Genomic DNA, 72089 nt, shown 5'->3' on the forward strand with positions numbered 1-72089 from the left:
GACATTTCGACTCTCTTCGGCAAAAGATGGAAACTTTTGACTCAAATGCTTCCAAGCAGGCGAGTCTGCAGGATGACGCATTAGTCCATCATCCACTGAAGATGCGTGCCAACGCATATCTGCAGCTGTAGCTTTGGATGCATACAATCTCTGCAATCGAGGAGTTAAAGGAAAATAGAACATTTTCTTTACTGCTACTAGAGTCCTTGAACTACTCGCAGAAGATGTATCACTTTGTTGGTAACGTGGCTCATTGCAATGCTTACACTCAATATCCTCGCTATCCTCTCCCCAGAAAAGCATGCAATTATTACGGCAACAGTCAATCTTCTCAACTGGCAACCCCATTCCACTTAATAACTTCTTTGTGCTGTAGAAGTTATTGGGAGCTAAATTGTGTTCGGGAAGGATTTCTTTTATCAATTCAAGCCATTGGTCAAAACATCTCTCGGACATGTTCCCCTCTGCCTTCAAACACATTAGACGAGCCACAAAAGATAATTGTGAATGAGTGTTGCAACCAGGCCATAACTCCCTATCTGCAGCACTCAACATATCATATAATTGTTGTGCTTCAGGATTAGGCGGCTGTTCAATATTGAATTGTGAAGCAGCAACGTCTATCACCATATTGTGGTATGTGCTTTGATCATCTTCATTGTCATCATCATCAGCAGCATCAAATTGATTATATTCGGTTGCCATCATTTCTAATTCACCATGAAACCTCCAAATGTGATAATTCAACACAAACCCATTCTTTGAAATATGGTATTGGACATTCCGCGATGTATGAAATTTTATATTATCACATCTTCTGCACGGACATCTAATTTTATGTCCATCCATTAAATCTTCTCTACTGTTAGCAAAATCAATGAATTCTTGAAGACCTCTAACGAATGCTGGGTTGAAAGCTCCGTCGGGTAAAAACCGTCTATACATCCACTCACGATTTTCACTCATTTCAACAAATACCTAAAGAATATAAAGTCATAATTTATATAATCTACTAGGGGTCGATAAAAAAAACATTCCCTATTTTTTATTTTCTACCAAGTTATCGAACAAATGCCTAAAGGACACATATTCAAACAAATAACATATACGCGGCACCAAGCCATCACCACAGCAACAAAATGAGATGGAACACAGCCATCTCCCAACCTAATCTCCATTTACTACCTAGATACATGCTTATCTAATCATGCTCTTCGCCTCTCCCCCACCGGCGATAATACAAACACATAATCATGCTTATACAAATTCAATCAACATATATAATCCTAAATAAAATTGCGAAAGACTAACCTTTCAGCAAAATCAAGTGAATATGGCAACAAATTCTGACGGCTGCACAACTATAAGTTGATCTGTAATGAAAATACAAGTATCATTTATTTGAACATGTTCTAAATGAGAAAATATATATATGCACCAATGTCCTCGTGAATGTGAAGTTTAAATAGAAGTGGAGAAGTTAGTTGATTATACAATCCAATTAATTATATATATTGTTAGGCACATCTAGTATTTCCTAAACCCAATTATATATTTTGAAGCCCAGCTTTTATTAAATTTCAAAAGCCCAATTGCTTTGTTAATTTCTGCAACACAATCGCACCATTTCATCAGTTACCTTCTTCAACAGTTCAACAGATATTTTCTTCTCATGATTAAAAAAATGATATGAAGCATGGACAGAAATTTATCCACGTTTGTCATGCTCTCCTATTTAAAGACTCTCGTCCAATTCAATTATTACCCTATAATCAAACATCAGAACATGAACCTGTCCATCCATACAATCTTTGAGTTCTCAAGAAAACAGCAAAGCCGATTTCATCAATAGAAGCAATCGAAACCAGTATCATTCATTCACAAAGGTTCTACCTTTTCTTTATACATCTTTCATTTATTCTTTACACAATCTCAAACCATATCAGACTACATACATTTTTCATGAATTCTTTGCAGATACACAGCAAATAGAAACAGACTCCATTCCACTCACCTATGAGGTTATTTCTATGACTCGACGCTCTAAAGATCATAACCCCACACAGCATATACAGACACAGCCACACAAGAACATACATAAGCTTTAAGGACCTCAAACCTTTACACTTTAGATTGGAGACATATGACATAATTGAAACAATACATAGATGTTTTACTAAATTTACATAGCTAGAAAATGAATGGTGAAAAAATATGAGGAAGAAACTTAAGTTTATTGTTTGCAATAAAGTAAGATCTTCAATCAAAAACTACACAGAGGATAAGAAAATTAATAATTTAAATACAGAAACAGGAAATATAAGCTTACCGGTTTCCAGTCCATAAATCAAAAGAATACACACACACACACACACAGCAGCAGCTTTATAGGGAATAAGGAGAATTGCTGCTGCGGCGGAGGGAATTGCTGCTGCGGCGGAGGGAATTGCTACTGTGGCGTACGGATGGAGAAGCTGGAGGAGGTTCGGCCGGCGGAGGGGTTGCAGGCGGCGGCGGCGAAGCTGCAGGAGGAACGGCCGGCCAACGGGTTTCAGGCGGCGGCGTGCTCACCGGCAGAGGAGCGGTGACGGGCGGCGGTATTCAAATCGGAGGCGGCGCGATTTGGGGAATTTGGAGAAATTTGCGAATTAGGGCAGATGAGAACTAAACCAAAGGACGGGGTCGACTGGGGGTTATTTAAAACAAATACCGACGGATAGTATCCGTCGGTATTCCGTCGCCCAAATTAAAATTAAATAATAATCTAAAAAAATAAAAAATACCGATGGAAAATATCCGTCGGTATTATTATCCGTCGTAATTCCGTCGGTATATCCGTCGGAAACGGATACCGAAAAATACATCGACACTCCGTCGGTGGTCCGTCGGTGACTACCGATGGAATACGCGTCCGTCGGCTTATCCGTCGGTGTTCGGCAGTTTTTTTTGTAGTGCATGGTTTCTGTGTTGAGGTTGTTGTTGTGCACATGATTAGGAGATGATTTTAGGCCATCTTTTGTTAGCCATATTTTTTTTCCAAACACTGTCCTTAATGAAAAAAAAAATTATCCTTTGTTATCCACTTTGAGCCTATTTAACTTTTTATTCTTTAGCCGGATGATAGGGGGTGATGAGGTTTATGGGGATCCTTGTGTGGTGATTCATAGTGGGTTGTGAAAAAGAAGGGATGATATTGTGCTAATATTTACTCTTATAAGATCAAAAAAAAGTTTTTCAAAAAAAAAAAGAAGAAAAAAAGAAAAGAAAAAGAAAGAAAAAAAAGTGTGAAGTCGAGTGTTTATTGAGAAATTTGTTAGAAAATCGACTTTGTGTGTTGGAAATAAATGGAGAGCATAAAAGAGTGTTTAGTTCTATTTTGTGATGATTAAATCCCTTGAGTTGTGTTGATTATTGTGATATAGTTAGGTGGAAGATGGAATTTATTCCATGTTTGATTAGTGAAGTCATAAGGTTGGTGTTCTTGATCTATTTGAGCCACTTAGCCTATATTTCCTACCTTAACCAATGTCCCTACATTATAACCCAAAAATAAAGACCTATTTGATCTTAGTCTTGGCACACTTTTAGCGATGGAGATTGTAGACGATTGGCAAGCCTATGGTAAGAGATCTGCATTGCATTGAATTCGATGAGAGCATACACGTCCTATATATTCCATCAAATTGAGAGTTGAGTGATACACATACCTTGTGAGATTCAATTGTTTGGAATGTCAAGGTTGATTTTGCTATAGGTTTGTGCTTAATTATTGAGGATTTGAGAATTCTATCATTCTTTATCTTTCAGAGGCATCGATGAGCTAGATTTCTTACCCATTCGTGTTATTGATTGCGTTCTTCTCATTATTCGAGGACGAACAATGGCTTAAGTTTGGGGGAGTTGATAACACTCATGTTTCCATAGTTTTTAATGTTCATATGATGATAATTTTATATGAAATTGAGTGTTAGATGATTGTTTTGTGCTTAATTTGCTTTATCTTGTGAAACATGATTCTTACTCGAACTTTGAAGGAAATTACAGGATTATTGAGTTCGAATTTCGAAATCTTGTCTGAAATCGAATTTGTAGATCATCTCGATTCGAGTTCGTGAGAACAAACGGATTGCAAAACGGAGTTTGGACGAGAACGTTATGGCCGAAACAAAAACATCGCGCGCAGCAGTCAAAACTCGGCGGTCAACGACTTTGACCGCCGAAAATGGGTTTTTTGAAGAAGAAATTTGGCGACCAAAACGGCGGGATCTCTGTTTCAGTTTAGCACTGCGAGTTTTAAATTCGGCGGGCGCCGAATTTGATGATTTTTCAGCACAAAAATGGCGGTCAACTCGGCGACCTCCGAGTTTGACAGTCGAATTGGGCGGGTTTGCGAGTTTTTCCGATTTTTAGAGTTCTTCTGGGTTCCAAACACCGTATTTTACCCTGACACTTTAAATAGGTCCTCTTTTGACCTATCTAAGGTTCCACACATTACATTCTAGCATTATAGCTTTAGCTTTACATTTATTTTCCAGTTTTCAAGGCTTGGATGAAGATTGAAGATTCAAGCCGCTACAATTGTTCTTATTCGGTTTTTATAAAGTTCTTTCAATTGTGTTCTTTTTAATTATGTTTATGTTTTTTTTTGCGATGTCTGGCTAGTTCTTTTATCTAAACCTAGGGTTTGTACAAAGTTGATCTAATATGTGTGTTTAATTTGTTGATATTGATTTGCCCTCCAATTTGTGATTCATGATTCATGGTGCCTGTTTTCTTGTGAATTACCTGATCAATAATTTACATGTCTAGCTGTTCAGTTTGAGTCTTGAATGCGATAATTGTCAGCCGATTCAGGAATGCATGATATAGTGTTAGCCTTGAGTCTTGAATGCGACAGGTGAAGCTATAGGAAGCTATTCTTTGTGTGCTATTTGGAGTTAATTTATTCATTGGAGTCTTGAATGTGAAAAGGGGGTAAATTAATCTACGTTAATAGGTGTTCGTTAGAGAAGCTTGTGAATAATATAGTGATATTTCATCAGGGTTGGATTAAATTGGTAATTGAATCAATAGGTTGAATACATGTGTTTGATTAACGATAGTGCATTCCCTAGGGACAGAGTCTTTTATTATTTGAGTTTTTATAATTATTTTATTTGTTGCTATTTGAGTTTAGTGTTAATCAAACCTTCCTACTTTCTGTTGCCTGTCTACTGTTATAGTCTGTTTAGGAGATAGCTAGAGTTGTTTCGTTGTGTCAGTCCATGAGGATACGATACTCGATTACTTGTTGCTTGCTACAATTACCTGTGTTAGTTGCAGTTTTTTTTGTTAAGAAATTAACGATCATTAGTTCGTTTCTTTTTGTTAGCATGTTTGTTTTCGTGCCCCACAATTCCTTTTCAAACTTATTCTCCTTGATGGTGAACAAGTTTGGGGGGATGTGTCTTTGTGGGTGCCTGTTTGTTTGGTCTGTAGTTGAGTTTCCTTAGTCTTGCTTTGATGGTTCTCTCTGTGATGTTGGCTTGATGATGATGCGAGTAGCGTAGAGATTGGTTGGATAACTGGCTCATGATGATTTCTGTTTAAAACTTGTGAAATTGCATGCGTTTGTGTTGATATTGTTGAGATTGAGCATGAGTGATGAATGATAAGCATGGTCTCTATGTGTTTGCACTCAATGAAATAAGCTGTGAGGATTTGAGCCTTGACTGTCATTATTTTACAGTCTTATTTCTTATTCATGAGTGTTTTGTTTGAGCATGCTTGTGTCTCACTAGAACTTGTCTTGGTTTCTCCCTCGAGGTCACACAGTGTGCTTAATAACTTTGAGATGGTAGAAGGCCATCTTTGCTAGCCTATTTATCTCATATTTGTCCTATGTCTTTATATGATCCTAGTTCACCCCCTTTGAGCCTTATTTTCCATATTCTTTGTCGTAGCCATGGGGGGGAGCTTGGAGATTGTTGATATGAGATAATTGGGTTATGAAGATGTGCGAGTTTGAAAATTATAAATTTTGATCTTGATTGAAAAAAAAAAATCCTAGTACTCTACAAGTTGTAAAAAAAAATTTAAAAAGAGAGAAAATAAAAGAAAAGGAAAGGAAAAAAGAGGAAAAAAGAATTGAAAAAAATTGGTACATACGATGCTTTAGAGAGTTATAATGACATGAGAAAAAAATTGATGAGTTGTGATGGACTTTGTATTGAAAAATCTGATTTTATGGGAGGTGGAGGATTGTATTGAGTAAGAATGCTATAAGGTTGGTGATTGTGTTACTTTGATCCGTATCTTTTAGTCACTTAGCCAAATATATCCTACCTTACCAAAGAGCCTACATTACAACCCTCAATAAAGACCTTTTTGATCTTGGTTATAGGAGCACACATTAAGTGGTGGAGAGGTGAGACAAGTGACAAGCTTGTAGTTGAGTACTTGTTTCGCTTGAACTGAGCGTTTACACGTCCATGATTTTGATTGATACACTTGAGAGTTGAGAGTTCTTATATTCTTCATCTTTTTGGTGAGGATTGCAAGTCATGGAGACCATAATTTGAAGTTTGTCATGATTGTGATATCTTGATAATAGGAGATACAAATGCATGTTGGTGTTTTTGTTGACAAATCTGAAGCCACAATGTTATCACTTTTCCTTGCGCTTTTGTTGATTCATTCTTGGTTCATCTTTGTTTTGTCCGAGGACGGACAATAGTTCAAGTTTGGGGGGTTGATAAACATGCATTTTTACCTCTTGGTGTGTCATATTTGATGTTTAGTTATGAGGATTTTGTGTGTTCGATGGTTTATTTGAGCTTATATTGGTTTATGGCCAAGAACTTGTCACTTCTTTGTTGTTTGAACGAATTTTCAGAAATAATAAAGCAGAATTTGGAAAAATTGGATGATATGCAAGTTTTAGTTCATCTCGATAGGAGTTTGTGAGCGCAAACGGATTATAAATCGGAGTTCGGACAAGGGAGAACGAGCCAAAATAAAATCGATGTGCAAAGCTGTCAGGAGTTCTGTTTTGTCATGCGGGCCAGCCATGCGGCCGCGCGAGTCGCCGTATTTCCGCCCAAAAATTATATTTTTTAGCGATTTTGGGTATTTTTGAGAGCCACAAGACCTAGGGCATAAAAATACTCCCCAAGAACTTATTCTCTGGACCTTTTATCATATTTTACTATTCCTGAGAGCTGAGAGAGACGGAGGAAGAATTGAAGATTCTCGATTTTACTACGATTTTTCTTGTTGAATGTTTATTTATTTTATTGAGATATTAATTCTAGTTCATATGCCTATGTGTGGCTAGAATCCCTTTTCCCAGGGTTTAGGGAGTAGACATGATTTGATTTCCTAACTGTTTGATTCAATCAATTGAGATTTCTATTCCTTTTTATGTTCTTGTATATCTTGTTTGCTTTATTGATTGGCCACCAATTTAGCATAATCATAGGTTTTAATTTGATATCGAGAGATGATGATTAATACCCGAACTAAGAACATAGAACACATTTATTTTAATTCTAAAGGGAATTGATATTTGTGAGGGCATGAATCCTAGGAACTTTTAGGAGTTGCATGTTAGAAGTGTGATCCAGAGACGGTAGTCTTGCATGTAATCAACAGTTTGTATGCCATGAGAGTGGGTATAAACTAGTTTTGAGATTGCCTTAGGAATTATCTTGATGATAGAATTGAACATGTTAGTTATTTAAATATGTTGAAACCTTTACCTTGGGAATTTCCGCTCATATTTGTTTTTTCATATTTCTCAGTTTGATTTATTTCTGTCATGTGTTTGTTTATTTGGTTCTTTAAAACAAAAACTCTCAATTTCAATTTTCAAGATAGAAGATTATAGTCTAGGATAGAAATTGGTTTTAATCAGTCTCTGTAGATTCGACCTTGTTTGCCAGTATACATAATTGCACCCATGCACTTGCGGCGTGTAAAGAAAATAGCGAACAAGTTTTTGGTTACTGATACCTTTCCAGATAAGAAGTTATATTCTGTATCCACCCATACAGAAGAAAATAAGTTGTATACCCTGGCCAACCAGGAACCCTGGTATGTAGATATAGCTAATTACTTGATCACAAAAGAGTTGCCCTCACGATTATCAAAGTTCGAGCACAGAAAGCTAATGGTACAAGCCCATTTTTACTATTGGGAAGATCCATGCCTATAGAGGATCGGTTCAGACCAGGTCATACGGAGATGTGTACCCGAGGATGAGCATACCCAAATTTTGGATATGTGTCATGGAACAGCTTGCAGCGGACATTTTGGAGGGAAGCGCACAGCCCATAGGATTTTAGAGAGTGAATTTTACTGGCCAACAATATTTGCAGATGCAAGGAAGTGGGTACAGAGTTGCCCGAAGTGCCAGATGACTGGAGGTATTACCACAAGAGATGAAATGCCACAAATCCCAATCATGCCAGTTGAAGTTTTTGATGTGTGGGGAATTGACTTTATGGGACCCTTCCCAAAGTAAAAAAACTACGAATACATTTTGGTGGCAGTGGATTACGTGTCAAAATGGGTTGAAGCCAAGGCAACTGTAAGTAATGATGCTCATACTGTGACAGAATTTTTGAAGGAACAAGTGTTCGAGAGATTTGGTGTTTCTAAGATGATGATCAATGATCAAGGATCTCACTTCTGTAATGCCACCATCAGAACGCTGACCAAAAGAATGGGGGTGAAACACAAGGTTACCATAGCCTATCACCCACAAGCAAATGGTCAAGCTGAGATTTCTAATAGAGATAAAGAGCATTTTGGAAAAGGTGGGGCACCCAAACCGCAAGGACTGGAGCAACCATTTGGGAGATGTGTTATGGGCATACCGGATTGCTTTTAAAACCCTTATTAGTATGTCCCATTTCAGGTTGCTTTATGGAAAAAGATGCCATCTTTCGGTGGAGATTGAACACAAGGCGTACTGGGCAATCAAGCAGATAAACGTCAGTATGAGCCTAGCTAGAGAAACAAGAAAGCTGCAGATGAGTGAGTTAGAAGAGCTTCGGTTAGAGGCTTACGACAATGCTGCGCTCTATAAGGAGTGAACCAGAAGAATCCACGATGTTAAGATCAGGAAGAAGGAATTTTGGGTAGGACAAAAAGTCTTACTTTTCAACTCTCATTTCAAGATGATGGCCGGAAAGCTTCGTTCAAAGTGATCTGGACCATTCGTGATTAAAGAAATCTTTTCAAATGGAAGCATAGAGGTGTATGATCACAATGGAGTTGATACCTTTGTGGTGAACGGGCATCGTTTGTAGCCTTACCATGAATTTTTTGAAGTAGAAAAAGAGAAGGAGGAGTGCCACCTTCTCGACCCTGTCTATGAATGAAGGATGAAGTAAGTGTTGAGCTCGAGACGTGAAACAAGAGCGCTTGCTGGGAGGCAACCCAGAGTTGTTATTCGGTATGGTCTTTACCGAAGTTTCTTTACTTTAAGTTTATTTTGTTTTGTTTTGGATGCACTAACTTGTAGGTGAGATGGGCCGAAAAGAGTAAAAATGAGGTGGCCCAGTGGAGAATACAAACCCACTTTGCGTTGCAAAGTATGTAGGTGGAGGCTCGGGATTTTGAAAATAGGAGAGGTCCAACCGGAGAGGAGTGACGTCAGAAAGGCGGCAGTGGCAGTCTGCCATGATGTGACGGGAATGTTTGGGTTTCCGAAGGAGAAATTTGAAATTCGAATTTTGGTAATGATTTCTTTCCTTAATTCAATTTTCTCCCATAACCGTCACCTCCACTTCCCATAAACACTTCTCCCACATTTCCAAAAAACCCTAAATCTCCATAAACCGCTACACACGATCTCCACCGCTTTCCCCCCTCCTAAATTTGGTAACCGCTGACACTTCCATTAAAACCACTGTGTTCCTTTATTCCCTACACCAATCCCTGATTTTCCAAACACTTTCCCACCTCTGCAAATTCACCATGGCAAAAATCAAATGAGGAGCTACTTCCGGGAGTACTCAACCCCAGCAAAGAAGAAGACTACCACACCCCCACCTCTGACGAAACGAACCACTAGGCGAACTGCTTCTGAGGAGACCTCCGGAACCTATGCCATCCTTGGAGGAAGGAAAGACGGCGCCGGAGTCCGAGGAAGAAGAACAAGAGGAAGGAGAGAGAGCCACCCAGATCGAAGAAATAGAGGTAGAGGCTCCAACACCCCAAAGCAAAATGATGAAGCCGGGAGTCAAGAGAAAGCTGGATGTTACCAAGCCTCCTCTGCCCGCAAGAGTCAAACCGGCGACGGCTGGAAGTAAGACTACGGGGAAGGAAGTTCAGAGCAAGGCGAGGAAGGCAACGCCTGCGGAGAAAGGAAAAGCCAAGCAAGTTGAGGAAGAGCCGAAGAAAGGAGACACTAAGACTGTGGACAGCTCGAATTCGGAGAATGTTTTGGCGCCAAGGAAACCAATCTCCAGTACAGCCACTACTGCAAAGCTAAAAATTACCAAGCGCAAAGGCTTAGTGCGCCCTACTGCTTCAGAGGCAGTCATACCGAGATATAGTCAGAGGTATGTCGTGCTCCAGAATAGGGAGATTACTCCTCGGTACTTTTTGGTTACTGAAGTTTTGGAGGAGTTTGGGATAAAGGAAAAGGTGGAAGGGTATTTTGATGGGATATGTTGGAAGAAGGTGTTGGAATGGAACTAGATGGCGTTCTAGAAGCTTACGGAGGAGTTCATGGGCACAGTGGAATTTAAGCCCAAGAGAAACTACGCTATTGAAACCCAATTGCGGGGTAAAATATTCCCTCTCTCGATCAACGAGCAGAACATTCACCTGAGGGGTGATTGAAGCCAGTGATGTTTACGATGAGGAGTATAAACAAGCAAAGACCATAGCCCTACCAGAGTGGAGAAGTCGGATTAACCACTACTGGTCGTTGATATCTACCAGAACCAAGTACGTCAAGAACAACAGCAAGTCAAATGAGATCCGCGACCCTGCCCTGCAAATTTGTCATCGGTGGCTGGCCTACAACATTTATGGCTGGCGGGAAGGTTCTAATGTGGTCACTCAATAGGATGTCTTCCTGTTGTGGTGCATGACAAAGAAGAGAAGGGTGAACTTTGGGTTCATCGTAGCACTACAATTTCAGTATGGGGTCACACATACCAACAAGTTCCTCTCTCTATGCCCACTAGTGACCATCCTAGCGAAGAAGCTCATAAAATTCAACGAGGAGAACCCTGATGACACTGCCATAGCTGAAACCCGCTTCCTTGACCTCGGCAGATTTGTGCACTGGAGGGTGATCGAAGCTGATTAGAACGGGGGTTACCATCTGGTCTACCCATAAGGTGCAGTGGTCAGGCCCGAATCGAGGAGGGCACAGGAATAGGAGGCACCTCGCCTTGTCAGTAGCGATGGTGCCGTGTTCATGGCCGAGCTGAAGGAGGTCAATGATGAGTTGCTGATGTTGAGTGCGAAGATAACAACACTGAGGAAGGCGATGGATGTTTGATTCAAGGCTATCATGGACCGGTTGAATGCGACGAACGAGCCCTCCGATCAAAACAATTAAGTTTTCTTCCCCTAAACTTTTTTAGATTATGTTTTATTTTTGCTTTTGTTTTTTATGTTTTAGTGTCTTATGAGTCTGTGTTTAGAGTCGAGTCTTGCTTGCATATGTTGATGGTGATGAGAATACACATGTTGAATTTGGTTTGTGGAATGATTTGGTGGAGAGTATGATATGCATGATAATAGTAGTGAGCTTATAGAGAGAAACCCATCAATGAGATCAGTGCCATAATTGCATATTTTCTGGTGAGGCTATGCTGTGCTAGGGATTTTTGATTTTGTTTGTGAACTTCTACTACTAGTATTGACTTGTATGATTAGGGTAGAATTCTTTGATTAGGGCCCCAAAATTATTCTTTGATGCTTAAGGTGATAAAAACCCTTGCTATGCCAATTTGAGCCGAACATTTCTTTCTTGAGCCTTTTTGATTGATGAAGTTATATTGAAAGGAAAGAATTATTGTCGTGCATAAAATGATAAGCAAGGAATTTTGAAGGAAAAAGAAAATCTGGGCACAAAAAAATGATGATAAAAATGTTTCCAAAAATCAAAGAAAAGATTGGTCCTTACTGAAAATAGGGGAGTTAAATGCTAGTTGTGGTCTTACTGAGTAAAAATGCTGAGTATTGGTGATACTGAATTTAACCTACTTAAGTATACACATCTCACCTCTACTTCGTATAACCCATTACAACCAAATTAAAGTCCCTTTGATGAGTCATGCTAGTCTGATTTACGTGTAGTTTTCAATCAAACTCATAGAATAACTGGTACAACATAGCACGAGTATATACACTTAGTTATATACTTAAGTGAAAAAGCTACTATCGTACTTTGTGCATATTCATTACTATTTGGTTTGTGGTTTGACTAGGCTGATTGATGCATGTTAGTATGATCTGAACCAAATATCTGTGCGAGTCTCGTGTCTTGAGTTTTTATTTCTTTCCTTTCATCTCTTTTCGTCCGTGTCTTCTGTGAATCCACCTACATACTTGAGGGCAAGTATGGTTTAAGTGTGTAGGTGTGATGCGTCTTCAACTTTTGGGCCATTTGGCCCTGTTTTTTTTCCTTTATTTGTGTCAGTTCAGGTCTGTTCGAGGGAAAACACTATTGTGGAGGAATGAAGGTCCAGTAAGAGGCAAAGAGAATAAATGTGGCCGGAATGGGCATTACCAGCCCAGATTTCAAGTCATGTTTACCAGCATGGAGCCTAGGCGCAGTACCTCTCAAGTTTAACTTGGGGCGTGAGAACCAGAAGCAAACCACCTGGTATGAGTCAAACCCGAGGAAGCAATCTGTTCGACCACAACTAGATTAAGAAGACAGCCAGAGCCCAAAAAAGAAAGTAAATCACAAAGATTTGATAGAAGAATGTAGAAGAATGGAGAAGGAGCTGGAAGAATCTAGAAAAAGTGAAGGTTGACTCAAGCTTGCAGCTGGAAAATAACTTCAATCGGATCAATTGAAGATTGTGCTAAAGAAGGAAAGAAGATCTCGACGAAGATATGGAACTGGTGCAGCTAGGGTTAGCTCCCTACCATTCTGCAGTATAAAAGGGGAAGCAACCCCAACTATCAAGGACTCTTGCCCGTTGAACTTTTGACTCTTAGGCCGTTTTGTACTTTTGATTTCAGCCGACTTGTGGCATCCAAACAATTTATATTTTCAGTATTTTATTGCTTTTATTTCAATTCGTGCAAGGAATAAGATTAAGGCTCGTGGTCTTATGTATTTTCTATTCAATTCAAGTATTTTCCTTTTGCTACATGTTGTGTTTATTTCATATTGCGTTTATGTTTACTGCTATGTGTGAGTAGTTCTTTTGGTAAGGTTAAGGGTTGGAAATAATTGTTGTCAATATGTAAACATTCGTGAGGCATTTGTTCTTTCAGTTGAGTCTCGTGGTTTCGGACGGATCTGTGCCAAATCATGGATAGTAGGGGCCTAACGGCTGATCTCCGTTCGGTAAAAGGCTTTCTGTGTTGAGCAAAGGCCAGGGTATACTAGGGTGTGACAACCGGTATACCCACAACCGAGTAGCTGAGCAGCGTCAACAAAAGGCGTTGTAGATCCGGAAGGTGGGGAAATGAATGATGGGATACACTGTCCTTCCTCAGTCTTGGGCTTCTCTAGTGACTACCCATCAACTGTGACGAGGCATAAAGCCATGGTTATCAAACGAGGAAAGCAACTACTGCGCCGTAGCATGTCTATGACCGATCGGCTGACTAGCCAGAAATGGTTGTGTCTGGGAGGCATGTGTCGCTCAAAGTACGGAGTTGGGGACCTCGGGAGAGAAGGTTGGTGAGGGTCATACTTAGTGAGCAACGGGTATGACTACTACCTAAGGAGAAGTGAAGCATTGCCTTGTGACTGGGGAATGTGTGACCTTCGGACCAAGTGACTATAATAGACTCAACCATCCTAAGTGTGAAGTATAACCTTTTGAAACGCCCTAATGTCTTTGGGTCACGCCTTGAGATTATGCGGAGCATGGACGGATCTTCAGTGTGCCTATGACCGAACCAATATTGACAACAGTTATGACCTAACCATAAACCTTACCCCCTTGTTATTATTGATATTTGTTTAGTTTCTTGTGCAGAGTATACATATTGAGACTTGTGACACCTCAGTTTGTCATTGAAGAATAAAGTGGTTCCTCACTCCCTGTGGGATTCGACCCTATACTTGCTGCTAATACTGTTCTTTGGTTGCGAGCAATAGAAGCGTGTACTGTCTATTTAGGGCATATACAGGTATTTTGATCATACCGCACGACGGGTGCATGTCAGGCACTGGGTTTTGAAGCTCGCCTGCGGGGTGGAGAAAAGTGCTTGACCGCTGGGAGAGAGCACGCGGGCGCGTGCACTCGCCCATTTTCTCTCATTTCTTGCTTTCAATTTCCTTAAATATAAAATTTCCTCCATTTCAACACTCTCCTGCAAAAACTAATGCACTCCTCATCAAAATCACCAAAACCAACAAAATATGAGTTCAAATTATCATCAATAATCCCCCAAAATATGAATAATTAGGCATAAATCAACCCCCCACACTTAACCTTTTGTTTGTCCTCAAGCAAAATCAGTACGAATCCAACAAAGAGATGGTTAAACAACGCTCATTTCCAACCAAACATTCAACAAGCCAATTCACAATTTTTCAATAAACACGTGTCTCTCAGATGATGCAAGTAACTTAAAGTTTAAGAAGCAACACAACTGTAATACAAATGATTCGGTCAGATCCAATTCTTCGCTAGAAGTGAATTCCCTAATGTGATCGCCTTTATAATCATTATCTTATGTTTTCATTGTTTCCTTTTCACAATCGTGTGTTCTCTTTAGAAGTTATTCTTTTGTTTTCAACAGTTAAGCCACAATTCATGAGATAAAACCTTTTGGAGGTAATTCAAAGTTTTCCCACGTGGTTTCCCATGTTCATAGAGAATCTAGAGGAGCAGAGACTCAGAGATGTTAAATATTTCAGAATTCACACAACTTAACACATAAAGATAAGATCGTAGGCAATCACACTGACAACACTCCCTCTAGCATCTACCGGACAAATCACGTTTCAATTGCTTACAAATGTGTTGCAACAAAACTCATAATTCATTACACCAACAAGAAACATGCATAAAAAGAAAAACCAGAATAACCACCAATCAGCACTAACCCGAAAATCACATCGAAACCATCACTTTCATAAATTCATACAGATTAGCATGCATCCAAGTAGGGTTGTAATCGAATCGAATCGAAGCGAATATCAACATATTCGATTCGTATTCGTGAAATGATACTAATATTCAATTTCGAATATTAAATTCGATTCGGTATTCGATTCGTTGATATTTTCGAATTATTCGATTCGATTCGAGTATTCGATTTGTCTTTTAAAAGTACCTTAATTTTTTTTTCGAATACTCAATTCGAATATTCGATTCGAGTATTCGACTTATATTCTATATTATTCGATTCGAAAATATTCGAAAATATTCGATTCGAAATTCTGAAGGAAAAAATATGAAAAGGCGGCGATGCAGGCGGCGCGACGACGAGCAGCAGATGCAGGCGGCGCGGCGACGCTGCGACGTGCGATGCAGATGTAGCAGATGTAACTCTGGGGATGCAGGCGACGCGGTGCAGATTCAGGACAACAGCAGATGCAGGCGGCGCGGCGACACGGCGTTCGTCGAGAAGAGAAGAGGAAGTGCGAATTGCGTAGGGAATAAGAGGCCGCTGATGAGGTGCTCTGGGAGGGCGTCTGAAACTCTAAATTCAGAGGTGGAAGGCGTTGGCCGTCGGGGAGAGAAGCGCAGATCTGCGGCCAGCAGGGTGGGGCGGCGCGGACCGCGCGGTGGTGGAGAGAAGGCACGGTGTTGGAGATTTGGAGGCTTGGAGCTGTGCGGCGCTGCTGCTGACTTGAGGAATGAGGAATTGAGGAGGCGCTGATTTAGTTTAGGGAATTAGGGTTTAGGTTTTACTTTTTAGCATATTTAATAATTCAAAATATTATATATATATATATATATATATATATATATATATATATATATATATAGGAAGAGGTTCTAATAAAAACCTCTGTTAAAATGAGAACTAGGAACCTAATCTTGACCTTTTAAATATTAGATCTAATGGTTAGGATTTAGTCAACAAAAGAAATTGTGCATCTATTATATTTTACTGTGAAATTAAAAAATATGCAATTTATGCAATTGAAACCAACAATGCAAAATACTCAAGCAAATCGAAATTGTGCATCTATGCAATTGAAACTGTGCATCTATGCAATCGAAATTGTGCATCTATAGTATAATCTCAGCCCTCTATTTTATTTAAATCAATGATTTTAAATTGGTTCCTAGTTTTCATCTTAAGAGGGGTTTTTATATTAACCCTATATATATATATATATATATATATATATATATATATATAGGGAGAGGTTCAAATAAGAACCACTAAATAAAATTAGAACAGAGAACCATTTTAAACCATTCGATCATCAAGATCTACGGTGGATGCATCATCTTGGTGGATGAATGCAGATCCTGGGTTCGAATCCTGAAGGGAGCAAAAAATTTATTATTTTCGGATGCATTAAATTTAATAGCGAATGCATTAATTTATATAGTAGATGCATTGATTTTAATGGTTCTTATGTTCTCACGATAAGTGTGGTTCTCACTATAACCGCACCCTATATATATATATATATATATATATATATATATATATATATATATATATATATATATTACTAAACACACCACACAAGATATACGCACTAACTCTACCAAAAATGAAAAAATTCGGTCAACACCATAATAGATTAAGACGGTTACAAATAAAAACAAAATTACATAACTAACCTTTAATTAACTATGAAATTAAATAACTTAAAAAACAAATCAAATATAAACGGATGGACATGGACCGTGAGATTCTACTAATCTAAGGGCTTGGATTAATTCTCCATTCTCAAAATACTTACCATTCTCTATGGATCTTCGCCCTATATATATATATATATCGAATCGAATATCTACGAATATCGAATCGAATATCAAAATTTCATATAAGTATTTGAATAATAATCGAATCGAATCGAATATTTGTTATCGAATACGAATCGAATAATTTCGAATACGAATCAGGCATTTCGAATCGAATCTCGAATCGAGCAAAAATATTCGATTCATTTACAACCCTACATCCAAGAGTCAAGCCAAGTGCAAGGGAACCATTTACCCCTACCAATTAAGCACGAAAAGAAACTCTCCCTCGTTTTCCATATTCAATAAAAATCAAGGCTCTCAACTCCCCCACAATTAGAACAAAACACAACTTGAAACAAGAGTGTAAGAGAACACTTCCCCGAAACATCAATGAAGGGGGTGAGCCCCTGGAATTCCACATTGCCATGCATACTTCTCATCCACACAAAATATCACTCCTAAAAGCACAGAACCTGCATCAAACACCAAGAACACAACCAAAACAAACATCAAACAAAGCAGAAAGAAAAATAGAAACAAACGAAAACTAAGAAGAACATGGGTTGCCTCCCATGCAGCCAGTGGCGGATCCAATTAAGAACATGGGGGTGCAGCTGCATCCCAAAAAAAAAGAATTTTTTTAATAGTATTAATATTTATATGTAAATTATTTTAGATTTAGTTTCTGCACCCCCAATTAATAGTATAACCTCAAAGAAAAATATAAACCCAACTTAAAAATAAACCATAAACTTCAAAATTAAACAATATTGGGCATGTTTATTTTTTTATTAAATATTTTTTATATTTATAATAATGTAATTATTTTTCGCACTCCCAATTTAAAAATCCTGAATCCGCCACTGCATGCAGCGCTAGTTTTAAAGTCGTCAGCCCAACTTAGAGAAACCCTTAACCAAAGTCAGATTGAAGCTTCAGCTACCTTAATGCCTGTGACAACACACCCTCTTTAGTTACAGCTGCGGGCCCTCCTAATGAGCATACAACGCTCATCGCATCCAAAGACTTCTTTACAACTCTTCTTCGGGAGCCAGATTTACAACTCCCCTCTTTCTTCTTCTCCAAGGGTAGTACACAATTCAACCCTTGTTCTACATCATCCTTGTGTTGCAGTACGTCCAGAATTTCTTCTTCAATGACTGCCTCATCTTTCAAGTGAGCTGGGAATTCTTGCACTATATCAACTTTGTGTGGCAGCTTGTTCAACGATTCTTCTTCAATGGTCACCTCATCTTGCAGGTTATCAAGAAACTCCTGCATAAAGTCGTCCTCCTCCTGCATAATGTCATTTTCCTACTGGAGGTTGCAAAGAAATTCCTGCACAATACAATCCTCTTCCACAGGGTCAAATATCTCAACATAAGAACAATTATGTAATGAAAGAGTAAAAGTAGTAGGTTTGTTATAAAAAACTGAGAATGTTACCGATCTACCTGACCCGGCCATACTCAAAGTTCCCGATCCCACATCAATGCGAGTCTTGGTAGTGGCCATAAAAGGTCGGCCAAGCAGAACGAGATGGCCGTTCTCTCCTCTAATTCCTTTACCTGCATCAAGCACCACAAAATATACCAGCACTCTATTTCCTCTCACTGTGACTTCGACATCTTCCACAAGTCCTCGTGGACTGCTAATAGAATCATCAGCTAGCTATATTCTCATATCAGTGCACTTCAGCTCATCTTCCTTCCTGCCCAGCTTCTCAAAAATGTCAAGCGGCATCAAATTGACTGCCACACCCAAATCTAGCATGCCCGAGACCTCCCCAACTCTACCCAAACCAATAACAAAAATGAAGCTATCAGGATCTCCTTGCTTCGGTAGTGGTTGGGTTGACATTAACAGTGACTGGTGGCAGAGGCAGGCTGGGACGTCGGATAACCTTTATAGCTTCCACGGTTTTGCTCCTCCATTTTCCCGTGGTCCTTTGGGCATCTTCCTTGACAAGCTCAAGAGCATGAGCTTGATGCAGCTGTGGGCCCTGAGTGTTAGACATTCCAGTTTGCTGCGGCTGCTGCAGCTGATTCAAAGCCCCTCAAAGTTGCCCAACTGTAGTCTCGAGGCGTTTGATAGTAGCACTCTGAGCCTCCATCGCTTTCTTGCTAGCTTGCATAAACGACTGCAACGTGTCCTCCAATGATGGTCCCGAGTGTTGGTACTGCTACTGCTGGGGCTCAAAATTGTTCTGCTTCATTGAGCCCTGATTGTACTGCTGAGGAAAATTCTGCTGCTGCGGCGCAGAAAAATTTTGCTGAGGTGAGAAATACTGCTGCTGATTCTGATATCTCATCTGCTGTGGTCTGCAGAACTGATTTCCTTGATTTGATCCTGATCCTCCAGGAGCTTGATTTCTCCATCCAAAATTCTGCTGACCTTGATTAAATTGGGATCTATTTGAATATCCTTGAGCAGAATAAACTCTAGCTTGTCCTTCTCCCGTGTAATCTCCCATTCTATGACACACATTAATTCCATGGCTAAAATCTCCACAGCTTCCACAGCCTTCTGTATTCTGCTCTCTCACAGGAGGGGTCTTCATCTTGCTCATCTTGAGCTGCTGCAATTCTCTCATAATATTAGCCATCTGTTTTTGTAGCTCGCCAGTCGGTGCTACTGCACTTGGCTCAACCCATTTTCCACGGATCAACTTCTGTTGGGAACTTTCAACTAGAGTCTGGAAAATCTGATTGAGCTCTTCAGCTATCTTCCTGGCTATGTTTCCTCCTGCAATACTGTCCACCATAAATTGAGCAGTCTGAACCAATCCATCATAGGCTCAACATCACAGGAGGCAGCTGATGCAGTGGGCATTGCCGGAGCAGCTCCTGAAATCTCTCACACGCCTCATGAAAAGGCTCATATGCTCATTGGATGAAATTCATAATCTGGGTACGAATTTCTTGCGTTGTGTGATTGGGATAAAATTTCATCATGAATTTTTCGCATGCCTCTCCCCAAGTTTTTATGGAATTTGGTGGCAGGGATAACAGCCAGGTCCTTGCCCTATCCTTCAAAGCATACTGGAAGCATTTAAGCTTCAGCTGATCTTCTGTGATTTCCAGCAACGGGAAGGTGTGCACTTGGGTGCAGAAATCTCGAACAAACTTCAGGGCATTTTCATTAGGTAGCCCATAAAAGAGTGGAAGCGAGTTTGAATCAGTGTGCTTCAGACTATAATTTCTGACGGCAGTAGGAAGAACTATAGCTAAACTTGTGGCCTCAATGACAGGCCGGGCAAATTCTCCAATGTACTGCAGATTTCCTGCAGTCATCTCTTCTTCTTCTTCTTCTTCTTCTTCTTCTTCTTCTTCTTCTTCTTCTTCTTCTTCTTCTTCTTCTTCTGTTACATACTCTTCAGAACGGTCAGAGTCAGATTCTGCAGTATCTTCTAGATTGGTATCTCAATAAAAATCTTTTGCACGTTCGTTATCTTTTCCACAGAACTGTTTGAACTGGATTCAGACTCCTCCCTGCGGTTTGGAAATAAATCCTTGCATGCACAACACTAACAAACAGATCAAACGTACCGGAGGGAAGAAATAACTGAATCAAAAGAAAGAAATAAAATAAACACAAAAAATAAAGCAACACAATTAAACGCCTAAAGCCTTCCCCGAAAACGGCGCCAAAATTTGACTCAACTCGAAACACCTATGAATTGACTCGCAATTGTACGAGGTCAATTGCAGTGGAATAAGCTAACCAAAGTCTTCTATCAAGGAAGGCTAAACAGGGTGTTCTCTCGTGTTGCACACAGATAACATAAAATAAACCTAAACACTCTAATCAAGATTTTGGGTCTGACTCTCTCTCTTATCTAGCGCGTAATTGAAATAAAGCATGTAAAATTATCTAGGCAAAAATTTAAAATAAATAAGCAGGAAAGAAATAGCATGTAAATCTACGCTAGGGTTCTTAAGAAAAAATAGTAGTTCATTAAAATAATTGCGCAACAAAAATAACAATTATCTAGACAGCAAACGAAATTATTAATCAGAATAAATCTAAAGAGCATCCGGAAAGAAATAACAACTACTGTATTGAAATCATAAATCCAGAGTTTATCTAAGCAATAAATAGAAACTTACAGTAAATGATGATAACTGGAAATAAATCTCGAACTACTGAATTATCTAGGCGTAAGGATGGAAAATGAAAGCGAATAAACCCTAACTAAGAAACTGGCGTCTGGAACGATAGCTAGAACTGAGTCTGGGAAACTGTACCCTAGCAAATGAGAAGTCTGCTCTTTTATACTTCGGAATGAGAAATACGCCTTTATCTTTTAATTTCTGAATTTGGACACATGGCATATTCTAATTGGAGCAAAAGAGGGGTGTGATGAGAGATCGGGCGCTGGCTTGAGGCATCGGGCGCGGAATGCGTGAGGCACTCTCCCGCCTGGGCAGACAGCTCGGACGCTGGCGCTGGAATGTGCGAGGCACTCGCTCGCTTGGGCAAACAACTTGGGCACGAGATGTGGTGCTCGACCGCTGAACTTGCCCCTCGCCCGCTTGGGCAAACAGCTCGGGCGCGGGATGTGGCGTCGACCATTGAACTTGCCCTCGCCCGCTAAGAAAGGGGCTCGGGTGCTGGGGATTTGATGCTCGGGCGCGGGATGAAGCCAGCCCTCGACCGCTGGCAAATTAGCCTCGGGCGCTGGGTTTTGAAGCTCGCCCGCGGGGTGGAGAAAAGAGCTTTTCTCTCATTTCTTGCTTTCAATTTCCTTAAATATAAAATTTCCTCCATTTCAACACTCTCCTGCAAAAACTAATGCACTCCTCATCAAAATCACCAAAACCAACAAAATATGAGTTCAAATTATCATCAATAATCCCCCAAAATATGAACAATTAGGCATAAATCACCGTCCCATATGTGATACACTCTTACGGGACGAAAGTATAGTATTATTTTACTTTTTGAACCATCAAATCATACATTCTTTCTTATACTCCCTTAGTCCCAATAGTAGTGTCCCATAACTTTTCGGCATAGAGAATAAGAAATGTGTAAAAAGTAGATAAAGTGGGTTGATGTAAATTATTTAAATATTAAGTATAGAGAGAGAATATATTGCCAAAAAGGGAATGAGACATTACTATTTGAACGTCCTAAAAAGGAAAGTGAGACATTACTATTGGGACGAAGGGAGTCCGTCCCAATAAAAGTGGCCGTCTTTTCATTTTGGTTTGTCCCATTAAAAATGACCACTTTCCAAAATAGTAAAGATTTAAGCTTAATTAAGTCCATTAAATTAAATTTAATTAAGCTCTAACTCCTCTCTCCTCTATTCCTCGCTCAACTCAATTGCCAGAAAAAAGAAAAAACTCTTTTCCTCGCTCAATATACCATCTCTCTCCCTCGCTCGGTCTTCTCATCGAGGAGTCTGCCGCCTTCTTCTCTAGCCGTGGCGAGGCTGCGTTCGGCCGAAGATGTCGCTCCTCGTTTGTTCCCCTCTTTCAATTGCTCTCGCAGTTTCTCAATTTGCAAAACATCAAGCGAGCCCTAATTCTCTCATCTGAAAGCGAAATCACCACAGCCCTGCAACCTCCAACGTCGTTATCGCCTCAAGGCCGGCGTTGCTCCGCCTTAGCCTGCCATCTTTCCATCTTGCTCATTCTTCCTCCTTCTATTTCTCGCCGATATTACACGCATATACACAAACGCGCATTCAATCAAGGAAAGAGAGCGAGCCCTAGCCCTTTTCTGTAAGATCACCGTTGCCTGAAACACTAAAAATCCGGCGAGTCGCGCCGGTTTTCTTCTTCCCCGTCTGAATTCGCTGTGGTCTTCGGAGTTCATCTGAATTGTGCATGAATTCGCTTCATTTCTTGAAGATTTTTACAAGATTGGAAAAGCTCGGTTGTGGGATTTGGTTTGGGCGAAAAGGGTTCCGACTGAATTTGAATGGCCTGGTCGTGGGATTTTTACAAGATTTGAGATGCCCGATTCTTTGGTGTATTGTTATGGTGAATTCAACCAGATTTTAAAATTCAGATTAAGTCTCAAGAAAAATCAAATTGTAGTACACCATAATTAATTAAATTATAATAATCTCTTTCTTAATCTTCGTGCTCAAAAGAAAGTGACCACTCTTAATGGGATAGATGGAGTATAAATTATGTTTTTATTCTATTTTTTTAAGTAATGTATTTTGTGTACTAACACTACCTCTACAAATTATACATGTATTTTTTTATAATAATTTTATTAAAATACGTCTCTATTTTCAAATAAAACTTTTTTTTTTCCGTGAACAACGGAAGTATAATACAAGTAGGAATAGTATAACTTTGTAGAGAAAGTTTATTTATTAAATTTTAGTAATAAATGCTAAAACCACTATAAATAAAAAGAAAACGAATATACTCCCTCCGTCCATGAAAGAACTTCCTAAGAGGGAGTGACACGAATTTTAAGAAAAAAATATTGTTGAGTGTATTGCGAGTGGATAAAAGGTAGTTGAATGTATTGGGAATGGTGAAAATGTGTTATAATTAATATTGGGAGTTGTGAAAAGTGAAAAATAAGAGGATTATAAGTGGTGGGGTATAGTCCAAAAATAGGTAGAAAGTTCTTTTGTGAACGTCCCAAAAAGGAAAGATATGAAGTTCTTTCGTGGACGGAGGGAGTATATCCACGAAACAAGTACCTACTTGGTGGTGGGCACGGAGACTAAGAAAGCTGAAAAAGGTGTTGTGAAAGACTAAAAGGGTAGTGGTAATGACTTTTACTTACTTTTACTAATTTTTCATTAGCATAAAGGCATTTAACATTAGTTTTATTCATTTTAGCTTATCTTTAATTTAATTTTAGTATTTCTCATTTTAGCTTATCTTTAATTTAATTTTAGTATTTCTGTATTTACTTTATTTCTTTTCTTTCTTAACCACTTTATTTTCTGGTAATCCTTTTTCATTAGGTTACGATGCTCATTTTAGGGAAAAAATGGCAGTAGGTTACTCCATCCGCCCTAACCTCTCAAACACTCTCCCTCTTTCTCGACTCCTCACAGACTCACACTCAGATGCAGCGGCGCCGCCTCCCTCAATTCTCCGGCGGCAACACGGCCATCAGCCGCGCCTCCATCTCCCTTTCTCTCTCCGACCCTGCCGCCGCTAGCCAACGAAGATCGCCGCCCTCAAATTGACGAGCGGCTCGCCCTGCTTCCATCTATACCTGCTCGGCCGTGAAACCGCTCTCGGCTCCCTCGACGGCTGGAGAGCCGCCGCCCCCTTTCCCCCTCTGAAAACCCTAGCCTCCAAACCAGGCTACCCTTTCGACTCCGGCGACCTATCGGCCAGTATAACCAGCCACCCATCTCCACTCTGAACCCCATACCCCTAATCGACCTCATCCTCTTCGAATTCTGGAAACAGCTCACATCAAACGGCCCGCCATCAGCACCAAATCCCTAATCTACTTCTTCCCTTCGTTCAATTCGGACGACAGCCCAGGGCCACCGCCTTCGTTGGACCTCTCCCCACTGACTCTGGCGGCAACCGCCCCTCCATCGACGCAACACCTACCCTACTTGACTCGACTCAGTCACCCACCACACAGCAACCCAACATAGTTAAAAGCTTAGTCTAGATTGTGTTCAAGACTCCTCTTTTAATTAGGTGAGATTAATTAGTTATGTTAAAAGGGAATATGGTGGGCCCAATTGGTAAAGTGTAGTAATTTTAAAAGTAAGGGAGGGTAAATGTGTCCAAAAAGCAGAGTGGGAACTTGTTTCGTGGACAAAAATTTAGAGGCAAGTAGGTACTTGTTTCGTGGACGGAGGGAGTATAAAGGTGCAACAACGCAAACATTCCCAATTTCCATAATGGGATAATTGCGTGAAAATACACAAACTTTGTCAAAAATCCATATTTGACGCGAAATTAGGATTTTACATTTTAATACACCAACTTTCGTTGTTGTCCAAATTTGACACGATTTAATTCTTAAACATTCAAAAAAACAACCCCTTTCTATAAATAATTATACAAAGACCCAATTATATTATTATTTGGGACATTTAAATCAAAACAAGATATTTTCTTATGATGTTTTCTTTTAATCTTTGATCCGCGCCTAAAATGGTTTAAAAGAAAACATCATAAGGAAATATCTTGTTTTGGTTTAAATGTCCCAAATTATAACATAAGTGGGTCTTTGTATAATTATTTACAAAAATGGGTTGTTTTTTGAATTTTTAAGAATTAAGTCGTGTCAAATTTGGACAACAACGAAAGTTGATGTATTAAAATATAAAATCTTAATTTCGCGTCAAATATGGATTTTTGGCAAAATTTGTGTATTTAGGTGCAATTTTCCCTTCCATAATACACGCTTCTTATCTTCTTTAATTATCAATTTATCATCTAAAAAAAATCTTCCGTAATTATCAACTAAAAGAATTCTTCCTTACTTTTATGATAAGTACAGTAACTATAAAATAGAAAGCTTAATCAACTTATTATTGATTAATTCGTCAGTTGTAACAAACTTTCTTTCAGATTCTTCGCATCAATTGGATCGTTGACCCCTTGTTACTATCCACGCATCCGATTTTGTTTATCTTCTGAATTTTTCCGAATGTAAACTTTTCTCAGAAAAAAAAAAAGTAATTTCAGAAAAGGAGGCAATGGAGACGGAAATCCAATCGAATTCGAATGGTAGTTTCAATCTGTGGAGCGAATTAGAATTGCAGGAATTCACCGACAAATTAGTGATCAAATCCGTGGAATCGCCTGATCAAGGCTTCTCAATAAACCGATTAGATGGAAATATTGACAAGCTTAGCAACAACGGTCAGTAAAATTTTCTTATCTAATGAGTTTTTTTTAGGTGCTAATTATTCGTTGATACTATACATATAATTTTTCGTTTGATTGTCAATTATCTCTGAGATCGTAATGTTTATTTGTTAGAAGCATTTTGTCACTTAAATTTTAGTTTTTTTCTGTATTTGTTTTGTGTAGTTTTTGCTTTTCCTGTTATACAGCAGGTGTAGCTACATACATCTAAACAAAAAGGAGGTTTTGTTATTTGGTGGATTTGCTCGTCTGAATGTGGGAGCTGCTATTAGCCTGTGCAGTATAAACTACCGTTTAGCAGCTATAGCAATTTTCTTTTGATTTATCAAGTATACCAATTTATAATGTCATTGCAGCACAAAAAATCAGTTATTCTAGTCATATGTTGGATTAATACGCCACTGTATGTTAATGGTGTTCATGAGGAGGTGCTATTTTGGATTATATTCTTTTCCATTTCCTTTCCTTTTTCTTTTGTGTTAGAACAACTTCGCTGCTGAACTTTCTCATTCTCAATCTATTGTTGATGTGGTGTTTAAATTTTTCTAATGTAGGTGATTTCCCTTCTGGGAGTCCTAAAGTCTCGACTATATATGGTGTTGCTGGAACAATTAGGTTGCTGGCAGGTGCTATTTTTAACTAGTCTGTGTTCTACCTCAGTGCACTTTACTTTCACCATTATTATGAATAATCATCAGCTCGTACAACAATGAAAATGTCTGGCAACAGAAATAATTCAGAACCAGAAACTGCAAGTTGAAGTTCATACATTTAATGTAATAGAAAGGATGTGAAAGAGATATAAGACTTGAATTATGTAAGTTGACGATTGTATAAATTATTTAGTCATTCAAAATAAATTGCATCATAATGCTATCAGGTTACGACTCCCTCATTACATTGACTAGATTGAATGTCTCCAAAGGAAACATGATTTACAATCAGATTGGAATGTGCATATAAAGGGCCAATTGATGCTTAGGTTTAATTCATTTGGTTGTATGCTTATCTCATTGTTTGGTAACGTGCCGCTGTTCTGTCTATCATATTGGTCAACCTGACAGGCATGTTGCTATCCTTTTGCAGGTACATATGTTATGGTTATAACTTCTAGGAAGGAAGTTGGAAATTATCTTGGTTTTCCTGTTTTCCTGGCTACGTCAATGAAGTTTATATCCTGCAATGAAGCTTCAAGAATCTTAACTAGTCAAGAAGTATAGTTTTGCATTCTTCATTTAATTAATGTTTCAAAGTTCCTGACAGTTTGACTAGATAAGTAACAACAAGTGTATCTTTCTACAGAAAAGGGATGAAGATTACTTTATGACTCTGTTGAGGACAGTTGAATCAACTCCTGGCTTGTACTATTCTTATGGAACTGATATAACACTGAAGTACGTTTCTGTATATCTTTGTCTTACACTCAGTTTTATTTATTTGTCTTTAAGATAGCTGATACATTTACCAGCTTGCAGAGGAGATCCAAGTTGGTGAAAGGATGGGAGAGTAAGCCAATTTGGAAGCAGGTATGTTGAATTAACTACAAGTTTCTATTTGGTTTGCTTATGGATTCATACAGATTTACACAAATATCAGTTTTACATCATTTACTTGGAAATTATTGCTTCTTTGACTAATCTAGATACTAAATTGAAAAATATGCCAAGCTCTTCCACTACATTAATTGTGCCTCATAGATGGAATTTTGTTCAACCTCTCTTGTTTCCTTAGTGTTTAAAAAAAAAAAAAATGAAAAATGTTTTTTACATTAAACTGAATTCTGGAATTGCAGGGTGACCCACGGTTTGTTTGGAACCGGAATTTATTAGAGGAGCTTATTGAGAATAAGGTTTGATATATGTATCACCTTCCACTGATGCTGGATAAAGAGCATGCTACAAGTTCTCTGTTGGATTTGTTTTATTTATTTTTTTCTTCTAATTGTGTACTTTGATCATGCAGCTTGATGAATTCATCATCCCTTTGTTACAAGGAAATATCCTTACCTCTCTCTCTCTCTCTCACACACACACACACACACATGGAATTTTATGTTCTGTTTCTTGTACCAAGCAGCTAGTTAGGAATAAAAAAAGTTATAGAGAAAAAAAGATAATGTTTTCCTTGACTACGGCTAAAGCTTTCAGACTGGAGAACTGAAGCTGAAAGATTCTCCTGCTATTATAAAAATAGTTTCACGGAGGTGTACGAGGCGCCTAGGTAACAAAATATGGGGTGTATTTTGTTATGTTACATTAATTTGGATCCCTTGGAATTCAACTTTTTATACATCTTTATTTAGGAACAAGAATGTGGAGACGAGGAGCCAATCTAGAAGGAGATGCTGCTAATTTTATAGAAACTGAGCAGCTGCTGGAATTTAAAGATCATATATCTTCTTTTTTGCAGGTGCACTTCAGTTATCTTCATCCTCCTGTAGGAGATACATTGTTGTGAATATGCCTTATTTGATACGATTGATCTCTCTCTTATTGAAAGCAGATAGTATACCTATCAATCAGCATGCAACAGTAGGAATGAAAACAGCTTTTCCAGCTTCACATTTTGCTTTTTTTTTCCCCTCCTGTTGCTGTACCCTAGCATATGCTTGTTTGTCATCGCAAGGAAGCAGTGGTGTTTTCATCCCCTATCCTGTGAAGTAGACTTGCTCTCTTCTGAGATATCCCCCTGCTGAAACATCTTGATTTTGGACTTTTGATATATCTAAACTGGAATGTATACATGTATTACAGGCATCTTTATACTTAATAATCGAGATACTGTGAAGTAGGGAAGCCATAAAAAAAGTTTAATTTCATGAGGTTTTATTTATATTCTTTGTTCAGTGTAATCTAAACTGTGGAGTTTCATGTTTACTTATCAAAGTTTTTTTGAGTCCACTAATATATATTATTAGATTGACTGTCCATTGAATAGTTGGACTCTGGAGAGGATACCCTTTCTTTTGAATGCTTTAACCACAGAAAAGCAAACTCAGAACCCTGTTTTTTCAGGTTCGGGGATCAATTCCGCTTCTATGGGAGCAAATTGTTGATTTGAGCTACAAACCGCGACTTCAAATAATTAACCATGAACAGACAGTATGTACATACCTCTCTATTTTACTTCCTGTTCCAGAGTAATGTGTTTTTCTGTGTTCACTATTTTATTCATTGCCAACATTAATATATTTCCTTGTATCATCAGTCAATGGTTGCGGAACGCCATTTCAATGATCTATTGAAAAGATATGGAGGGTGTATTGTGGTTGACCTGACAGATAAGGTTAGATATTCTTGGTTGATACCCCTACACTCCCCAAGCAATATGCTGTTGAATGAGTACAGTTTAGTTGTTTATGCTATTTTCTGCTAATATTTTGTCCAAAGGTGGTAAAAATTCGGTCATTTTCTGCTTGGTCAATTTTGCATTCATGGTAGTCATAAAGTGGCTCTGTTTCTTAATTCATCTTTGCTTTTGTAAGTACATATGGTTTTTTTAATCCTGCTGGCTTTCAGAAGACACCTACATAAAAATAAAGACATGTCTACTTATATTCTAAGACATTTGCACCTGCTCAATTATCAAAATTCCACTATGTAATGTACTTGTTTTTAGTGCCTAATTAAAAGTCTCATACAAATTTGACTGGGTAAAACTTCTCACAACTCTCTGTTTGTTTCTGTCTTTAGCATGGAGATGAAGGTATGTTAAGTACAGCTTATGAAGAAGAAATGCAAAAACTTCCGAACGTGAGGTGAGTTGTTTATTGTAGACCTTTCTTTTGCATATTAGGAAGCAAATTGCTAAAGATAGGAACATGGAGTCCCAGTTGGAGCGTATAATCCCACTTTAAAGTTTTGATATTGGTATTCTAAATTCTAATAGAAGTTAACGAAATGAATGCTTGTCCTTTTATCAATTTCTTACTGAAGGAGCATAACTGATCCACTGACTGCTCAAAATTTCTGTGCTTGGATTATAGATGACTCATAAATATGTTGTGTTGAACTACAAATTTTCATTCCAACTATGAATTAGCAATATGCAGTTTGGTGATCTGTTTTAATTCTTTATATCTCCGTTCTCCATTTCTCCATGTTTTTAAAGTGGTAAAAGAAAATATAGCTTCCTGTTTATTTGTTGTTGCTCCAGGTATGTCTCATTTGACTTCCACCAATCATGTGGCCATGGGAACTTTGATAATATACAACTTCTGTACGACCAACTTTCTGAAGACTTTGAGAAGCAAGGGTAATATATGGACTTTGCATTTGAAGTTCTTATTCGTGAAATGTTTTTGTGAATGCTAACTATGCTGGATCTTGGTAATGCCCTTTTAATATTTACTATTCCAGCTGAACAGATACTTCCTTTTAGATTCTGAAGGAAAGATTCTAGCAGAACAGGAGGGAGTAGTTAGATCAAACTGCATCGATTGCCTTGATAGAACAAATGTGACACAGGTTGGAGGCAGCATATCCATTTTCTTCTACTTGATTATTAGCAATCCTTGCACGGGAACTTTTCCCTATCAATAGTAAAAAAATACTCCCTCCGTCCCACTATAGGTGGCTCAAAACTTTTCGGCACGGGAATTAAGGAGAAAGTGTAAATTGGTTAAAAGTGGTAGGGCCCGCACCTTTTTAAGGGTTAAATTTTTCCATTTATGGAAATAGGCACTTATAGTGGAACGACCCAAAATGGAATACATGTCACTTTTAGTGGGGTGGAGGAAGTATTACTTTACTGTATTTTTTTTTTTTTTTGCATTCCTAATCATGAATTCTTCATATTAATAATTTGATGTTTCAAGTGCAGAGCTACCTTGCACAAAAATCTTTGAATTCTCAGCTACAGAAAGTTGGTGCCATTTCTTCAACTGAAAACATTTCGATGTTTAGTGAAGATTTTGAAGTTTTTAAAACTTGTATGTACCAAATGTGATTAATTCTTCTAGAATGCTACTTTTGATAGACTAATGTACTATTCTTTTTTCCTATGATATTCATGGCAGTATGGGTAGAGCATGGGGATGAGATAAGCCTTGAGTACTCTGGAACGCATGCTCTGAAGCGGGACCTTGTGAGGTAACCATATAACATGGGGAAATTACTAAATTTCTGTAACAGTGTGATATTAATAAATAGAAATTCACAAAGTCTGATTTTTTTGGTTGCTATTTTCACAGATATGGAAAACAAACGATGGCTGGTGTTATAAAAGATGGGATAAGTGCCCTGTCAAGATATTACTTGAATAATTTTCAAGATGGGGTTCGGCAGGTAAATCATCTAGTACTATTGTTCATACTTGTTCATCTTTTATCCTCATCATCATCCTCGTGTTTCCTTTTTCATATTTTTACCTTACTTTTTCTTTTGGTTACTAAAGATCCTGATATCTATACCTCGCAGGATGCTATCGATCTTATCAGTGGCCACTATACTGTGAGCAGAATTAGGCCCTCCCCATTCCACCCCAAAGGAATTGATACCCTCTCAGTAAGATATAATCTTGCGCATAATTGTCACATTCAATTTCAGGTTTCACAATTGGAATTTCAAAGATCCCCTCACTCTCTGTGTCTCATTAAACTAGCTTGAAGTCCATTAGTTGGCTAATCAAAGATCCCCTCACTCTATGTGTGTTTCTCTTACACACTAGGAAATATGTGATGGCTACTTTCTGATTTAGGAACTGTTTACTTTCAGTATCTTCCGGTTGCATCAGCTTTAGTTATTGGAGGGTTGACTGTGACATCAATCACATTAAATCAAGGTATCGTCACATTTATCTTGAGCATGCTTGACTATGTGAAAACGGCCACTAACTTCGTCTGGTATATACTGCAGCTGGCAGAAATGCACAACAATATCTATCTTCTGTGGTCTGTGCTGGGCTAACTGCTGGATTGATGGCAGTTATTAAGGCCAATGGGAGGCAAATCTGTTCGAGGCCTCGCTTGTGTGGTCTGTTTTAGAAGCTACTTACCGCGCTTTTCCAAACTATTTGAACACTGTACACTAGCCGAATACAAGTTTGTTGAAATTTGTTAATAAAACTACGAATAGGGGAGCCTGTGATGAACTGTGAAAACTCAATAATTTGCAGGTCATTTCGTATTGCAGTGATTTCTTTTACTATGTGATTGGTGAGCATAGTTTTATTTGGTTGGTTCCGTAGTTATTAGTTACAGTCTAGTTATGGAGATTCATGGATCTCGGTGATGCCATGAGTTGACATCAATAAAAGTTGTATATCCTCACATCGTAAAATATTTAATCCATATTCTTTGCCTAGTTTCATAGGAAATGGTTCAAGATCTTTTTATGACGATAAAGGTGGAAATTGCAGTAAACGTCCAGTTCAGTAAATTGTAAGCATTATACAATAAATTAACTTCGCCTTTTGTATAGCGATTTTGTGATTTTTGTTGAGTACTCAAAGTTAATATATTGCACGAGTACAGTTTATTGCACTGAACATATAAATTACTGATTGTCTCACATAATTCCTATAATAAAAAAGTTCTCTTTCGAACCACACCTAGTTTGATGTGTCTCAATTTGCCAGAATAGAATACGAATAGATTGTGTGCAGTGTCCGCAAGCTAAAATGAATTGAATTTGTCCCAGATAAATTCCCAGCGGCAATGGATATTCTGGAGCTGCGGAAATCGCTAAAAAAAAAAAAAAAAAAAAAAAAAAAAAAAAACTCCAAATCGCGTGAGATTACTATTAATAGACGGAGAGGTCACTTTACTTGAGTGCACGACCAAATGGAATCATGAATAATAACTATTTAATAATCATTATAATATTAATATAAGAAATTCAACTGGATAAGAATAACAAGAATGTAGTTGGTCGAGTTTCTTATTAATTTATTGGAACATTTGTATGCTAATTCCTTCTGAATTACATACACTTTTAATCCAACTACCCATTCTTGAACACAGAAGCCAAACAACTTAACCCAGCCAACTCGTGGAGTGGCGGTATCACAGGCGACTCCGGTTGCTCGATGCAGCTGGCCTAAAACTGGCGATTCCAGTGATCTCTCTGCCGGTTACAAGGGTGTTGATGTCGTAAGTGCCTTCATATGTGTATACGGGCTCCAAATCGCAGAAAGCCTGAGAAAATAATGACATGGTAGCAAGAGATAAATAGTCGTGAGACATATTGCATCTCTTAAACAATGCAAGATCATTGCTATAACAAATATACTATAACGAAAAATTCACTTTGGCCAGATATAGAACTAAAGGTTACATGGTACCGTACCTTTGCAACAAGAAAATCGGTTAAAATCCCGTTGCCACCAAGTAATTCTCGCCCAAGAGAAACTGTCTCCCTTGCCTTCAAGGAAATCCATGACTGAATTGAAAAGAAACTCTTCAGTTAAAACTGATGAAATGAGCCAAGCTTCACGTTTCTTGATTAACCAAGTACAATAGCAATATTTTACCTTGCCCATGCTAGCATGACCAGGAGTCATTTTACCACTCTCGTACAGCTTGCACAGACGCCAACCAATGAGAAACATTGCTTGGATATTACCTAACATGCGTACTAGTTTCTGTTGGTTGATCTGAAAAGCTGCCAATGGAGCACCAAATTGCTTCCTCTCCTTTAGGTACCTTCCATATATAATCCAAGTCATAAAGCTCAAGGAAGGAATTAGAGGGTGTTTGGCTAAGCTTATTTTAAAGAGCTTATAAGATGTTTCAGAGCTTATAAGATGTAATTTTTAAGAGCTTATAAGTTGTCAAAGTGTTTGGATAATTGAGCTTATAAGCTAGAGAGAGAATTTTTTGCTAGAGAGAGAAAATCGAAGAAAAATACATTTGAATGATATATGATGAAAATAATAAATTATAGTTGAAAAATATTTGTAAAATGATTGTTGCATATGAGAGTATAAAAAAATAAGTTGGGGTAGAGGAACTTATTTTTTGGGGAGCTTATTTTTGGAGCTTATAAGCTGTTTGGGAGCTTATTTTGCCAAACACTTTGGAGGAGCTTATAAGCTGTTTTGAGGAGCTTATAAGCTCAGCCAAACACCCTCTTAAGGGGATCAAAGCAGACAATTAAAGTCACTCTTTGCATCCCAAGGTCGACCATTTCTTAGGAAGCTTTGAATGATGAGCAAAGTCCATACTAAGTTTAAGCTCAGGACATCACATTAAGAGTAGTTAAGACAGTCCTAGAAAGATGGCTTCTCCGACCAAATTAAGAAATAGTGGCTTACAGCTTTTATGCATGTTCTCATCTAGTCATTTGAAGCTCCAGAAAATATATATGTATATATATATAATGCAAAATAAGAAGTTAGTTATTACCTGTGACAAATGTCATACACACCCATCGATATTCCAATGGGCTGCCAAGCAACCATGACGCGAGAAACAGCAAGCACCTACTTCCAGGTAACGTTCAATCATTAGTAATTTGAAGAAATCATATTCGACTGAGACAAGGATGTGTTATTCTCTCGAAGCAGAAGGTTGATGAAAAAGATATAGTGCCAAGGAATTTCTTCAAGATATCATTATGTATACGATGTGCTACTGATTCAGGCAACAGAATAAACCAGCCAAGACATCGAGTTCCATGATATTGTACCTTGTTTGTGTCTTGAAATGAATTAACTCCAGGAAGCCTGTCTTCATCAGGTACAAAAACTTTCTTCAGTAAAATATCACCGTTTTGTACAATTCTTAGGCCAATTTTGTTTTCCATTTTGGTTGCTTGTAAGCCTGGAGCATCCTTCTTCACGATGAATCTGTAGCAAATTCAGATCAGCTAAATAATGTAGATACGTCTGCTAGAATTTGGATCATCAGCAGCAAGGAAACAATGCCATCCATCACAAGATAAACAGGGATCAATTCAAACTATGAAAAACTAAATCTGCCTAACAACTAATTTTATAGAGAGAGAATGAAAGTTTAGTTACATGGACAAAACTTGCTTAGGCAGAACACTACAAGCAAGAGTCAATTCATTCTGTTTTTTTTAACTTACCCATTAATCTTATTTGTGGCAGTGTTTTTAGCAAAAATAACTAAAACATCTGCAAAAGTGCTGTTCCCTATCCAGCGTTTTTGGCCATCAAGTATCCAACCACCCTCGACCTGATCATTTGAATTCAAAATAAGTCCATCTAAAATAGTGGTCAACACAAGTAAACTCATTGACGCAAACTAATATAGACATAACACGCACGTCACACGCCTTTAACTGGTTCAGGAATCATGATTTTTTAATTATTTTCTGAAATTCTGTCCCTATAAGCTCATTCAACATTCTATATAAACAGATAGTATAAAGAAATGAGAAAGAAATATATAGTAAAGTTTGTACTCCAAACCTTTCTAGCAGTTGTTCTCAGAGCACTTGCATCACTACCATAATCAGGTTCAGTTAGCCCCTAGTTCCAATCAACAACACAAGTTAGCTACCAATTTGCAGAAAAAAAATTGCGCACATGAAGAAAAGAGTAATATGCATTGCAAATTCTTCTCACCCAACAAGCTACTGTCTTTAGTTCTGCAAGAGATGGTAGATATTTCTGCTTTTGTGCTTCTGTTCCACAAAGTCCTATCCTTACCAGAAAAACAAATAACAATAATAGGTCTGATTACCATCAAGGAAGCAACACCAAAATCAACAAGCACTAGCAAGGTTACCAATCGTCAGCATTGCCAACGAGGAATGCACCAATATGAAAGTAGAACAGCTGGCATCAACTCTTGCCACTTCTGCTGTAGCGATGGCATTTGCAGTTATGGAGAGGTTCGGACAACCATAGCCCTACATATATTATGCAGTTAGATACCAAACCGCCTCCATCTTCATAGTCATCATCTGGAAAAATGTAAAGCACAGGAGACTTCCAAATGAAGTACCTTGATACTGCCACCGGCTACTCGCAGCGCACCAAGCTTCGGAATCACGTGGAATGGAAATTCTGCCTTCTCCCAATACTGAAAGGCACATTTACTTAGCAGTTAAAACCTAACAAGTGGCCAGAAGAGCAGGTATATCTGAATCTCTACGAAACAGAATTAATAAGCTGAAGCCCTTTCATGATCACTAATTAAACATATTGGCTAACAACAGAAATATATTGTACGAATTACCAGAATATATATAATCAATTTGGTCACAGACCTTTGTCATTATCGGAGCTACTTCTTTCTCCATGCACTCTCGTACTCTCTTCCTCACATCTTGCTCCTCAGCAGTCAATAGATCATCAAACTGATAATAATCCGACACTGTAAACTCATAATTCAGAATTAGCACAATCAACACCAAGTATAAAGCCTGTGTTTCTTAAAAAAAAAAAAAAAAGTAAAGCACAAATAGAATCAAATATACAAAAATATCACAAGCACAAGAGTTTAATTTCTAATATACGTATTCACAACTGACATCCACGCATATACGCATTAGTTCTTCTATAAAATAGCTGCAATCTGTCAACCTACCGCTAGGAGGAAAGACTGAAGCTGGAGTTGCTTGAGGAAATGCGACGGAAACATCCAACGCTGGCAAATCAAAATACGTGCTCTTCGCCTCTTTATTCATATCTTCTGCACTCAATTGCAACCATCTATCGGTGTTACAGCTAAGTGAATTACTAAGGAATAAAAAATTAAAAATAAAACCGGATCACGATCACGATCACGATCACGATCACGATTATCCAGCAACCTTACAAAAATGGAAAAGGAAAACAAATAAACCAATTAAAAATAATAAAACGCGTGTGTGTGAAAAACCTTGAGCTCTTGAAGCTGGAACTTTCATGGCGACGGATTTCTCACAATTGAGAATGAATATAGAGAACTTGGATAAGCACAAGAAAAGAATTGGAGAATAAACCAAATTTAAATTCTATATCAAGTATGGGCGAAGAAGATAAAAGAAATGGGGCTTTGTCTATGCTAGGCGGCCGCCATTTTTTGTTTCCGGTTTTGCTCCCACTTTTAAATTTTTATTCCCCACCCTCAAGGAAGACTCTATACTACCACCCTGCGTATAACGCCTTCACCGTAAGATGTTTACACGTGTATTTCTTTATAAAATCATGATTTTATTTTTATTACTCCATCTGTTCCACTAAAAATGACCTATATTTCATTTTAGGTCGTTTCATTATAAGTGGCCTATTTTTAAAAGTGGAAACATTTAACTCTTGAAAATGTGAGGATCCTAGCTCTTTTGACAAATTTACACTATCTCCTTAATTCTGGTGTCGAAAGTTATGAGCCATTTATAGTGGGATGGAGGGAGTAGTTTTTAAGTTGTCCCTGGTTTGGACAATACCTCCGGTTTGTGGTGTGTTGTGTTGTACGCCGAAACCAATTACTACTAATAATCGACACGTCGCTATTTGAGTTTTGGGAGCTTAGATTTCTGCAGTTAAAGTTATGAATAACTCCTCATCTGCTCCATTTTCCATGCTAATTTTTTTATGCGTTGGGTTTATGAGGGTGAAGGGATTATTCTCTGAATTTTAGCAAGTTCTATTGGTTTTTTTTTGGCTTTCACGGAACCCTCAAGATCGAATGAACCGGTAATTTATTTTCTACCGCATTATTGTTGTGTTAGATTTTTGTTTATCCAACTGCGAAACGAGAACTATATTTACTGTCAAATTTTTTAAAATTTTTTTGTCGTGGCTTTTTGTTATTAGTTATCTTTAAATTTGTTTAATAAATGTGTGGGAGTCTGATTTAATGAAACTTTGATGTTAAATATTATTTTGGGTGGACCATATTTTATTTGTTATTTTGAAAATCTTATTATTTAGAAAAATTGGGTATTAAATAGTTGGAAATGGATCTTTATGGACAGTACAACTACTAATATTATTACGTGGAGGAATATTTATGAAATTTTTATCTCTTATAATCGTTAACTTAGTGAGATGAAAATCAATTCAGTGTAAATATTTTTTTATGTATTAAATCGTTATCTCTTTCATTTGTATTTTTTTATTTTGTTTATTAAATTTATTTTATTAAATATTCTTGTTATATTTTTTTGTCATTTATACTCTTTTCTTTTTCTTTTTCTTTTTTAGATCATCTTGTAAATGTTTTTTTTTTAATGGCTTCTTCAAATTTTGGATTATTTTTTTAATTTTATTTTTAATCTTTTACGTTTGACATGCCTAAAATAGTGGAAATAAATTTAAAATTATTTTTAGGAGAATCTCTAAATTAATGGAACAAATCAGTAATATACTTTTGAAAAAACAAAAAAATAAATAAAATAGTTTGACATGCCTAAAATAGTGGAAACAAATTTAAAATTATTTTTAGGAGAATCTCTAAATGAATGGAACAAATCAGTAATATATTTTTCGAAGCAAAAAAATAAATAAAATAATTTTCGAAACAAATAAAATAATCGTTCGAATTACATGTGTTCAACATGGCGCGTCCAACTTCCTTCTACACACGCTTTAGATTGTTCATTTTAATAATTTCACTAATTGTCGTACATTATAATTTATGGGGTTAATTGCCCATAAAATACTGAACTTTCATCCAATTCTAGTTTTGCATATAAACTTTGAACCGTGACGTGATAATTACTAAACTTTTGATTTTATCTGATTTTGCAACTAATTCAAATTCCGGCCAAATTTTAGGCTAACATGGCCTGTCAATATTTGTCGTGGCGTATTTATTCTTGCGTGGCAATTAATTGGCAAAATAGTATTTTTTATTTAATTTTTTATCAATAAAAAAATAATAGAAAGCAAATAACTCAAATTGTCAGTGACTTAATATATCAACTCAAATAATAATATTTTTTAATTAAATTAATTAATTGAATAAATTCAATCATAGTAAGGGAATTCTTCGAATGTAAGTGTATCAGCCAAAAAATATTTTAATCATCAATAAATTAATATATCAAATCAAATTAAAAAATAAAAAGAACACAAAGAAAATAACTCAAATTTGCTTTCTTCGAATTTTTTCATGCAAATAACATGCACTACAAATCAAATTAATCAACTCGTTTGACTTTTTGGGCGCCGACATAAGGGGATTCATCCCTTAAACACAATTTCATCCAATGCTTCTTATTTTAACGACTTAAATTTACTTTCTTGGAATTTCCTTACCATTATTGAATTTATTCAATTAATTAATTCAACTAAAAAAATATTATTATTTGGTTTGATATATTAAGTTATTGATAATGTGGGTTATTTTCTTTGTGTTATTTTTTATTAATAAAAAATTAAATAAAAATTATTATTTTGCCAACTTATTGCCACACAAGAATAAATACGCCACATCAAATATTGGCACGCCATATTAGCCTAGAATTTGGCCGAAATTTGGATTAGTTACAAAATCAAATAAAATAAAAAGTTTAGTAATTATCACGCCATAGTTTAAAGTTTGTGTGCAAAACCATAATTGGATGATAGTTTAGTATTTTATGGACAATTAACCCTAATTTATATACGTGGATTTAGATATAATTTCCTTAGCAGTTGAATAATATCTTAAATTTATTCGAGGTGTGCGATGTAACTTGTAGTGCATATGGATAACTTATTCAACAAAACGCATATTTAGTTTCGCATAAATTAGGGGTAATTGCCCCTAAATACATTACATTTCCTCATTTTCCTGGTATTGCACATCACTTTTGAAATCCGTTTCAGAATACATCACTTTTCTTTTCTTTTTTTTCCTTCTAAAATTGCACGTGGTCAGCCAACCACCAAACGTGAAAATGACGTGGAAGCCGGAAACGCCACGTATACACGCTGAAAAATTATTTTAATTGACGTAGCATCCATGTAGGCAAAACTACTTAATTTTGAGCTCTATTTTTATTTTTTTTTTCGAAAATAAAAAAATATCAATAATTCTAAAATGTGAAATTAAGCTAATGCCCTAACTTTCGCACCATACTTCTTCTCAAAAGAATAAAGCGGTGCTCATCCAGATAGTGTCGTTGGGCGCCATTGACATTCGCGAAGCTCGATTTCGAGAATCCGTCGACGGGGATGAAGATAAGGTATCTGGATTACAAGATTGAGATGAATGAGAGCTCTCTCATCCAACGCTATCCGATGGATCATCCCGTGCTCAGAGATCCGATGTCGATACACAGGCAGGGATGGAGTAAGCTAAGAGATGTCTACTTGAATAATCAGAATGTCACCATTGATGTACGGAGATTTAGAGCTACTTTGGCTAAGGCGCTCAAGCTTTTGCGTCGTTGATTTGCGTCAGAATCATTCTTTCATCTTTGTTTTGTAATCAATTTTCGCATTTCATCTTTTAGTTTTACTTTCATCTCTCTGAATATAATTTTTTTTAATTGTTACATCTTTTTTATTTGGAGTTAATTACAGATTATATCACCTGAGCTTTAGTAGTAATTTGATGTTAATTATTATTATTATTATGGTGCGAAAGCTTTGTTCATTTGAGAAGAAGTATGGTGTGAAAATTAGGGCATTAGCTTAATTTCATATTTTAGAATTATTGATATTTTTTGTATTTTCGAAAAATAGAACTCAAAACTACGTAGTTTTGCCTACATGGCTGCCATGTCAATTAAAATAATTTTTCGGCATGTATACGTGGCGTTTCCGATTTCCACGTCATTTTCACGTTTGGTGGTTGGCTGACCATGTGCAATTTCAGAAAAAAAAAGGAAAGGTGATGTATTCTGAGGCGGATTTCAAAGGTGATGTGCAATACCAGAAAATGAGAAAAGGTAATGTATTTAGGGACAATTACCCCCATTAATTAACCGCCCCAATCTTGAGTTCATATAATTTAACAATAATGCTATTTGGATAAAATTTGTCCGGACAAAATATGGTTAAATACTTTAGAAAATAAATTTATTTAAATCTTTTCGTTATAAATAAAAAATAACTTTGTTAATCTTATTGTTTTCTCCACACTGTATTTTTTTTCATAATTTTTTAGTAACCTTTTTAATTTTTAATATTTTGAAAGTACAAAAACTACAAAAAAATAACAAAAAAATAAGTTAAAAATTATAAAAAAAAAATACAATATGAAGAAAATAATAAAACTAAATAAATCCTTTTTAAACTTGAACTAAAATTTTTAAATAAATTGATTTTCAAAAGTTTTTAACCTTTTTTTATCCGGTGAAATTTTGTCCAAATAACACTGCTCATAATTTAATTAGCTGTGAGATGTAATTAACTTACAAAATACTCCCTCCGTCCCATAAGCTTAGGTTGATTGGGATTTTCACAAAGATTAAGAAAAATCATTGGAAATGAAAATATATAAGTAAATTTCCTAGTATGCCCATATTTATTATTTAATGATGTATTAAAGTAGAAGTAAATTAAAGAATTAAATAGGAATATAATAGTAAATGAGTAAAAAAATATTACTTTTTATGAAAACAAGTCTATATAAATGAGACATTCAAAAAAGGAAAACAAGCCTAAGCTTATGGGACGGAGGGAGTATTCTGTAGTCGCTCATTAAATGTGGGTTAAGAAATATGTCCGCTCATTACACTACACTTGCGGGCGGACAATTAATTAAATACTAATTTTGTGGTCGGACATAACTTTGAGCCATGGATATTAACATTTGTTTCATGAGTTTATATTCATTTATATTCTAAAATTTAGTGTTTATCGGTTTTAACGTCCATTACTTAAAACAAATGCATATTTAGTTTCGTATATACTTCCTCCGTCCCCAAACAACTTTCTATTTTTTTCTTTTTGAGACATCCCCTAAATAAGTTTTTTTTTTTTGAACAACTAACTCATCATTAATAATAATTGTTTATTCTTACTTTTCACTTTTTCACCACTTACAATTCTAATTATAACACATTTTCACAACTTTCAATAATAATTAAATATTTTTTCTCCACTATCAATACATTTTACAACTTTTCCATAAAACCCGTGCCGTCCCTAAAGAGAAAGTTATTTCAGGGACGGAGGGAGTATTAATTAACTGCCGCAATTTTAAGATGATAATTTTATGTGATGTGATAGATGTAGTTAACTTATGAAATTTATTGTAGCCGCCCAGTAGTTAATCGTGCATTTAAATTAAAGAACACACAATTATTGTTATACTTTGCTTCAAAATATCAGCAGATTTTTGCACACAAAAAATACCCCCGCTAGCTAAGGTTTTTCACACAAAAAATAACTCTCGCCGTCTCCCTCTCCACTTTAGGCTCTTGCCTCTTTCCATTTTCGTCATGGATGCACCGCAAGAGGTATTATTAGATAATACCGCCGGACATAATTTGAATACCGCCGGAAATAATTTGAATACTGCCGTTGAAAAACGAAAATACCGTGGTGATGTTTGATTATACTGTCAGAATATTTGAGAAAATCGACTGGAAATATTCGCATTTTTTTCGGCGGTATTTTAAGTTTCTCGACTGTATTTTTAGTTTTTCGGTGGTATTTAAGTTTTTCCGGTAGTATTTTCTATTTATCCGGCGGTATTTACGTTATTTTCGGCAGTATTCGTGTGATATTAGTATTGATTGTTTTATGCAAGATAAAAATTATTGTTGTATATGATTCCAATGAATTCATAGATATATGGAGCTATATATTATGGTATTGAACTATTGATCAAAATAACTATGGCATGAATAGCCAAATATTATGAAATGAATAATAATAATAATAATAATAATAATAATAATAATAATAATAATAATAATAATAATAATAATAATAATAATAATAATAATAAAATCTGATATGGCGTAAGTTTTAAGAGATGATTAGTACGATATGGAATAAAATAGGAATATGAAATTAAAATTTATTTCATTTCGATTCTATGATTGTTGTCCTTTGAAATCGTGATTTACTATTGAAGAGAATGGTTATGCCTAATGATATGGGAATACTCGTTGTCGTTGTGTTCAGTACACAGTCATTCCATTTAAGTCAAAACAATTACTAATATACTTTAATAATATATAACTAACGCAAAATACCCAATATGACTTATAAAATTTTAAAATAAAGTAATAAAAGATCTATTTGTGTTGTTCCTTTTTCATAAATGTGAAAAAGTAAATTGTGAATGAGGAAGTCATTGCTATACGTATATTCCTTATATAATAGGATAAAACAATCTCTGTGTTTCAGGGTTGATTACAGGCTAAACAGGCCTATTATGAGCTGGATACCGCCTTCCGAGTTAAATCAACCCTGTATTGACCAAATCAGCCCTGTTCGGATCGAAATGAAGCCTGTTTCAGTTACTATCATCCGATAAATAAGGAATGTATATTTTTATCCTCAACAATAGGGAAAGATGATAATACCATCAGGTAAATTGATAATACCGCCAAAAAAATTATAGAATATCGTCAGTCGGTATTTTGAACTATTCCAACGGTATTGTCAAATACCACGACAATATTCTCATTTTTTGACTGTATTATCACACATATTTAAGTATGATAACTTGTATGTGTTGTTTCTATAAATTATTAAGGTATTTTGAATAATTTATGCAGATCATTGTTCCATGTGTTATCAAAGAACATTATGTTATTGTTCGTATCCATCCCGAACTTTGGCAAGCAGATTTGTTCGATCCAAATTATCATGGTTTAGATGAACAATCAAAAATGGATCGGGGCGATCAATTACGACCACTACTGACTTTTTTATCTTGAGTATTGGATTGTGCTGGATACTGAGCTTCAAACGAGTTAGCTTTGACGAGGAAGTGCCGACCATTAGAAATGTTCATTGCGGGTCCAGATGAGCAGTTTACCAGAAGGACTCATATTCATCCGGCCCATTTGCATGCATGATGGTTGAGCGTATCATATCTGGTCAGCCGAGTATTACTTAGGGGAACACGCGCGTCAACAAGTATAAGGAATTGATTGCTGCTAGCATTTTTGATATGGGTGTAGTGGAGAAGTAGTGCATGTATCTTTGAGACACTATTTATCGCATGAACATGTTTTGTATTGTTAAGACATTTGCTATCTTTTGCAACTTTTTGTATTATTAAGACATGTGCTATGTTATGCAACTTTTGTTAAGTTGTTCGTGACATAATTCCCCTATGCTAAATAATTATACCTTCAGGAAAATTTAGAATACCACCGTGAATAATGAGAATATCGTCGTGGTGTTTAATTATACTGTCAAAATACCGGCTGACGGTATTCTTTATTTTGCCCGACGGTATTATCAATTTGCCCGACGGTATTATCAACTATGTCGACGGTATTATCAAATATTACGACGGTATTATCAAATAAACCAATGGGATACTGGAAAACCATAAGAATATGCGAAGGTATTAAATCAGTAAGTGATGGTATTTACCATTTCTACGATGGTATTTACATAGTATACAACGGTATTAAGTTATTACTCGACGATATATTTTCCACATTCAAAAAACACCTAATAATAGCAACAAATTACATGTACACTAGAACTAGGGCTGTCGATCGGTTCGGGTTCGGTTACCCGTACCCGAATTTTCGGTTACCCAAACCCGAAATTGCCAAATTTCAATAACCGTTCCCGAACCGTTTTAGAAGTTCGGTTACCCAATACCCGCTTCGGTTAACCAATTGGGTTATTTGGGTATCCGAAATACCCATTTAAAAAATAAAATTCAAATAATTTTTGCTCTATCTACTCTAAAAGAAATTACAAATATATAATATATATTTTACAAATATATATTATATATATATTAAATAATTTACAAATATATAATATATATGTAAATTTACAAATATATAATATATATTTACAAATATATAATATATTTGTAAATATATTATAATATATATGTAAATTATTTGTAAATTTAAAAATATAATATATTTGTAAATATACAATATATATTATATATAATATATTTGTAAATTTACCAATATATATTATAAATTTACAAATTTATAATATATTTGTAAATATATAATATATATGTAAATTTACAAATATATAATATATATGTAAATTTACAAATATAATTTACAAATATATATATATTAAATAATTTACAAATATATTTATATATTAATTTACAAATATATAATATATTATATATGATATATTGATAATATATATATTAAATAATTAATAAAATAATTTTCGGTTATTCGGTTAACCCGATCGGTTTTTTGGGTTAACCGATAACCGAAATTTCCAAAAAAACAATAACCGAAACCGATCCATTACCCGAAATTTTCGGTTATTGGATACCCAAACCCGGGAATTTCGGTTCGGTTAATTGGATACCCAAAACCCGATAACCATTTAGACAGCCCTAACTAGAACGATTAATATGCGACGACATTGTTGGGTCCCAGAAGGTCTAGAATAGGTGTATGAGGGGAAGGAGGGAATACACCTATAGCCTATTTTTCTCAAACAACAAGCACAACCTTTTTGTTTAAAGAAATAGTTGAGGAAAACTTTGATTCCAAAGGTTGAAGACTGATACTGAATCTATCTTCAGTAAAGAGATATCAGTCAAGTCCAAGACTTTAACTGATATGAGCAAGGCTTCAGTCTTAGATATAAAACAGAGGAGTGTTATGAATCAACTGACTATCCGAAGATTTATCAGTTAGACTTATAACACTGGCAGCGAAAAACCTTTTCTTTTGAGATAGCCTTTGTGATTAACACGTTGTCAGTTTAATGTTTCACTTTGTGATTAGTCAATTTCAGTTAAGAACGTTTGTGCACAGATAAGAAAGTAAAACTGAAAGCGATAAACGATAAAGGAATTTTTACATGGTTCGGAATCCAATTCCTACATCCATGGTCAATAGATCACACTGACAAACACTCTGGGCTTATGCTTACGGGTGCACAACAAACCTTGAACTGAAACCACAAGTTTCAGCACCAACACACTGGGTTGAATTTCTCAAACACACTTAGCGCGCACTGGGCACTGAGATCTCTTTGGAGTCAGAACACTGGTCTGAACTCCACACAACTTCAAACACTCTTTTCGCTCAGTTGAAAGGAGGTTCGAAAACTACCAACTAGATAACAAAGAACATGCTCTCTGTAATCAGTAACTTAGGCTTTGGATAAACAATATTTGCCTAAGGTTCTAAGAGAATATTTGTAATCAACAATGGACTAATTTTGGCTTTGTAATCCTCTTCTTCGATTCAAACTTTGGAAGGCTTTGATTGGCTGAGTTGCAATTACGGTAGCATTTCAGCTTGTGTATTTGAATCGATGAAGATTGAAGTGATCCTCGAGCTCTATTTATAGGAGAGGTCTTGAATAGATCCGTTGGCGGAGATGGTCTTCAAGAATTCATCCGTTGGCGAGTAATTCGAATTTTGCTGAGGCTTCAATCATCGAGGTTCCTTGTTTGGTGAGAAACGGCTACTCAGGTACATGAGGTAAAGCGCCTCTGAAAAGATAATCACCAAAAAGGAATGCTCTGCAAAGAATGGACAATCCTCTGTATCTCTGCATTTAATGCGGCTGTACTTTGATTGCGTGGCTTCCTTTTAACGTTGGAGGTTCAGTCCGAAGAAGAATGTCAACTGATACTTGACTTTAGTATCGGTCCGCTGATTCCACGTAGCCAGCATTAGATGAATCAGTCATAACTGATTATTTAGTTGAGAAACTCGTTCTAGTTAAATATCAGTATTTGACTTCTGCCTTTAATTGCAAACATCAGTTGAGTTCTTCAGTCTTCAGTCCTTCGTTCTTCATTCTTTATTCCTCCTGTCTTCAGTCTTCAGAACATTAGCTAAGCTAGAAGAAGAACTCCAACACTTGAGTTCGAAAGGTTCTAGTCTATTACAAAGAAAACTTAACGATTTTGGTATCATCAAAACTAGGGCTAGGATATTTCATTAAGTTCCCAACAATTTTCCTATTTTTGATGATGCCAAAATCATACAACAATTCTAAGACAAACAACAACTGAAACCAAAAGGCAAGTTACTAAACAGGGGGAATACTATTCCCCCTTAACAAGATAACCTATAAACTTGCACACAGAGGAAAAACATAACAGAGAAAAATAGAGCGAGGACAAAACTGAAGTAAATAATTAGAGCCTGGACAAAAAGATATTGTCTTCAGGTTGAGATCAAAAGGCGTTGTATTTTCATTTCATAATAACTGATGAGAAATCAGTTGACGTACAGAGTAAAATAAGAGAAAACAAACTCAACAAGTTAAGGTTTCTGATCATACAACTCAAAGACAGTTTTCAAGATGTCATGAAAAGCTTTTGAGTTACTATCATTGGTCACATTCCATATCCTGCACACAGCATTGGCTTCCCTCTTGAGGATGTCTCGGTTAGCACCATTTCTGACTCTTGGAGGGCACACAAATCTCTTCAGTGGATAGGGAATCATTTGAATCGTTGCTTTCTTCTGAGCAGTAAACAACCTTTCTATCATTGCTCTTTCAACCCAGTTGGTTAGGAAGTATCTCCAAGCTTGTCTTTGGAAATCAGGGGTCAGTTTCAGATCAGCAAAGACTATCCACTTGGTATAACTTTCCTTTAACTTTTCCCACCAATCATTCATATCTGTCCTGATGGGATACCATGAGGCTTTCTTGAACATAGGACCTTATTCTATGTTGTTCTTGCAAATTGAAAGTGGGAGGCGGAGGAGGAGCATTGCCACCAAGATTCAAAGCTTTCTTGGCTTTAGGCTCAGGAACTCTTCATGCATCTTCTTCTCTAGGCTTTTTTCTGCTGCATTCACTTGATATGGAGGGAGCAGGGGCAGGTGGAACAAGAGCAGGAGCAGGTAAGGAGAGAGGTAGAGCAAGAGCTTTTGTAAGTTCTACGGGGAGTTCAGGAAAAATAGGATCCGAATACTCTTCCCCCTTTTTGGCATCATCACCAGGAAAAGAGCCAACTTTGGCTTGGAGGTCTTGGATGTCAGTAATCATCTTCTAAATAAGAGCATAATTGGATGATTCACGGATTGCAGGAGTTCGCCTTCCAGTTGTGCAATTCTGACATGGACTGGTCGCAGCTCTTCTGCAACTAGAAGTTTGGCGTCGGTTGCAGTTATGAATTCCTTCAAGAATTCGATGTGAAGACTATTGAGACGACGTTGAGTATCAAGAAGCTGTTGTTTTGACTGAAGTTTAGCTTCCTGCACCTCAGTTTGAAGTGCCTTGAGGTCCTTTTGAAGTGTGGGAACAATGACTGTGATGGGAATGAGTTCTCTGACATGTGAGAAGTGTTTTTGACGGAGTTGGAGAAGTTTGTGATTGAGAACACCAAGGCGAACATCGTGGTCAATCATGTCAGCAGTCAGAGTGGATTCGACTTCAAGTATTTTTCTCAAGAATTTAGCACCGTAGATATCTTGGCGTTCTTTCTCATGCTTGAGTTGCTCGATCTCCAGTTAATGATCTGAGATGACATCTAGCAGTACTTGGATTGGATCTCCAATGTCTTTAGGAAGCTCGAAGACAACTTTTCGAGGTTCTCTTCTTTTCCAGTGTGTGATCCTGCCATCTGTCTCTTCATCAGAGTCATACTTCAGATACGGCTTGCGTTTGATCTCAATATATTCCACGGGCAGTTCTGGAGGAATGTGTGGTGCCCGGCATTTCTTCTTGGATGAAGAAGCTCCTTAAGATAAAGTGGAATGAGCAGCTTCAGTGACTGGGACTGTGGATCCAGAGGTAGCATCAGTTGGCTTCTTGGAAGATGGATCAGAAGCCATGTTGGCAGAGGCATCCTTGGAGGAGTCGGTGGATGCATGAATGGTAGGAATGACCTGCACACCATCAGTAGAGTTAAGAGGAAAGTAAGTGAGTCTATAGATGGGGGTGACTTCCTCTTCTTGATCAGGAGCATCAAAGGATTCTTCAGATGCGTCCTCTATAAATCCTTCAGGAGTGGATGGAAATGCCATGTCAATTGTTAGATTTTCCACTACATGAGGATTAGTGGAGACTCCAGTCAGATCAATATCCATCAACTGCGGTTCTTCATCAGTAGAATAACTGATGGGTTCAGTTATCTGTGAAGCTTGTTGATCTGGAGCTGTAGAAATAGTAGTGTCATCTTCAGTTGGATGACTGATGGATTCAATCATCTGGTGATCGGGTGCTATAGACACAGGGGTTTTGAGAAGAACTGATTCATAAATAGGAGTTTCTTGAGAAATGGCTGCAGAACCTGGAGTTTGTTGATCAAGAGCAACATGATCAAAAGTTTTTTGAGGAGCAGCATCAGTGGGCTCTTTGGCAGCTTTAGAGGTTGAAGTTCCTACATCTGTGTGAATGATCAGGGGAGCTCTTGTGAAGCCTTGCGACTCGAGATAGTCTAAGGAAAATTTATCAAAGCCATATATGACATCCCACAACCTGGGAAAGTAAAAAATGCTATACAAGCTGGCTTCTTCAAAAGCAAAAGAGTCATCAGACTCAATCAACTGTATTTCATTGACCTGGGAGCAAGATGCAGTTTTGAGGAAAGTGAAGGTGAGAAGTCTATGAAGGTTTTTATAGACTTCGAGGGAGGTATCGAAGCCGGCGAGCAGGAGATTTAGGTGTTTATTAGCATCTCTCTTTGCTTCTGCTTTCAAGGCTGCAACAACCTTCAATTGCTCTGTAGTGCTAATACGAGTGGGCATAAGAGAAGAACATGTTGAACTTCTTTGCCCTTGGATTTGTGTTTGGGCTGAGTCTTGGAGGTGGGTTTGAAGGTGAGTTTGGAAGTGGACAGTGAGACAGATTTGGAAGAGGTCTTTTTGGGTGTGGATCGAGGACGGCGGGTATGTTTGTGATAGTGATAGAGAGAATATTGGATGGAATTTGAGTGGGGGTTGAAGAAAATCTGGGATGAGATTCAGTTGGAGACTCACGTGGTTCAGTCTCAACTGATTGCAGTGAAGAGATGACAATGATCTTTGTTTTCTTGGAGGTTTTGGGTCCTCCCTTCGCCACTTTGAAGAGGCGAATGTGGTCAGTTACTGGCAAAGTCTCCAGCCAGTAGACTTGGAGATGACTGGTTCCAGCAATGATGATTTATGACACTCTATTTCTTTGTCGGAGCATGTTTGCTGGTTTTGTGTTGTGAGGCTCGCTACATAGTAATTCGAGGTAGGCTTGCTCCCAATTGAATGGACCTGGCATCATAAGAGCAGCCAACACGTTCTTCTGTGGCTGAGAAGCCTTGTCTGGAGTTCCTGTGGCGCCAATCCAACATTTCTGAATAATTTTGGCCAATAAGACATGGCCTGGTTTGCAAAAGGAGATCTTGAGAGTTCCTTCAGTGGAACACTCGCCTTGAGCATTGGTTCCTTCAAGGCTTTGTTTGCCTTCTCATCAGTGATAGAGGAGGATTTTGGACCATTGTTCGGAAGATTAAACAAATCACGAACAACTTTGGTGACGTTGATTGGAACTTCTTCTTGTACTACGAAGTCCGGAGAAGTGAAGACATGAACTTTGGTGAAGAGTTCATCAGAGTCGTTGTAGTGCAGTTCTTAATAGAACTGTTTGATCGGTGACATCAGAAGATGGAGCGCTTCTTTGATGACTAAGGAAAGCCATTGGTGCCTCGACACGATTTCTTCTGGTTTTATGTATCCTGGTTTTATTTGGAACGAAGGTACATCCAACGATTGTTCATATCGCACTTCCTTGTTGCTGCAATCTATCGATTTCTTTGAATCAGATTTTGCCATTTCTGTGATTCTGAAAGAACAGGAGATTTGAGCAGGAAATCTCACAGTGGATTGTTGTGGAATGAGGGATTAGATTGCATGTAAGAGAGAGAAAAGAGATAAAAGAGTTGGTGAGGATGAGAGAGAAACTAATGATGATGTGTGATCGTGGAAGAAGAACAGCTACTTAGGGCATTGAAAAGACACCGGCGGTTTGAAATCCGCGCGCCAAGGTGTATTTAATGAATTTTGAAATCTGCATTAAATGCCCGTCAGGAAAATTCCTTAAAATAAGAGATTTATGTAATAAAGGATGTTTTGGTTTAGTCTCTAGGATGGAAAGGACTGAATAAAATTATATCAAGGGCGGGACAAGTTAAAGTAATTTTTAAACGCAATTTAAAAACGCTTGTCCAGCAAGAATGTTTCAGTCTTAGTTCCCAACAATCAGTTAAGACTATTTAAGTAACTCATCAGTTAAGCAATTTGAAAATCTATAAGTAAATATTTATAACTGATTCGCCTGAGATGCACTGTTTGATACCCAACATAAATTGAGTTACTCACTGGTCGACTGATCGTTGTAAGTAGTCAGTTCCACGACTTCAACTGCACAGTTGAGTTTAGTTCCCCCTCAAAGATATAACCACTCAATTCTAAAAAATAATCATAACACGGTAGCAGGAGCAATCAACAATCATGATAGAGACAATGAGAATTTGTCTTTTGACAAAGAACTTCAATTCATTCAAAAGTGAATCACTAACTGATATGTCATCAGTTACAGAGTAAACTAATAACTGATAAGATATCAATTACTAAACAGAACAAGTTAAAAACGCGATAGGAAACACACGAAAATGTAAAGATACAAACTTCTTCAAAAACAATTCTAATTGGTTCTTTTCACCTGTCTTGTCATACAAAGACAGCAGGCAAAACACAACTTTCTTCACCCTCTTACCACATCACCTAGATTAGTCAGTGCGAGGTCTTTTGGTAGACCTTTCTTCATAATTCTTTTCAGTCTCTGTCTCTTCATTCCCTTTCCCTTTCTCCTTTCTGTTTTCCTTCTTATGGCCTTCAGGAAAACTTGCAGCTGCATCCGTTGCTTGATGTCCACTCTGATGCTGAAGACTCCTAACGGTTGACTTAAGACAGGCAAACTTGGCCTTAAGATCAGTTATCTCCATCTCTTAAGCTTGGAGTATTTTATTCAAATATTGAATTTCTGCATCAGTCGATTGAGTGGTTGCAGCTGGTGTCTCTTTAGTCCTTAGTTCTGCTCGCATGCCATCAGTTGCATGAGGTGTCTCTGTAGGAAATTTCTCTTCGTTGGTAGGATCTTTTTCGTTCGGAGGAAAGTTGAGCAACCCTCTGGCAAAAAGGTATTACCTGAAGTTTGACACCCAGTCGTAGATGGCATCCCACAGATTTGTGACATTGAATTTCTCAAAGATATCAGCCTCTATGGGGGTCAATTTCAGAGGAAGTCATCATTTCATCAATCCCTTGAAATTAGAATTTTGGAGCAGTCTTGATAAAGGTGTAGAAGTGGTATCTGACCAGATCTTGATAGGCATCAGGATATCTTTCGGCTAAGACTGAAGGGAGGGAGATGTTGACGCTATGTTGGGCAAGCATTATAAAGTAGTTCCTGAGCTCTACTGTCGGTGTAGCCGTTGAGGAGGAATGAGCATCAGGCTCAGTGAAGATGACCTTTTCTTGGAAAGTTTCAGCGCAAAACTGAAAATATCCTGCAAGAGGAGGGAGAGGTCCCTTAAAAGGTTCTTCTTCTTCCTGAGTGGCTTGAGGCTCAGCAGGAGCTTACTTTTCTTGATTTGGAGGAGACAACTCTGGAGAGTGTGATGGTGGTTGATAAGATTCAACAAATGGAACGGGTGAACCAACAGGAGTTTTTGGTGAAACATCAATTGGAATACTTGGTGTCACAAGGTCAATCTCAATTGGACCTTTAAGGTTGACAGTGGCCTTTCTTAATGAGCTTCTTGTTCTGCTGTAAACACCGGTAGCTGGAACAAGGGTTTCGCTGATCACAAGGGGAAGAGCTTTGATTGAACTCTTCTGACTTTCGAACAGGTAGATGGATGAAGGAACTTCAGTTGTATCCTTCCAGTAGTATTGTATCTGACTGGTGCTGTGAAGAATGATCAACGACACTCTTGTTCCTTGTCGAAGATGTTTGGTGGAATGGGTTTCATCATTTTCTTACGCCAAAACTCGTAGATATGCTTGTTCCCAATTGTAGGGGCCTTCTTGCATAAGCGCAATCAATAGAATAGTGCGGTCTTGACAGGTGATCTAGTGACCCCAGAATGCCAAACCAGCATTTCTTGATCATCTTGGCGATTGGTCTGAGATGAGAGTGGAGCATTGACATGCTTAAGACGTTCTTGATGTTTAGGCCTTGGGGAGCCTTATCTTTTAGAGCATTTGCCATGAGCCTGGTTGCTTCTTTGTCAGAGAATGTTGGAGCTGGTCCATCGGAAGGGAGATGAAATATTTCCCATATCATCCTAGTGACATTGATGACATGTTTCTCTGAGGTTGAGAAATCTTCAGATGTGAAGATGTAAATCTTTGCGGTGTATTCTCTAGTGTCTTTGTTTAGAACGATGGTGTCGTAGAACTTCTTGATGGTCTGATCATCGAGCAAGCAGGTTGGCACTTAATGTATGAAGTTGAGCCATCCATGTTTACTCAGAATTTCATTAATCTTGTCGTATTCTGTAAGATTGAGAAGTGCTTCGGTAGTTATCGAAGCTTCATGGCATACTGATTTCAGATTTATGGATTTGGATGATTCTGCCATAGTGAGGAGAATTTTGCGGTCTTCTGCAAAAGTAAGAATTTTATCTCACAAATGAAAAACTGTGGATTTCAAGGTTAATCAGGGAGAGAATGTCTTGCAAGAGATAAACTGTGGAGAGATTTGGAAAGTTAGATGCTGAGGGATTGAGCGTATCCCGCAGAAGATGAATCGTTTTGAAGAGTTATGAAAAAACGTGTTCAAGGGGGTTTCAATGATCTTTTGAAATCTGGACGAGTAGAAGATCAACACGTGTCATGAACTCCGCATAATAGTAAAAAGAGAGGGATCGTGAGATCGTGGAGTTAACTGCTTAAAATAAAATCTAAAACATTTTCATTAAACCAAATAAGCTCAGCATACATAAAGCAGATAAGTGAAAAAAAATCAAATTAAATAGTAGAACATTTCAGTCAACATTTCTTAGAACTGAGAAGGATGCTTACAAGTCAACTGATTAAAGAAATCGGTTGATTCCAGTTGATGGTTGAACAGATGTTTAGTCCTTCTTTAGTCGTTGACTGATGTCGTCAGTCATGAATCTTCAGTTGATGAAGTTCCCCCTTGACTGATGTCTTTTGTAGCAACTTCAGCTGTACTTTCAGTACGTTGACTGATCTTCTGACGCATAGATTCTTCTGATTCTTCTTCTTCAATCTCCTTTTTATTCTCTTTCTTTCTTTCCCCACTATCCTCGTTTGATGTGGAACCGAAGAGAAACTTGAGTGAAAGTTCCATCAATCGAGATGATAAGTCTGCTTCATTATAGATGATTGATCTTCTTTCTTGATGCTCAGTTGACAATGAAGAATGTGTAGTCAGAATCCTCTTTCCCTTGTCATCTTTTTTTCTATTTCTTACTTAGATAATCTTCACGAGAGATGGATGGGAAGAGCTTTACTTTATCTTCCTTCATGCCGAATTCAACCCATTGATCTTTCTTGACTCTTGCATTTGCCATTTTTATCAATGCCTCGTCAAGTTCTCTTCTCGTCCTAATGAGATTTGCATCTACGTCTCTAAGAAGTTGTATGAGTTGATATCTCACATTCTGACTTGTCTGCATCAAGTTTTCCAATCTGGCATATCAATAGCCAGTTCCTCTTCATCTTCTTCTTTAGCAGGAATCAGGGAGATTTCGTTCATTCTTGAGGCAGTCTTGGCGATGGTCATTTCCACTCTTTGTTTCTTCACAAGGACGTTCTCAAGAATCATTCTTTGATCACTGTATGCAGTTAAAGTTTGATCAATTTCTTTAACTTCTAGAAGATCTTGTTATGAAGTGGTGGATTCTGAAGATGAGCTTGAATCTTCAAATTATTCTTCAACAATTGTTTTTCCTTTCTCAAGCTGCTTGTCTTCATTCTTTCCGGAGTGTGGATGTGAGGAAGGACTACAGGGGTTAGAAAACATAGTTGTTTAGCCCTATTTTGTGATGAATTTGTTGGTGTTTACGTCTTATATTGACTTTTATTTTGGTCTCTTTCACTTAAGAGTTGATTGATTTGAGCTTTTGTGCTAATTTTGTTGTCTCAGGATTTTATGCTCAAATTGATTGATATGTGGAAAAAAATAAAGTCAGAATTTAGTTGATTGGTCTGAAGACGAATCGAAGTACGTCTCGATACGAGTTCGTAGGCGAAAACGGATCCAAAATCCGACTTGAAACGAGAGAGAACGGGCCAAAACAAAACCGCTGCGCATTGCAGTGGACGGCGGCCGCCGTCCGCCGTGCCCATTCTGCGAAGGGAGTCCACGGCGCCGCCGTCCGACGGCGGCCGCCGTCGCGGTACTGTCAGTTATGTTTTTGAGGGTTTTGGCCCCCATTCTCGACCCATCCAGCCTCCAACTCCATTTTACTGTATTTTCCTAGTGTTTTGATAGGGAGAAACACATTAGAAACTCTCGGATTACACTAGATCGTCATTTCCTTTAATCAATTGTAAGCTCTATCTATTGAATTATCGAATTCTACAAGCTTTCTTGGTTGCTCTTTTCCTAGATAATTGAATACGTTTTGATAATGATATTTAGCATTGATTTATGCTTGTTAATCTTATTGCCTAGTTAGTATAGTTAGATTGTTGGTTGATTGTTAGAGTAATACTCCGTTGAATTTGTGTCACTTTTCATTTACATGTTCCTTAGGAAAAATCATGATTTATGTTTGCCATAGATTTGAATGCTTGTTCAAATCATGAACTTCATCCAAGGAGCGGACGAGCCTTTTCATGAGGCTTGGGAGAGATTTCAAGAACTCCTCCGCCAGTGCCCGCAGCACCAACTGACCACTGTGATGTTGATGCAATTTTTCTATGACGGGCTGGTACAGACTGCTCAATTCATGGTGGACAGCACGGCAGGAGGTAACATCGCTAGGAAGACTGCCGACGAGCTTAAGGAGATTTTCAAGACCCTAGCTGAGAGCTCACAACAGAAATCAGTCCGTGGAATTACTGAGGCCAGTGCAGTGGCACCCCAGTATGAGCTGCGGAAGCAGGTGGTAGAAATTATGAGAGAGATGCAGCAGTTGAAGATGAGTAGGGTGGAATCACCTCGCACCCGTGAGCCTAATGTCGAGAGTTGTGGCATATGCGGCGAGTATGGCCATGGAACCAACGAGTGTCATAAAATGGGCGAGCGTACCTATGAAGGAGGAGTTGAAGTCTTTGCTGCACAAGGGTATTCGAGTAGGCAACACCAAGGTCACATGCAAGAACATGGGCAGAGTTCTCAATTTTGTCAAGTTCAGCAGCCTATGGGTTATCAAAACCAGCAGCAATTCTACCTATCCCCGCAGCAATTCCCCATGCAACAAGGGAATTTCCAGCAGCCGCAGCAGCTCTACCCACCTGAGCAGCACCAACCTCCATGCCCCTTATTTGAAGATCAGATGCAAGCTTTCATGCAAGCTAGCAAACAGGCGATGGAGGCTCAGAGTGCTACCATCAAAAGCCTCGAAACTATAGTTGGGCAACTAACAGGAGCTTTGAATCAGCTGCAGCAACAACAGCTAACTGGGAAGTTCCCAAACCAGGACAAACAGCCGCATCAAGCTCATGCCGTGGCGGTAGTCAAGGAAAATGCCCCAATAACCATGGGGAAATGGAGAAGCAAAACCGTGGAAGCAATCAAGGCTACTCAATGCCCCAGTGAGCCACAACCACCTGTCACTGTTGCACCAAACCAACCATCACCCAAGCAGGGAGATCCAGGTAGCTTTATTTTTGATATTAGCTTAGGTGGGGTTGAAAAAGTTTTGGGAATGCTTGATTTGGGCGCGGCAGTCAATTTGATGCCGCTTGATATTTTTGAGAAATTGTGTAATAAAGAGCATAGATGCACGAATATGAAGATAGAGCTAGCTGACGGCTCTATTAGTAGCCCACGGGGCCTTGTTGAGGATGTTGAGGTTGTTGTGAGGGGGATTAGTGTTTTGGCCGATTTTGTTGTCCTTGATGTGGGAAAAAGGGATTAGAGGCGAGAATGGGCATCTTGTTTTGCTTGGCCGACCTTTTATGGCCACCACCCATACTCGTATTGACGTGAGTACTGGAAATTTGAGTATGGCGGGGGCAAGGAGGTCTGTAACTTTCTCTGTTTTTGATAAGAAATCTCTTACTCGTACCCCCTTATTGCAAAATTGCTCTTATGTTGAGACTTTTGATGTTTTGGATGAGGACTGTATTGTGCAGGACTTTCTTTATAAGTTACAGGAGGAGGACGAGATTGTGGAGGAATTCCTTGCTAACTTGCAGGATGAGGCTGACATTGAGCAGGAATTTCTGGAAAAGCTGCAAGAGGAAGATGATAAAGAGCAAGGCCTTCTGTGTGCCTTGCTACTAGAAGAGAAGCTTGATGAGGTTGTGTCACTCGATCTCGTTGGATGTGTGGATAGAAGACCATCTCATGATATGAGCATGGAGCGCTCATTAGGAGGACCCGCAGCAGCAATTCAAGAAGATATGTTTACACAGGCACTTAAGCAGCTGACGCTTCAATCAGATTTTGGTTAAGGGATCCTCTTAGTCGGGCTGGCGACTTAAAAACTAGCGCTGCATGGGAGGCAACCCATGTTTTTCTTGCTTTCCTTTGTTTTCGTTTTTCTTTCGTTTTGTTTGGGTTTGTGTTTCTGTTTTTTTCTGTTGTTTGGTGCAGGTTGGTGCGTTGGTGAATGTTTGTTCTATGGATGAGAGATAGGCAGACATCGTGGGAAACTACGGGCTCGCCACTTGGATCGATATTCAGGGAAGTTTTTCTCTTTCACCCCTCTTTTTGCGAGCACTGAGGACAGTGCAAGATTTTAAGTGTGGGGGGGTGTTTGTTGATCCTATGGGTGCCTTTTTGTTGTGTTTTGGGCTTTCTTGTGTGGGGCAAATGGTCTCCTTTATCTTGATTGTTGCTTGGCTTCAAGTAATAATGCACACTTTGATGATTTGTTCACAAGTAAATTTCATGCTTTGTGTTGGCTTGGTTGCTATCTTTGTCTCTCAGGCTATGCATATTCCTCACTTGATGTAAGTTGTTTAATGTTTTGGATGCAACACCCTTATGAGCTATTCTTGACGTGATTTGTCCGGTAGATGCTAGAGGGAGTGTTTTCATTGTGATAGCCTACGATCTTATCCCTTGAGTTTGAATGTTGGTTTGTTGTGAAGTTTTCTATAGCTCTGGGTCTCTGCTCCTCTGACGGTAGTGTTATGAGCATGGAAAACCACGTGAGAACATTTTGGATTACCTCCAAAAGTGTTGATCTCATGAAAGTTGGCCCATCTATTGAGAATGGAATAACATCACCTTGAAAAGAAAGATGTATAAAATTAGATTTGGTTTGATTGTTTATCATCTTCAAGGAAAATGGGATTTGATTATAAAGGCAATCACATTAGGAAATTCACCTCTAGCGGAGAATCGGGTCCGATCGGATTGAATTGTATCATGTGGTTGTTGCTTCTTAAAATCTTAACAATGAACATCTCGTGAGGAATGTAATGGCTAAGAGACTTAGATTGGTTGGAGATGTGAATGGTGAGGAAGTTCTCTTGTGAACTATCATTTGGTGTCGTGACTTTGCTTGAGGACAAGCAAAGGATCAAGTGTGGGGGGGTTGTTTAGCCCTATTTTGTGATGAATTTGTTGGTGTTTACGTCTTATATTGACTTTTATTTTGGTCTCTTTCACTCAAGAGTTGATTGATTTGAGCTTTTGTGCTAATTTTGTTGTCTCAGGATTTTATGCTCAAATTGATTGATATGTGGACAAAAATAAAGTCAGAATTTAGTTGATTGGTCTGAAGAAGAATCGAAGTTCGTCTCGATACGAGTTCATAGGCGAAAACGGATCCAAAATCCGACTTGAAACGAGGGAGAACGGGCCAAAACAAAACCGCTGCGCATTGCAGTGGACGGTGGCCGCCGTGGGACGGCGGCCGCCGTGCCCATTCTGCGAAGGGAGTCCACGGCGCCGCCGTCCGACGGCGGCCGCCGTCGCGGTACTGTCAGTTACGTTTTTAAGGGTTTAAAACCCATTTTTTGAGGGTTTTGGCCCCCATTCTCGACCCATCCAGCCTCCAACTCCATTTTACTGTATTTTCCTAGTGTTTTGATAGGGAGAAACACATTAGAAACTCTCGGATTATGCTAGATCGTCATTTCCTTTAATCAATTGTAAGTTCTATCTATTGAATTATCGAATTCTACAAGCTTTCTTGGTTGCTCTTTTCCTAGATAATTGAATACGTTTTGATAATGATATTTAGCATTGATTTATGCTTGTTAATCTTATTGCCTAGTTAGTATAGTTAGATTGTTGGTTGATTGTTAGAGTAATACTCCGTTGAATTTGTGTCACTTTTCATTTACATGTTCCTTAGGAAAAATCATGATTTATGTTTGCCATAGATTTGAATGCTTGTTTATTTTCCTTGCCTAGATAATTGTTGCTTTATGATTTTGGATTTAATTATTGATTTTTAGATTGTTAGATTAGAACCCTAGTTCTTTATGTTGTCTTATTGCTTTCTTTACCTGCTTCCTATCTTTCGCCTAGATAAATTTATATGCTTTATTTTAATTACGTATTAGTTAATCAGAGAGAGAGTGTCAGACTCAACCTTCTGATTAGAGTGTTTAGGTTTATTTCCCGTTTTCTGTGCGTAGCATGATCAGAGCCCTGTTTAGCCTTCCTTGAGAGACGACTTGGGTTAGCCTATTACACTAGGACGACCTCGTACGATTGCGAGTCAATCCCTTAGGTGTTTTGGGTTGAGTCAAATTTTGGCGCCGTTGCCGGGGAAGGCTTTAGGCGTTTGGTTGTGCTACTTTGTTTTCCGTGTTTATTTTATTTTTATTTTTGCTCGGTTATTTTCTTTCTCCCACTGGTGCGTTTGATCTGTTTTGTTGAGTGTTGTGTTGCTAGGGAGTTAAAGTCTTAACAGGAATTTGGCATTCTACTTGACAACACTCATCGTGCACGCGAGGTGCTTGAAGCCTAGGAGAGGGTACCGAGTCTCTTTTGTCTAGCGTTGGAGTTGAGAAGATGGCAGGAAGAAATTTGCAGTACATGGGGGATTTTATCCGGCCTGTCATAGAGGCCACGAACTCAGCTATTGTGCTCCCCACTGCAGTCAGGAATTACAACCTGAAGCCCAATTATTCGAGTTTGCTCCCCCTCTTCTATGGGCTGTCGAATGAAGATGCCCTGCAGTTTATCAGAGACTTCTGCACCCAAATGCAAACTTTTCCGCTGTTAGACCTCACAGAGGAGCAGCTAAAGCTTAAGTGCCTCCCATATGCACTTAAGGATCGGGCGAGGACGTGGCTGCTATCTCTGCCGCCCAACTCCATAACCACTTGGGGGGAGGCGTGTGAGAAGTTCATGCTGAAGTACTACCCGAGTCACAAGACACAGGAGATCAGAGTTCAAATCATGAACTTCATGCAAGGAGCGGACGAGCCTTTTCATGAGGCTTGGGAGAGATTTCAAGAACTCCTCCGCCAGTGCCCGCAGCACCAACTGACCACTGTGATGTTGATGAAATTTTTCTATGACGGGCTGGTACAGACTGCTCAATTCATGGTGGACAGCACGGCAGGAGGTAACATCGCTAGGAAGACTGCCGACGAGATTAAGGAGATTTTCAAGACCCTAGCTGAGAGCTCACAACAGAAATCAGTCCGTGGAGGGAATGCTGAGGCCAGTGCAGTGGCACCCCAGTATGAGCTGCGGAAGCAGGTGGCAGAAATTATGAGAGAGATGCAGCAGTTGAAGATGAGTAGGGTGGAATCACCTCGCACCCGTGAGCCTAATGTCGAGAGTTGTGGCATATGCGGCGAGTATGGCCATGGAACCAACGAGTGTCATAAAATGGGCGAGCGTACCTATGAAGGAGGAGTTGAAGTCTTTGCTGCACAAGGGTATTCGAGTAGGCAACACCAAGGTCACATGCAAGAACATGGGCAGAGTTCTCAATTTTGTCAAGTTCAGCAGCCTATGGGTTATCAAAACCAGCAGCAATTCTACCTATCCCCGCAGCAATTCCCCATGCAACAAGGGAATTTCCAGCAGCCGCAGCAGCTCTACCCACCTGAGCAGCACCAACCTCCAGGCCCCTTATTTGAAGATCAGATGCAAGCTTTCATGCAAGCTAGCAAACAGGCGATGGAGGCTCAGAGTGCTACCATCAAAAGCCTCGAAACTATAGTTGGGCAACTAACAGGAGCTTTGAATCAGCTGCAGCAACAACAACTAACTGGGAAGTTCCCAAACCAGGACAAACAGCCGCATCAAGCTCATGTCGTGGCGGTAGTCAAGGAAAATGCCCCAATAACCATGGGGAAATGGAGAAGCAAAACCGTATGATTTTTCTCACGCCTATAGGTTATAAGCAAAACCAGGACAAACAGCCGCATCAAGCTCATGCCGTGGCGGTCTAGAATAGGTGTATGGGGGGAGGGGGGAATACACCTATAGGCTATTTTTCTCAAACAACAAGCACAACCTTTTTGGTTAAAGAAATAGTTAAGGAAAACTTTGATTCCAAAGGTTGAAGACTGATACTGAATCTCTCTTCAGTAAAGAGATATCAGTCAAGTCCAAGACTTTAACTGATATGAGTAAGGCTCCAGTCTTAGATATAAAACAGAGGAGTGTTATAAGTCTTCCTCTGTACCTCGACTGATGGCTTATCAGTCTTACTTTTAATGAAAAGAACTTCTTTTTGATCTCAACCTGAAGAAAATGACTCTTTGTCCAGGCTCTGATTAATGTTTTACTGTCTTCTCCTTGTTCTGTTTTAGAACTGTTTCGTTCTTGACTCTAAGTACAACTTTTTAGGTTCTATTGTTAAGGGGGAATTGTATTAGCCCAGTTTTATAACTTGTGCTGTGAGTTCAGTCTTTTTGCTTGTCTAGAACTGCTGTATGATTTTGGCATCATCAAAAAGGGGAAAATTGCTGGGAACCTTGTGGAATATCCTAATCCTTGTTTTGATGATACCAAAATTCATAGGTCTTAATTGTAATAGACAATAACGGTTTTGAACTCAAGTGTTAGAGTTCATTTCTAGTTTAGCTTGCGGTTCTGAAGACTGAAGACTGAAGAACGAAGGATTGAAGATTGAAGACTGAAGTTACCAACTGAATTATCAGTTGAAGAATCAGTTCAGAACTGATTACTTAATGCGTGCCGCGTGGACTCAGCGGACTGATAACTAAAGTCAAGTATTAGTTAAACATTCTTCCTCGGACTGAACTTCCAACGTTCAAAGGAAGCCACGTACTCACAAAAGTACAGCCGCATTAAATGCAGAGATCTCAGGATCTTCCTCTCTATCTGCAGAGGTCATTCCTATTTGGTGGCTGCGTTTTCAGAGACGTCACATCTCCTACTCTTCAAGATAGCCGTTCCCACTAAACAAGGAACCTCGAAGATTGAAGCCTCAGCCCAAATTCAAAATGCTCTCCAACGGAAGAAATCTTGAAGACGTTCTCCGCCAACGGATCTATTCAAGACCTCTCCTATAAATAGCGTTCGAGGATCACTTCAATCTTCACCGATTCAACGACATAAGCTGAAACTCTGCCAAAATAGTTTCTCAGCCTAAAGCTTAACCTCCCCAAAGCTTGAATCAAAGAAGAGAATTCCAAAGCCAAAATCAGTCATTGCTGATTACACACATTCTCTTAGACCTTAGGCAAACCTCTGTTTACCCAGAAGCCAGGTCAAACGTGCTCCAAAGAACTTGTTCTTTGAAGTATAGTTGGCAATCATTCAAACCTCCTTTCGAGAAGAAAGAGCCGAGTGTTTGAGTGATTCAAAGTTTAGAAAGGTACTCTGACTCTGAGAAATCTTAGCACGGGTTGTGCTAAGTATGAGAAATCCGACACGAGTGAAGTGTGGGTACTGAAGAAGTGGTTTCTTCAGTGGTATGGTTGTGTGCACCCGGCAAGCACACGGTTCAATTTACAGTGCACCAATTAAGCACTTGCGGAGTGGATTGTTGGTCTGATCAACCGACCGTGGATGTAGGAAGTGTTTTCCGAACCACGTAAAAGTCTCTGTGTTATTTACAGCTTTCAGTTTTACATTCTTACTTGTGTTGTTTCAATTGATAAACTGAATACTGAATAATTGCAAAGAGAAATCTAAGACTAACAACGTGCTCAACCGAGGCTATTATGAAACCAAGTTTATTTCCGCTGCGTATGATATCAGTCTGACTGATCTATCCTCTGATACTCAGGAAGAGTGTTATCATCTCTGTTTTAGCAAACTCGACTGAAGCCCTTACGTGCATCAGTTAAGTTCCAGTAACTTAACTGATAACTCCTTACTGAAGAGTTTTTAGTATCAGTCGTTTGGTCAAAACTCTTTTCAGTTAACAGGCATTACAGTTTGCGTGTAAAGTTTCGTTTTGATCTCTATCTTGAGATCCCTCTTATTTGAGGAAAGAAAAATAGCCCATAGGTGTATTCCCCCCCCATACACCTATTCGAGACCCTCTGGACCTAACAGAAACCACACGTTTCAGCACCAACACACTGGGTTGAATTTATCAAACACACTTAGCGCGCACTGGGCACTAAGATCTCTTTAGAGTCAGAACACTGGTTTGAACTCCACACAACTTCAAACACTCTTTTCGCTCAGTTGAAAGGAGGTTCAAAAACTACCAACTAGATCACAGAGAACAGGCTCTCTGTAATCAGTAACTTAGGCTTTGGATAAACAATATTTGCCTAAGGTTCGAAGAGAATATATGTAATCCGTAATGAACTGATTTTGGCTTTGTGATTCTCTTCTTTGATTCAAACTTTGGAAGGCTTTGATTGGTTGAGTTGCAATTTTGGCCGCATTTCAGCTTGTGTATTTGAATCGGTAAAGATTGAAGTGATCCTCAAGCTCTATTTATAGGAAAGGTCTTGAATAGACCCATTGGAGGAGATGGTCTTCAAGAATTTATCCATTGGAGAGTAATTCGAATTTTGTTGAGGCTTCAATCTTCGAGGTTCCTTGTTTGGTGAGAAACGGCTACTCAGGTACATGAGGTAAAGCGCCTCTGAAAAGGTAATCACCAAAAAGGAATGCTCTGCAGAGAAAGGACGATCCTCTATATCACTGCATTTAATGCGGCTGTACTTTGATTGCGTGGCTTTCTTTTAACGTTGGAGGTTCAGTCCGAGGAAAAATGTCAACTGATTGCGTGGCTTTCTTTTAACAATTACTCGATGGTGTTTGTTAATTAATTGACGATATTTACGAAATATGTGACGATATTTAAAATAAAAGTACAAATTACCTTCGGTATGCCTCTTTGGTTGATAGATATGCGATAGTATTATAAATCAATAAATATAAGCGTTGATATGTATTTGAGAATTTTTGTCTTCTGCGTTGATACATAAGAAGACAAATGGTGTTAGGCACAAAAAATGATAAAATGTAGTTATAAGTTAGAGTTGTAAGATGAAATAATACATTAAGAGTGAATCATTATCTAATCATACTAATTCATCTCATATCTCAAACTTTATAATTTAGAGTTATAAGATAAGAATCATACATTAATTTATTTTTCGAAAATATTTTCTATCAATTTTTGTACTAATCGCTAATGGTGATGATTATTCTTAATTTAAAGTATGATTCTCAACTTATAACTCTAAGTTCTAAGCACAGAATTGAAATAAATTAGTTCAATTAGTTCATGATTCACTAATAGTGGTGATCATTCTTAGTCTAAAGTATGATTACCATATTATAACTCTAAGTTCTAAACTTAAAATTGGGATGAATTAGTTCATGATTCACTAATAGTGGTGAATGGTGATCATTGTTATATTAAAGTATGATTATCATATTATAATTCTAAGTTCTAAACTTATAATTGAGATGAATTAGTTCAATTAATTCATGATTCACTAATAGTGGTGATCATTGTTATGTTAAAATATTATCCAAAAATATTTTTCATTAATATTTGTTAATATATCATACCATTAATATTTTCCACTAATATTTTTTATTAATATATTATTTGAAAATATTTTTAATTTTTTGTTACTCCATCTGTCCCGACTTTTAGTATCAATCTTTTCTTTTTTGGTCGTCCTATAATTTGGTATACATTTCTATTTTTAGTTAAAGTAGGTGGGACCCTTGCTCTACTTTAATTATTTTAAAATTCATATAAAAAGTGACTCTTATTCCACTCACAATACATTCAATCACTTTATTAAAACCCGTGCCATTCTTAATTGGATACTAAAAGCCGGAACGGAGGGAGTAATATATTATTTTAATATATCATATCATTAATATTTTCTACTAATAGTTTTATTAATATATTATTCAAAAATATTTTCAACTAATATCTTTTAATACAATATTATCTTAATAATGATTATTTTCGGTGGATTTTTTGGCAAAGAATTGAGGAACACAAACTCATGATATATATATATATATATCGAATAAATCCATGATAAATTATTAATATGATATTTCATCAGTTCAAACGAGAATTAAAAACCCAAAAAAAATCAATTTTTTAATTCTATTGTGTGTCTACCAAAAATTTGAAGTACATGCAGGCTTTAGGAAGTGAGATGAAACCACTATGTGAAACAATTGTGGATATTTAAAAGAGGGGCCACTTTTATAAATGCGGTATACAAAGAGCTGGTTTCTCCAAAATACACGTGTAATGATCGCAAGGGAAGGCGTTTTGCGCCTTGGTTTAGTATAGACTCTTCCCTATTTTGAATATGAACAGTACCCAGCTTTGGACGTTGTGCCCAATGACTCAACTAGAACACCCCTAGATTGACTTGCAATAGAACAAGGACATCCTAGCGATGGTAAGTTAACCCAAAGTCGTCTCTCAAGGAAGATCTTAAAGGGCTTTTAATTATGTCACAAGAAAACGGTAAACTTAGATTATTAACTAAAACTTGTAAAGTAAACTTAACGTGAATTTAAACTTAACTTGAATTTAAACTAGAGAAGAAACTATTAAACCCTATGCAAGATTTAAACGAACTTAAAGTAAAAGCAACTTGGAATTTAAATACTAACTAGGAATTTAAAGACTTGTAAATTAAAACTTCTAATCTAATGAGCATAAAACTAAATTGCATAATTTAAAGGAAAGCATGAAAAAGCATAATTGAAATTGCATAATTTAAATGGGTTAATTGCATGAAAATACACGAACTTTAGTCGCAATTTCATTTTGCACATGACTTTTGAAACTTACATTTTAAATCATGAACTTTACATTCGTTCCAAATTTTCCTTAAAATTGAGCTCCGGCACCGGAGAGGCTGATGTGGCGCCTATGTGGCAGCCGGGCATGTGCCATTTAAACAGCCGAAAGTTTGCAGACATGAAAACGACTTCGTTTTGTAAAACGACACCATTTAAACAGCCGGAAGTTTTTCTCTTCTCAAACTGCAACCGCCTCTACCCCACAATTGCTGGAAACGGCTCACGCCGCCTTGACATCATTACAACGAGCTCTGAAAAAATCAGAAGTCTTCGTCGGCCGCGGCGGCAGCAAAGAGGCTGGATTTTAATGCTAAGACTGTTGCTGCTGCTTCAATTACTAATTTTAATGCTAAGACCGTCCAAAAATCAACCGGTTACCTCTACAACATCAGCGCTGGAGCTTGGAATCAGAATGGCGATACTCCTCTCACTCCCAAAATTCAGAGCAGTTGCCTATTCCTTCTAATTTTCGACAAGGTTTCACGCAGCCAATCCCCCATTTTCTCCTCTAATTTCCAGAATCAAAATCGGCGATACTTCTCTTCGAAATTAAAATCACACGCCCACACTAATACGACGCACATTTCACGTCGTCGATTCCCCTTTCTCCTCCTTTGACGGCGGAGAGCGCCGCCTCTAATGGCTGAGATTGAGGGAGCTAGGGTTTTCGATTTGGGGATTGATAAACGCGGTATTAAAATAACGTCGTTTTGTGCCATGTCGTTTGAATTAATGACGTGTCACATACGCGTGGCATGTTTGAAGACACGTCATCTTTCCGGCTGCCGGAACTCAATTTTAAGGAAAATTTGGAACAAATGCAAAGTTCGTGATTAAAAATGTAAGTTTCAAAAGTCATGTGCAAAATGAAATTGCGACTAAAGTTCGTGTATTTTCATGCAATTAACCCAATTTAAATTGCAAAATTTAAAGTGCATAATTTAAAGGAACGCGTAATTTAAACAAAACAAGTAAAAGCAAATAAATAAACTTGATTAAGAAATACCGTAAAACGTCTTGAGAAGCAACCTGTCACGTGATTACAACTCTAAACGGGAACTAACTAAAACTTGAATTGAAAGCTAACGAAATCTAGAAAAACTTAAAGAACTATGAAAGCAATAAAAACCTAAACTTTGGCTACCTAGGCGGAAACTAAAGATTAGGGCAAAGAGATTGATTCTAACTAAGTGCCGGAGGCAAATTATTCTATCTTCATTCTCGTTCAAGCCCCCTTTTATAGACTTCATTCCAATCCTAATCATCATCAAACTCGCCTTGCAAAACTGGACTCTTAAGGAAATAGAATTGTGCATTCAAAGGTAAGTCCAACTGGATCGTGCTCTGCAAGTAATCTTGGCTCTGGCAAGAAATCGTAGCTCTGGCAACATAAGTGAACTCTAGAAGTTCGGCTCTGGAAAGGTATGGTAGAGCTGGCTCTGTAAAGTTCAGCTCTGAAGATTTAGCTCTGCTCTGTCAAGTTTATTCTGCTCTGGAGATTTCAGCTCTGATAGGGAAGTTCAGCTCTGGAGATTTCAGCTCTGACTATGAAGTCAGCTATGCTTTGCGCGCGGGCTTTTCTACTCTGGCGTGGGCTTTTCAGCTATGGCGCGGGCTTTTCAGCTCTGAACACAGAGTGCGCCTAAAAACGTCATTCTAACCCAAAATCTCCAAAATTACACTCTTCCATCTATAAAACCTAAATCTCCTGCAAAGCATAAAACAAACCCATAACTGCACCAATTTCCATGATATTTAACTTAAAACATGCACATGCAAATCCCTAAAATACAAACAATTAAGCATAAATCACCCAACCTAGGTAATATTGGGGTTTGCGTGGGATTTCTTAATTATTTCATTGACACGTTTCGATTTTTGGTTTGTTAGATGTGCTTGCTGGCGAACTCCATACCGTTGGATTGAAAGCTCTCATATGGGTGTTTCTTAGTGCTTTGTTTTGTTCATTTCAGATTTTAAATTTTAAATGTAATGTTGTACGTAGACAACCTACTAAGTACTAACAAAAAGTATAACCCATTTTTTTGCTTCTCCTACACTCTTTTTAGTTTCTTCACCGTTGCCACTCTGAATTTTTTCGTCACATTCTTTGTCGTTGATCAGTAGAAGACTGGAAGGTAAGGTTCATTCATTTTGTAATTTTTTTTAACCTTTTCATCCCGTGTACTTCTGAATATATTTGTCTTTGTTGTTCCTGACAGTTTGAGTATTGTTTGTTGTGGACAATCCTTGTTTAATTTGCTGGTGTGTTATCTTTTCTGTATATATATAACAACAAGAAGCTCCAAAGTTTGCCAAAACCACACATTCATACTTGCTAACATGTGATTTAAAACAAAATGCACTACTGGCATATCATATAGTCTAGTAGCTACGAAATTACTACTACCTAGCACTTGCAATATAATTACATAAATTTAACCAACAACAAACAAGCCAAAAGGATCTTGGATCCTATATAGAGAAGTTTGGATTGCAACAAGATCACACAAAATCAGAATGAATCATAGGAAGAGATTGGTTTCAACGATGCTTATTTCCATCCAAACATTCAACAAAGTCAATTCGAAATTTTCCAATCAACACATATCTCTCGATCATGCAAGTAACTCAAAGTTTAAGAAGCAACAAAACAGTAATGCAAGTAATTCGATCAGACCCAATTCTCCGCTAGAAGTGAATTCCCTAATGTGATTGCCTTTATAATCAATATCATCATTTTTCACACTTTGTGTGCTTAAGTTTTCGACAGTTGAGCCATAATTCATGAAATAAAAATCATTTGGATGTAATCCAAAGTATTTTCACGTGATTTCCCATGCTCATAGTCAGACTAGAGGAGCAGAGACTCAGAGCTGTCACGTTTCAGAGCTGGCCAGATGTTTCAGAGCTGGCAATTTCAGAACTGGCAATTCGTCCAGCATTTTACACATTTCACAGATAAGGATATGATCGTAGGCAATCACAATGACAACACTCCTTCTAGCATTTACCGGACAAATCACGTTTTACTTACTTACAATCGTGTTGCAACAAAACTCATAATTCTTTGCACAAACAAGAAACATATATCAAAAGAAAAATAAGAATAATCACCATTCATTCACAAACCCAAAATTCACATCGAAAACCATATTCTCTTCCACAAATTCATAAAAATTAGCAAGTATCAAAGAACAAACTAAGCATAGAGAGACCAATCACCCAATTGAAAGCATAAGCAAAACAAGACCCTCCCCCCCACACACTTAAAGCATGCCATGTCCTCAGGGAAAAAGATAAAAAGAGTTAGAAAAATGTCCCTGATAATCGGCGATGAAAAACTGAAGCATTGTGAGAGGCGGCGAAAAGTAGGATTTGCGGCTTTTGCAGAGTAGGAAATGTCAGCGCTGGCATTTTCAGAGTAGAATTTCAGCTCTGACTCTGTACGGCAGAGTCAGAGTAGAAGTGCAACGCTGGCATTCTTCAGCGCTGGCAGCAAGGTCAGAGTAGAATTACAGCGCTGGAAACATGAACACCCAAAATCAAAGCATCCGCACAAGCAACCAAAGAAAAGAAAAACACAAAACAAAACAGAAATCAAAGAACAAGAAAAACAAAAACAAAACCAACAGTGGGTTGTCTCCCACCAAGCGCTAGTTTTAAAGTCGCCAGCCCGACTTAGCAAGTGTTATCCGAAATCGGACTCAAGCTTGAACCACTCCATTATTTGGACCATTTCATCTTCATCATCCACCACATCTACTGCTCCAAAAGATAGAATTGATGGAATCATGCTCGTCTCTTTTAGACATGTGGAGTTCACCTCTTTTGCGTCATAGATAAATCCCTATGTAAAATTATTGGAAAAGAATGTGTCAGAGGCAACGATGTAATAGAAATGAACAACCTTAGAAATAGAGGATGTAGAAATTTTGTTTTGCTTGGCATCGCTTAGTGTCTTGGCAAAGACCAAGTCAAGCTCTTCCAACATGTCGGTGGAATCTTCCTCTAAATTTGCCAAACATTCTAACTCTATCACATCCTCATCCAACAAATCACTTCGTTCATCGCGATCCGACAAAGACACAGGAACCTTCTCTTTCTCCAACTCTCATTCTTTCTGCTGCATCTGTTGCTCTGCATTATCTTCCTGGCAGGGGCTCGTCAGAGCTGGGCTCGTCAGAGTTGGACTGGGCAGCGCTGAAGTTGGCAGAGTTGGACTGGGCAGCGCTGGACTTGGCAGGGCTGGCGCGTGGTTGGCAGCGTTGGGAGCTTGACTCATCAGAGCTGGGCTCGTCAAAGCTGGTTTCATTAGTGCTGGGCTCGTCAGAGCTGAACTTTGCAGAAGTCCCTCCTCGGTCTTGATCTCAGCAATTGGCTCTTCAACAGTGAACTCATTGTCATTGTTGTCATAAACCTCCATGTCTAGATTTTCTCCCTTGCACTTGCGTATCATATCTCTCACCCAATTAACAACTTGAAGGACGTGAGTCTCAAAGCATTTCATTGTTGCATCCACAAACTCAATATCATTTTGTGCCAATTGAATGACTGACATGATCGCGTGTATGAAGGCTTGAACGGTGCTCTCAGGAGAAGGATTACGCAAATGTATTTGGGAGTTATGCCCAACCTTAAAAAGTTTGGGCAATTTCGCCAACGTTCGTATGACTTCATGGTGTTGGATTTGTGTGACTCCATACTTGGGAATTGCTTCCTCCAAAAGGCTCATGTACTCACAAATAGCAAAATAATCTGCCATAGAATTTCTATCTTAAGCTCGAAGCATGATGGCGGATGGCTCATGTACTCACAAATAGCATTAGGATCCTTCTACATATTGTACCAAAATAACTGTTACACAATTTATCTTGCGCTTTGTAAACAGAAACAACGGTTTCTTATCCAACAAATCTAACCTTCACAATCTGCTCCCACTGATCATTGTCGCAATTTAACATGAAGGTCCCCTTCGCATTAAACCCAACACCACTAACATCAAGGGCACCCGTGAGTGAGTTGTAGCACTTTTTCCACGCGCTTATTTTGGAATTGATATGTGGCATCCCTTTTATGACAGTGTCGATAAATTCCTTGCGCATAGCCTCCTTCAGCTTTACAAGGTAGCCCGCTCGAAATCCATTGTCAGCCTTCCATCCTTGAGCAACGAGTTCCTTGAGTGACGCCAACAACATTTCCTCATCCCTACCCGTCCAGCTTCGACGAGTCTTCTCAGGCTTAGATTCCCTCCCACTGCCAACATCGTTACTGCCTGCATAACCATCTTACAGCCGAACACAATCAAAAAATATTTACAACATATTACACTTCATATACAATGGCAAAACAAAAAAAATGAGATTGTATAGAGTGGTGCTGATTGCGTTAATATTGAAATAACATATAAACTTTAGAATTCCATTAGCCTACTCTTGCGACAACACCCAACAGTGACAGAGATTTATGAAATATTGTAAACTAGAACCAATACAATGTAACGAATACAAAAGAGCAAAAAACTCTGTTTCAATTTCAAATATAGAACAACAATTAACTAATGACAACGAAAATAATAATAATCAGCCACACATTGAATCGAACCATTCTCCAGATCGAAAAAACAAGAGTGTGATATTTATCCACATTACCTTGCTGCGTCTCACTCATGGTTGTGAAGGAGCTGATGCGAAATTGAACATCCCAAAGAGTGATTCCACTTCCGTCGAAGCTGCGTGTCCAGTTTTCAAGCCAATCTTCAGAGAAACGAAAATCCCCTTTGGTGAAAATCCCTCCAATTTAAGTACCCTAGTCATGTTTCCCACTATTCTATCTGTGAAAAAGGAGAGGATACGCTGGTAATTTGCCAAAATAA

General features: G+C 38.0%; 3 protein-coding genes across 6 annotated transcripts in view; 1 reads left to right on the top strand and 2 right to left on the bottom strand.

The window, feature by feature from the left end:
* The window catches only part of LOC131002638 (uncharacterized), a 7203-nt gene extending 4396 nt beyond the window's left edge, over window positions 1-2807 (bottom strand). The window contains exons 1-2 of the mRNA XM_057929105.1: window positions 2330-2807; window positions 1312-1373 (exon numbers count right to left, since the gene is read on the bottom strand). The gene's annotated coding sequence lies outside the window, so the exon portion shown is untranslated. The remainder of the gene's footprint in view (window positions 1-1311; window positions 1374-2329) is intronic.
* Window positions 2808-25516: 22709 nt separating this feature from the next.
* Window positions 25517-32049, top strand: LOC131002615 (phosphoinositide phosphatase SAC8). 3 transcript variants are annotated; one of them, XM_057929075.1, is made up of 20 exons: window positions 25528-25897; window positions 26458-26529; window positions 26990-27117; window positions 27206-27297; window positions 27372-27429; window positions 27696-27752; window positions 27866-27897; window positions 28041-28123; window positions 28206-28312; window positions 28918-29004; window positions 29111-29188; window positions 29596-29660; window positions 30059-30157; window positions 30270-30369; window positions 30725-30833; window positions 30921-30993; window positions 31095-31188; window positions 31321-31407; window positions 31618-31684; window positions 31759-32049. In XM_057929075.1, the coding sequence occupies exons 1-20, from the start codon at window positions 25732-25734 to the stop codon at window positions 31884-31886; spliced, it is 1782 nt and encodes a 593-aa protein (XP_057785058.1). In that variant the 5' UTR covers window positions 25528-25731; the 3' UTR covers window positions 31887-32049. The 3 variants fall into 3 exon arrangements, 1 of the variants encoding a protein (XP_057785058.1); XR_009094363.1 differs by lacking the exons at window positions 30921-30993; window positions 31095-31188; window positions 31321-31407; window positions 31618-31684; window positions 31759-32049 and having other exon boundaries at window positions 25517-25897; window positions 30284-30369; window positions 30725-30778; XR_009094364.1 differs by lacking the exons at window positions 30921-30993; window positions 31095-31188; window positions 31321-31407; window positions 31618-31684; window positions 31759-32049 and having other exon boundaries at window positions 25517-25897; window positions 30262-30369; window positions 30725-30757.
* Window positions 32050-32685: 636 nt separating this feature from the next.
* Window positions 32686-36968, bottom strand: LOC131002616 (acyl-coenzyme A oxidase 4, peroxisomal). 2 transcript variants are annotated; one of them, XM_057929076.1, is made up of 13 exons: window positions 36696-36968; window positions 36402-36506; window positions 36082-36188; window positions 35817-35894; window positions 35598-35721; window positions 35435-35508; window positions 35279-35338; window positions 34933-35042; window positions 34531-34690; window positions 34248-34324; window positions 33374-33545; window positions 33190-33282; window positions 32686-33038 (listed from the first exon to the last, which is right to left on the bottom strand). In XM_057929076.1, the coding sequence occupies exons 1-13, from the start codon at window positions 36721-36723 to the stop codon at window positions 32907-32909; spliced, it is 1320 nt and encodes a 439-aa protein (XP_057785059.1). In that variant the 5' UTR covers window positions 36724-36968; the 3' UTR covers window positions 32686-32906. The 2 variants fall into 2 exon arrangements, with proteins under 2 accessions (XP_057785059.1, XP_057785060.1); XM_057929077.1 differs by having other exon boundaries at window positions 36402-36553; window positions 36696-36915.
* Between the last annotated feature and the right edge of the window lie 35121 nt (window positions 36969-72089).

Source organism: Salvia miltiorrhiza, unplaced genomic scaffold (assembly GCF_028751815.1).
Source record: "Salvia miltiorrhiza cultivar Shanhuang (shh) unplaced genomic scaffold, IMPLAD_Smil_shh fragScaff_scaffold_156_1, whole genome shotgun sequence".
NCBI lineage: Eukaryota > Viridiplantae > Streptophyta > Magnoliopsida > Lamiales > Lamiaceae > Salvia > Salvia miltiorrhiza.

Coding starts and splice junctions, on each gene's coding strand:
- LOC131002615 (XM_057929075.1), top strand. CDS start 25,732: ATGGAGACGGAAATCCAATCGAATTCGAATGGTAGTTTCAATCTGTGG. Junction 27,753..27,865: donor AGGAGCTTATTGAGAATAAG/GTTTGATATATG, acceptor TTGATCATGCAG/CTTGATGAATTCATCATCCC. Junction 30,158..30,269: donor GAAGACTTTGAGAAGCAAGG/GTAATATATGGA, acceptor CCAGCTGAACAG/ATACTTCCTTTTAGATTCTG.
- LOC131002616 (XM_057929076.1), bottom strand. CDS start 36,723: ATGAAAGTTCCAGCTTCAAGAGCTCAAG. Junction 35,895..36,081: donor TAGCTCCGATAATGACAAAG/GTCTGTGACCAA, acceptor TGTGCCTTTCAG/TATTGGGAGAAGGCAGAATT. Junction 33,283..33,373: donor GTCATGCTAGCATGGGCAAG/GTAAAATATTGC, acceptor TTTTCAATTCAG/TCATGGATTTCCTTGAAGGC.